The sequence below is a fragment of the Lolium rigidum genome, chromosome 7 (genome assembly GCF_022539505.1).
Source record: "Lolium rigidum isolate FL_2022 chromosome 7, APGP_CSIRO_Lrig_0.1, whole genome shotgun sequence".
Classification (NCBI taxonomy): Eukaryota; Viridiplantae; Streptophyta; class Magnoliopsida; order Poales; family Poaceae; genus Lolium; species Lolium rigidum.
Window position 1 is genome coordinate 229,344,015 of NC_061514.1, and position 72,089 is coordinate 229,416,103.

At 45.8% G+C, this 72,089-nt stretch overlaps 2 protein-coding genes and 1 long non-coding RNA gene across 3 annotated transcripts; all 3 read left to right on the plus strand.

Annotated features, from left to right (window-relative positions):
- The first annotated feature begins 21,294 nt into the window (after window positions 1-21,294).
- LOC124670071 (serine/threonine-protein kinase/endoribonuclease IRE1-like) lies at window positions 21,295-27,752 on the plus strand. The gene is made up of 7 exons (XM_047206580.1): window positions 21,295-21,807; window positions 22,375-22,564; window positions 22,652-23,955; window positions 25,059-25,231; window positions 25,373-25,619; window positions 25,709-26,003; window positions 27,324-27,752. Exons 1-7 carry the CDS (start codon window positions 21,512-21,514, stop codon window positions 27,468-27,470), a joined length of 2,652 nt encoding a protein of 883 aa, XP_047062536.1. The 5' UTR covers window positions 21,295-21,511; the 3' UTR covers window positions 27,471-27,752.
- Window positions 27,753-29,845: 2,093 nt separating this feature from the next.
- Window positions 29,846-40,929, plus strand: LOC124672518 (protein SET DOMAIN GROUP 40-like). The gene is made up of 6 exons (XM_047208736.1): window positions 29,846-29,976; window positions 30,074-30,227; window positions 39,315-39,446; window positions 39,541-39,681; window positions 39,883-40,146; window positions 40,244-40,929. Exons 1-6 carry the CDS (start codon window positions 29,846-29,848, stop codon window positions 40,862-40,864), a joined length of 1,443 nt encoding a protein of 480 aa, XP_047064692.1. The 3' UTR covers window positions 40,865-40,929.
- An 11,621-nt stretch (window positions 40,930-52,550) lies between these two features.
- On the plus strand, window positions 52,551-53,362 carry LOC124669936. Its single transcript, XR_006992357.1, has 3 exons — window positions 52,551-52,865; window positions 52,956-53,194; window positions 53,282-53,362. It is a non-coding gene; the product is annotated as an uncharacterized LOC124669936 (long non-coding RNA).
- The last annotated feature ends 18,727 nt before the right edge of the window (window positions 53,363-72,089 follow it).

The following is a 72,089-nucleotide window of genomic DNA, read 5'->3' on the forward strand; positions in this document are numbered from 1 at the left end:
GCAGGGTGCTTTTAGTGATCCCAGCGTAATATGATATCAGTTCCTGTTTGTTCATTTAGTTCGAAATTTTCACTTATTATTAGGAGCTGAGCCTTGATTTTAGTCTTCACCGCCATATCTTAAATGATTTGATCTTGCCAAGTGAACGAGGTTCAGTTCAGCTAGCAGCCTAGCATGTCACTCCAATCTGGTTGAATTGTTCATTCTCCATTGTAAGATTGCCATTTTAATTAATGTACCTTTTCTGATTGTGAGCTAATGTTTCTATTTCAGAAATACAGAATCTAACGAGGATGATACGGACACTCCATCTCTCAGCCAATCTTATGTTGCAGGTTTGCAATTTGCAGAGGTAGCACTTCCTTTAATAAAGAAAGTTTCAGATTCACAAACTTTATTTGCGTTCTCTCAGACTAACATGTGTACATTGACCCTTATTTCAGTTGTATATGAGATTTTCTCTGCTACACAATGTCAGGGTAAGAAACATGTTGATGTGAGGACACGAATGAATTCGACATCAGAAAGAGGCGAGCTTAGAATTTAGGGATTTCTATTTTCGTGCCCCTGCTTCGTTAGTTGTACTCAGTTTTTCCCAGCTCGTTAGTTTTTCCTCAGCTTTCCCCTCCCTCTAGTTTGAAACCCCTCGAAGACGCGGGTTGCCGTCGGGTCGGAGGCCTTACCGTTACCGTTAATCCGACGGGTGGGGCTGCACAGAGGTGGGGCTGCATAGAGGGCAGTTCCTCTCTGACCGTCTCGTGCTGACGGGTAGCCATCCATCTACCGTTGACGCATGGATCGTTTTATTTCCTGATTGTATACACGGTGCTGCCAATGACAAATGGGGCCGCTCTATGGGGCTGCCGCAGCCAATGACCAGTGGATCGTCTATTTATTTATAGAAAATTATATTGCCGCTCTGTGGGGCCTCCGCAGCCAATGACCGCTGTGGCAGGTGACTATTTTCGTAGCTTAATCTAAAGTGACTCTTATGCTAAACATTGTGCATCCCGACGTTGACCTAGCAGTGGCGGCGAGCATAGCCGTTCTGACCATGCCGATATCGGCATCGGCATCGGCATCGGCATCGTTTGGAGGATGTGGTGCTCGAATAATAGTGGAAATGCGACATTATCTTTTACATGTGCATAATATATAGAAAATAGTTAGATCTCTAAATCGATGCATATGAAGCTACATATATATTCTTGGTCATAATCCCCTTATCTAAAGGGGATGGATGCATGGCTTCACGTCGTCGTCGCTTTCATCGTCAATATCTTCGTCGTCCGAGTAGTAGTACTTCCTGCACATTGTTCCGTCGAAAACCTTCACTGTGAGCACATCATCGCCTTCATATTTGAAGTGTACGAAGCAGCCGAAATCCACACCGTGCGCGATGGCGAATTTCTCCCAGCCCTTGTCGAGGTACATCCGGCCTTGACCGTCAAATAGGACCTCCACGGTCCGGAGACGAGGACCACGGTCAGCTGCTCGCAGATACACCTTAGCCGGCTCCCGGCCGTCAAGATAGTCCGCAAACTTTTTGGGAGAGCTCGCAAAGAGATCGAGCGCCGATCGTTTGAAATTAAAGGTTTTTAGAACATGCCCATAATTAATCACATGCATCATATATGTGGGAACGCGTACGTACCTTCTTGACCAAAGGGTCTTCATAGACGACGATGAAGAACTCCTCTATGATCAATGGCAGTGTTGACGGTGGTGGTGGCAATGGTGATGATCCACGTCCCCTACCCCTTCCCCTTTCCCTTCCCCTTCCCCTTCCCCTTCCGGTCCGCGTCCGAGACGTGGAAGCCATGGCAATGGATCAAGTGTATGTGAACGAAGAAGAGAGAGGCAGAACCTATTGACACAAGGGATGGCCGTGTGGGTGTTTATAAGGGAGAGATGACCGTTGTAGGGGTTTACACAATAAAATAAGGAGGAGGTGAACGTTGGTGGGGGTTTACACAATAAATTAAGGAGGAGATGACCGTTGTGGGGGTTTACACAATAAATTAAGGAGGAGACGACCGTTGTGGGGGTATATATCTCAACAAAATTAAAAAGTAATGCGGACTATCTTGATGGAAATGGAACTTCGTGATATAGTTTATCATTTTACCGTGAAAAATAATGCCTAAAAGAAATGGTAATTTGTGATAGTTTATCATTTACCGTAATGGCTACAACAAATCGTTGATGGTTTATCATTTTTTGCGTGAAAAGTAATGGCTACAAGAAATGGGTGATGGTGTATCATTTTTTGCGTGACAAGTAATGGCTACCACAAAATCGGTGATGGTTTATCGTTTTTTGCGTGAAAAGTAATGGCTACAAGAAATGTGTGATGGTGTATCATTTTTTGCGTGAAAAGTAATGTCTACAACAAAATCGGTGATGGTTTATCGTTTTTTTGCGTGAAAAGTAATGGCTACAAGAAATGGGTGATGGTGTATCATTTTGCGTGAAAAGTAATGGCTACAACAAAATCGGTGATGGTTTATCGTTTTTGCGTGAAAAGTAATGGCTACAAGAAATGGGTGATGGTGTATCATTTTTTGCGTGAAAAGTAATGGCTACAACAAAATCGGTGATGATTTATCGTTTTTTGCGTGAAAAGTAATGGCTACAACAAATCGGTGATGGTGTATCATTTTTTTGCGTGAAAAGTAATGGCTACAACAAATCGGTGATGGTTTATCATTTTTTGCGTGAAACGTAATGCCTAAAAAGAGTTTATAATTTAGCTCGTGAAAAATAATGCGAGAAAACCAAACTTTGCGTGAAGCTAACCGACGACAGAGAGAGAGAGGGTGGTGGCCCCGACCGGAGAGAGAGATAGGGTTATCCTGCCCGTTAGATCATACGATCAACGGTCGGCGGGCACGATCCGCGTGACATGGGCTAGACCAATCAGGGCAATGTTGGGCGTCTGTGAGAGTTTGTGAAGGGAGAGGGCAAAACTGAGTAGTATCAAGAAACCAAGGGCAAGTGAGTAGTAAACAGACTAAGGGATTCAAATATGAGATTTAAAAATGGAAAATGCGTGTTTTGTACAATGAAACCCATCTTGGCCTACCTCAAACTATTTGCAATACAAATCTACATGAGTGTGAAAATTATGGCCTCATTCAGACAAAGTATGTTTTGGGAAAAGCTGTTTTGGGTAGGGCTTATTATGGAAAACCATGCACCTTCATAGCTACTAGGTGATTTGAGAAGTGGCAATTTGTGGTGAAACTTGATTTATCTATGATTTGAGAAGTGGCAATTTGTGGTAAGACTCAATGAGTAAGTGTCACTCTTTTTCGGAATTTTTTGCACATTAAATAACTCATTTAACTAGTTAATCCCATTTGTTGACTCTCTGTTGACCAGCCACTTGAGGGTAAAACTGAGTATATTGCACTAGCCAGTATTAGCACTCAAGGTGAAAACCGAGCACACAAAAAATGCTAGTATATGACTCGAGGGTATACCCGAGTATATCTAAATTTCCAGGGTTAGACCCGAGGACGCGTGTTGCGATGCGTGAAGTGGAAGACGTGCCATTGTTGACGCGTGTCGCGGTGCGGACGTGCAAATAGTGGACGCGGGTCGCATTTAGGACGCGTAAGCCCCTCCCTCCCTCCCTCTCGCACACGGTCGTCTCATTCTCGCTCACGCACGAAACCACCCCTCTCACGTCCCATCAACTTCTCCAAATCGAAAAAACCCCAACCGCCGTACGCACGCTACCCTTCCGGCGATGGAGAAGAAGAATGCGCCGGCGGTCGTCGCCTCCGAGCCCGTCGCCTTGATACGTCTCCAACGTATCGATAATTTCTTGTGTTCCATGCCACATTATTGATGTTATCTACATGTTTTATGCACACTTTATGTCATATTCGTGCATTTTCTGGAACTAACCTATTAACAAGATGCCGAAGTGCCGCTTGTCGTTTTCTCGCTGTTTTTGGTTTCAGAAATCCTAGTAAAGAAATATTCTCGGAATTGGACGAAACAAAAGCCCGGGGGCCTATTTTTCCACGAAGCTTCCGGAAGTCCGAAGACGAAACGAAGTGGGGCCACGGGGAGCCAAACCCTAGGGCGGCGCGGCCCCCTTGGCCGCGCCGCCCGTCATCCGGGGCCCCCGTGCCGCCTCTCGACTTGCCCTTCCGCCTACTTAAAGCCTCCGTGACGAAACCCCCAGCACCGAGAGCCACGATACGGAAAACATTACCGAGACGCCGGTCACCGCCGATCCCATCTCGGGGGATCCCGGAGATCGCCTCCGGCACCCTCGCCGGAGAGGGGAATCATCTCCCGGAGGACTCTACACCGCCATGGTCGCCTCCGGAGTGATGAGTGAGTAGTCTACCCCCGGACTATGGGTCCATAGCAGTAGCTAGATGGTTGTCTTCTCCCCATTGTGCTATCATTGTCGGATCTTGTGAGCTGCCTATCATGATCAAGATCATCTATATGTAATTCTATATGTTGCGTTTGTTGGGATCCGATGAATAGAGAATACTTGTTATGTTGATTATCAAAGTTATGCTTATGTGTTATTTATGATCTTGCATGCTCTCCGTTACTAGTAGATGCTCCGGCCAAGTAGATGCTTTTAACTCCAAGAGGGAGTACTTATGCTCGATAGTGGGTTCATGCCCGCATTGACACCGGGACGAGTGATGTAAAGTTCTAAGGTTGTGTTGTGATGTTGCCACTAGGGATAAAACATTAGTGCTATGTTCAAGGATGTAGTCACTAGTTACATTACGCACCATACTTAATGCAATTGTCTGTTGTTTAGCAACTTAATACTGGAGGGGGTTCGGATGATAACCTGAAGGTGGACTTTTTAGGCATAGATGCAGTTGGATGGCGGTCTATGTACTTTGTCGTAATGCCCAATTAAATCTCACTATACTCATCATGATATGTATGTGCATTGTTATGCTCTCTTTATTTGTAAATTGCCCAACCGTAATTTGTTCACCCAACATGCTCGTTCGTCTTATGGGAGAGACACCTCTAGTGAACTGTGGACCCCGGTCCAATTCTCTTTACTCGAAATACAATCTACTACAATACTTGTTTTTACTATTTTCTCTCGCAAACAATCATCTTCCACACAATACGGTTAATCCTTTGTTACAGACAAGCCGGTGAGATTGACAACCTCACCGTTTCGTTGGGGCAAAGTACTTTGGTTGTGTTGTGCGGGTTCCACGTTGGCGCCGGAATCTCCGGTGTTGCGCCGCACTACATCCCGCCGCCATCAACCTTCAACGTGCTTCTTGGCTCCTCCCGGTTCGATAAACCTTGGTTTCTTTCGAGGGAAAACTTGCTGCTGTGCTCATCATACCTTCCTCTTGGGGTTGCCCAACGAACGTGTGAAATACACGCCATCAAGCATATTTTCCGGTGCCATTGCCGGGAGATCAAGACACGCTCGCAAGGGGAGTCTCCACTTCTCAATCTCTTTACTTAGTTTTTGTCTTGCTTTATTTTATTTACTACTTTGTTTGCTGCACTATATCAAAATACAAAAAAATTAGTTGCTAGTTTTACTTTATTTGCTATCTTGTTTGCTATATTGAAAACACAAAAAAAAAAATAGTTTACTTGCATTTACTTTATCTAGTTTACTTTATTGTCTTGCACTTTATATTAAAAATACAAAAAAAATTAGTTACTTTTGTTACCATGTCTAGCTCTGAACCTGTTACTTCTTCGCCTGAAGAATTAGTCTTCACTTTTAAACAAGGGGATGAGGAGAGTTTTAAGGATGCCTGGTCTAGAATTTTTACTTCTTATCGTAAAACCGAACCTCAAATGACTCTAAGTTTGCTCCTTAGCAATTTTTATTTTGGTCTTATGGTTCGCTATAGATATGCTTTGGATACTTTAGTGGGAGGAGATTTCCTTCATTGCAATGGGGATCAAGCTTTTAATGCCATAAAGAAGTTGGTTGCATCATATGATTCAGCTAATAACTTTGATTCAGTCCTCGCTAGCATATATAGTAGATTAAATACTCGGAGATAAGTACATCTCGCTTGAATGATAACTATTGCCACGTTCGTAATCGTCTTGAACAAGTTTTAGTGAACTCTAAACTCTCATTGTGGGATCCTCGTTGTTAAAATTGTTATCGGTGATCGAACCCTCCATGCCTACTCGTGATATTATGTATGAATTTTGTCTTATGCCTGAAAGTATTTATAAATCTTTGAAACTTTGGGGAGTTGAGGAAGGAGGAGAAGAGATAACTCTCATTGATAACTCTACTATAATCCCTAAAGGAATAGCCGCAGGTGTGCATACAACTATTTGTGGAAGAACAATATCTATTGATTATCTTGTTGTTGAAACAGGAAAACTCACACTCGGAAGATCCCCGCTGAAACTATTGGGAGCAAGTCATTGATGTTGGAGAAGGCACTTTGAAATTCACCTCTATACCGGGAGAAACTCGTATATTTCCTAAAACAAAGGGAAAGAAAAACAATAAGAAAGGTAAGGGTAAAGCCCAAGGTAATGTTGATGTACCACCCCTTGATAATACTTGATACACACTTTCTGCGCCTAGCTGAAAGGCGTTAAAGAAAAGCGCTTATGGGAGACAACCCATGTTTTTACCTACAGTACTTTGTTTTTATTTTGTGTCTTGGAAGTTATTTACTACTGTAGCAACCTCTCCTTATCTTAGTTTTGAGTTTTGTTGTGCCAAGTTAAGCCGTTGATAGAAAAGTAAGTACTAGATTTGGATTACTGCGCAGTTCCAGATTTCTTTGCTGTCACGAATCTGAGCCCACTGCCCTGCAGGAAGCTCAGAAAATTATGCCAATTTACGAGCATGATCCTCAGATATGTACGCAACTTTCATTCAATTTGAGCATTTTCATTTGAGCAAGTCTGGTGCCATTTTAAAATTCGTCAATACGAACTGTTCTGTTTTGACAGATTCTGCCTTTTATTTCGCATTGCCTCTTTCGCTATGTTGGATGAATTTCTTTGATCCACTAATGTCCAGTAGCATTATGCAATGTCCAGAAGTGTTAAGAATGATTGTGTCACCTCTGAATATGTCAATTTATATTGTGCACTAACCCTCTAATGAGTTGTTTCGAGTTTGGTGTGGAGGAAGTTTTCAAGGATCAAGAGAGGAGTATGATGCAACATGATCAAGGAGAGTGAAAGCTCTAAGCTTGGGGATGCACCCGGTGGTTCACCCCTGCATATATCAAGAAGACTCAAGCGTCTAAGCTTGGGGATGCCCAAGGCATCCCCTTCTTCATCAACAAATTATCGGGTTCCTCCCCCGAAACTATATTTTTATTCGGCCACATCTTATGTGCTTTTTCTTGGAGCGTCGGTTTGTTTTTGTTTTTGTTTTGTTTGAATAAAATGGATCCTAGCATTCACTTCATGGGAGAGATACACGCTCCGCTGTTGCATATGGACAAATATGTCCTTGGTTTCTACTCATAGTATTCATGGCGAAGTTTCTCCTTCGTTAAATTGTTATATGGTTGGAATTGGAAAATGATACATGTAGTAATTGCTATAAATGTCTTGGGTAATGTGATACTTGGCAATTGTTGTGCTCATGTTTAAGCTCTTGCATCATATGCTTTGCACCCATTAATGAAGAAATACATAGAGCATGCTAAAATTTGGTTTGCATATTTGGTTTCTCTAAGGTCTAGATAATTTCTAGTATTGAGTTTGAACAACAAGGAAGACGGTGTAGAGTCTTATAATGTTTTCAATATGTCTAATATGTGAGTTTTGCTGCACCGGTTCATCCTTGTGTTTGTTTCAAATAGCCTTGCTAGCCTAAACCTTGTATCGAGAGGGAATACTTCTCATGCATCCAAAATACTTGAGCCAACCACTATGCCATTTGTGTCCACCATACCTACCTATACTACATGGTATTTTCCCGCCATTCCAAAGTAAATTGCTTGAGTGCTACCTTTAAAATTCCATCATTTACCTTTGCAATATATAGCTCATGGGACAAATAGCTTAAAAACTATTGTGGTATTGAATATGTAATTATGCACTTTATCTCTTATTAAGTTGCTTGTTGTGCGATAACCATGTTTACTCGGGGAACGCCATCAACTCATTGTTGAATTTCATGTGAGTTGCTATGCATGTTCGTCTTGTCCGAAGTAAGGGCGATCTACACTCGAGTTGAATGGTTTGAGCATGCATATTGTGAGAGAAGAACATTGGGCCGCTAACTAAAGCCATGATTCATGGTGGAAGTTTCAGTTTTGGACAAATATCCTCAAATCTCTAATGAGAAAAGAATTAATTGTTGTCAAATGCTTAAAGCATTAAAAGAGGAGTCCATTATCTGTTGTCTATGTTGTCCCGGTATGGATGTCTAAGTTGAGAATAATCAAAAGCGAGAAATCCAAATGCGAGCTTTCTCCTTAGACCTTTGTACAGGCGGCATAGAGAGGTACCCCTTTGTGAAACTTGGTTAAAGCATATGTATTGCGGTGATAATCCAGGTAGTCCAAGCTAATTAGGACAAGGTGCGGGCACTATTAGTACACTATGCATGAGGCTTGCAACTTATAAGATATAATTTACATGATACATATGCTTTATTACTACCGTTGACAAAATTGTTTCATGTTTTCAAAATCAAAGCTCTAGCACAAATATAGCAATCGATGCTTTTCCTCTATGAGGACCATTCTTTTACTTTCAATGTTGAGTCAGTTCACCTATTTCTCTCCACCTCAAGAAGCAAACACTTGTGTGAACTGTGCATTGATTCCTACATACTTGCTTATTGCACTTATTATATTACTCTATGTTGACAATATCCATGAGATATACATGTTACAAGTTGAAAGCAACCGCTGAAACTTAATCTTCTTTTGTGTTGCTTCAATACCTTTACTTTGAATTATTGCTTTATGAGTTAACTCTTATGCAAGACTTATTGATGCTTGTCTTGAAGTGCTATTCATGAAAAGTCTTTGCTTTATGATTCACTTGTTTACTCATGTCATACACATTGTTTTGATCGCTGCATTCACTACATATGCTTTACAAATAGTATGATCAAGATTATGATGGCATGTCACTCCAGAAATTATCTTTGTTATCGTTTTACCTGCTCGGGACGAGCGGAACTAAGCTTAGGGATGCTGATACGTCTCCAACGTATCGATAATTTCTTGTGTTCCATGCCACATTATTGATGTTATCTACATGTTTTATGCACACTTTATGTCATATTCGTGCATTTTCTCGGAACTAACCTATTAACAAGATGCCGAAGTGCCGCTTGTTGTTTTCTGCTGTTTTTGGTTTCAGAAATCCTAGTAAAGAAATATTCTCGGAATTGGACGAAACAAAAGCCCGGGGGCCTATTTTTCCACGAAGCTTCCGGAAGTCCGAAGACGAAACGAAGTGGGGCCACGGGGAGCCAAACCCTAGGCGGCGCGGCCCCCTTGGCCGCGCCGCCCTGTCATCCGGGGCCCCCGTGCCGCCTCTCGACTTGCCCTTCCGCCTACTTAAAGCCTCCGTGACGAAACCCCCGCATCGAGAGCCACGATACGGAAAACATTACCGAGACGCCGTCACCGCCGATCCCATCTCGGGGATCCAGGAGATCGCCTCCGGCACCCTGCCGGAGAGGGGAATCATCTCCCGGAGGACTCTACACCGCCATGGTTGCCTCCGGAGTGATGAGTGAGTAGTCTACCCCTGGACTATGGGTCCATAGCAGTAGCTAGATGGTTGTCTTCTCCCCATTGTGCTATCATTGTCGGATCTTGTGAGCTGCCTATCATGATCAAGATCATCTATATGTAATTCTATATGTTGCGTTTGTTGGGATCCGATGAATAGAGAATACTTGTTATGTTGATTATCAAAGTTATGCTTATGTGTTATTTATGATCTTGCATGCTCTCCGTTACTAGTAGATGCTCCGGCCAAGTAGATGCTTTTAACTCCAAGAGGGATTACTTATGCTCGATAGTGGGTTCATGCCCGCATTGACACCGGGACGAGTGATGAAAGTTCTAAGGTTGTGTTGTGCTCGTTGCCACTAGGGATAAAACATTAGTGCTATGTTCAAGGATGTAGTCACTAGTTACATTACGCACCATACTTAATGCAATTGTCTCGTTGTTTAGCAACTTAATACCGGAGGGGTTCGGATGATAACCTGAAGGTGGACTTTTTAGGCATAGATGCAGTTGGATGGCGGTCTATGTACTTTGTCGTAATGCCCAATTAAATCTCACTATACTCATCATGATATGTATGTGCATTGTTATGCTCTCTTTATTTGTAAATTGCCCAACTGTAATTTGTTCACCCAACATGCTTGTTCGTCTTATGGGAGAGACACCTCTAGTGAACTGTGGACCCCGGTCCAATTCTCTTTACTCGAAATACAATCTACTGCAATACTTGTTTTTACTATTTTCTCTCGCAAACAATCATCTTCCACACAATACGGTTAATCCTTTGTTACAGCAAGCCGGTGAGATTGACAACCTCACTCGTTTCGTTGGGGCAAAGTACTTTGGTTGTGTTGTGCAGGTTCCACGTTGGCGCCGGAATCTCCGGTGTTGCGCCGCACTACATCCCGCCGCCATCAACCTTCAACGTGCTTCTTGGCTCCTCCTGGTTCGATAAACCTTGGTTTCTTTCTGAGGGAAAACTTGCTGCTGTGCTCATCATACCTTCCTCTTGGGGTTGCCCAACGAACGTGTGAAATACACGCCATCACGCCTCCGCGCCCGTCGCCTCCGCGCCCGTCGCCTCCGAGCCCGTCGCCTCCGCGCCCGTCGCCTCCGAGCCCGTCGCCGCCGAGCCCGTCTCCGCCGAGGGTGGCGCATCCAAGCGCGGCGCCTCCATGAACTGGGCCTCTCTCTCGGCTGATGGACCACTTCACAAGATCGGCGAATGCTTACTGGCGAACGAGGAGTACGCCGACACCTACTCTGCTATGAGGCAAGTCCGTAGAAATTGGCGCTCAGGTTTGCTCGAGCCCGACGTGCACCTGGATGAATGGATCATGCTAGACCACGCCCTTCCACGCGTCGCTGAGTTCACCTTCCTCCAACTCGGCACATCACGCTACGTCACCATAGATCTATCGGAAGTTCATACAAGGTTCAAATTCCTCCATATCTACCTTTTTATTTTCAATCTTAAACATCTTAGTGCTAAATGTTATCTTCATCAATATATTTTAGATACTACTTCGTCGGCTTTTGCCGTGGCGTCATCGTGCTTGCCCGGAAGAACCCGCCGCACAAGATACGGCTGCTGAACCCACTCACAAAGAAATCGAACACTATGTTTGAGGCGCGGATGCCATCTGTTTTTCCGAAATCGATCGCTGTTATCAAATCCCCGACTATGGTCTTCGTTGCCGCACATTACCCGCCGGAAATTGGTTGGGTCGATGAGAGCACTCCAACTAAGAATATAAATGAAGATTGGGGAGAAGGAAGATTTTCGATCAAGAACCATTGTCTGCGTTGCATTACCCTGTTCAATGGTGAACTCGTATGCGTAGCTGCGGACAATTTTGAGATCGGAAGAATAGTGTGCACCAATGTACAGTTGCAGCAGCGCGCGAGCACTGTCAAGATGGAGACACTAATTTCATTTCCAGAACTTGGACGTCAGAAGTTCTACCTTGTGAAGTCGGATGGTGATCTGCTGCTTGTGTTGTTGGTCAGCGAGGCTTTGGCGGGCAAACCATTGGTGTACCGTGTGGACACTCAGAGCCGCTCTCTCCATCCGGTCAGTAACATTGGCGGTAATGCCTTCTTCGTGAATTATATCCGGTGTATCTCCATCGACACCGAGTGTACCCGACACATCGACTCGGCAGCATCTACTACACGGATTTGGGTTATATCAGAGAGTACTCTCATGATACAAAGGCCTGGGATGAGTGGCCACTACGTGTGGATAGAATAGGACTCTACGGTATGAGAAATAAACACAGGCCATACCGTTTGGAGGATGTATTGGCCTCACACTGCAGACGGAAGGAGTTCAATGAATATTTCCTTGGGGAAATGCACGAATGGAGGGAGGAAGAAATATATGGGGAGGAATGAAGAACAAATTCATTCATCCTGGGGTCCCTATCATAATCTTCTTGTTGTCCATACATTGCGTGCGTCTTGTATATTTTTCAGTTTAGTTTGTCGTTAGCATTAACAACGTTATTGGCTGCTTTTGGCTGCTTGTATGCGGTTTATGTATTATACTTAGTTTTCTGATTATGCTGTTGTGAATTTATCATATACTAGCTTCTAGATTTGCTGCCATATTGGGTAAAAAACGAGGGCCAAAAGGCATAAATAACCCCGAGAGATTTGCTACTAGATTTGCTGCCATATTGAAGAAAGACAGAAATAGAAGATTCCCTAGATTTGATACTAATTTAGTGAAAAATACAGAGAGAGAAAGAGGGGAAAAGGTGCTCTTAAAAATGTCAATTTGGGCCGAGAGAGACAAAACCCAGCTCCTGCTCACGTGCAACCAAACGCTTCTCGTCCTGTCCCACACGGTCCCTTTCTACCAGCCCCACGCGACGCGGCCCCACGCGGCCCCACAGACGACGTGGCGCAACACGTCGGCACGAACGTCCAAATAGACGGATTCCTTCCGTCTGAGCTCCTTCTGCGGGTTTCAGACATAGGCTTGGGGAAAACTGAGGAAAAACTAAGGGGCTGGGGAAAACTGAGTACAACTAACGAAGCGGGGGCACGAAAATAGAAATCCCTAGAATTTACTCGTTCGGTAAGTCAGCCAGTTTAATAAGCTTATTTTGATGTTACACAGCTGGTTCCGTTGATCAAATCAATTGTATTGTTTTTTCATACAAAATCAGTGGATGGTGGATATTAGTTATTTGCATAATAACAAGACGTTGTCTATTGCTGCCTTTCAGATGGTGGTTCCAATTCTTACATAGGCTTTGGGTATCTGTAGTTTCAGTATTGCACTTCATGTTGACGCATAATTCATATTAACAGGCTCATCCATTAAAATAACTTGCATTCTTTCGTAGTAATGCAGCCATTGAATTCGTGCAAAAGTATAAGATGATAGCCTATATACTGATAAAATGTTTTGTTGTAATGACCTACTTGACTATTTAATGCATTTTCTCATGAATATCATTACTAGACCAATGTAAGAAGAAAATAGTTATGCGAGCTCATTACTTCTGACTAATAAATATGTCCCTCCACCTGTGTCATCACATTGTAATTTGAATTGTTCATTTTTCTTACATAATGTTTTTAATGTCCATTTTTTCTCACATAGTATTAAACTTCTTTTCGTTATAATTTGTTTTCTCAAGACGGGCGCAGCAACGCGCGCCATCATGGTCTAGTGTGGTATTACTATTGTACCATGGTCGTTACTTCCACCTTGGCCCACGTCGTACTACCATTGTGGTATCGGGCCACATTCGGTTGCATTAATCGCTCACTATATATATATGTGATGCACACCCAAGACCGGTAGCTCTCTGGTTATATCGGGCGACCTCCAACGGTGATACCAGGCCGCTTCAACTGGTACTGTCGGGTCAACTCGTCTGCCTTTTTGATTGTTGGCGATGACCTGGGCGGTACCGCCACGCTGACGGCAGTACTACCAGCCCGGCCGGATCGAGCCCAACGACAGAAATCGCAAACACGTATTTAAGGGGATCTTCTTCTTGGAAGATCTCTCTAGCTCTCCGATCCTCTCCCTAGTTTTCATCACCATTTTTGACCTCTTGTGAGCTTTCTATCTCTTTCTCCCTCCGGTGATTCTTGCACCTATTTGAGAGATAATATAGAGGAGATCTAGATCCATATTTTGACCAATCAAAATCTCCTCTTTGTGAGGGAATCCTTTAGATGTAGATCTAGAAGAAATTTTAAGTTCTCCTTTTTGTTCCTCCTCTCTTATTTCACGGTAGATTTTGTAGTTTTGGTGGAATTTAAGAGTGCAAGATTGGAGCATCTTCTATGTTCTTTCCATTGCATTTGGTGCATCGGCTTGAGTTCTCCACGGTTTAACGCATCAGTGAAAGTTCGTGAGTTGATTACTTCGGGTGCTTGTACCCGGAGCTTGTTACTCTTGTGTCCTTGGACCCTAGACGTCTTGTGGCCTTTTGTGGCGTTGAGACCTTTACGGTGATTACTTGGGAGCCTCCAATTGAGTTGTGGAGATTGCCCCAATCTTGTACGAATTTGGTGAGCACCCTCAAGGATCCCCTAGCTAGTGGACGGTGGCATCTTGCATTGTGCAAGGGCGTGAGGAGATTACAATATCTGGCTGGTACCTCAACGGTGGTTCCGCCAAGGGTGGCATCGATAGTATCGGGAGTCCTAGGCCATTACTACCGTCATGTGCATGGTCGAGGAGGCATGGTTCGGAGTCGGCTTGGGCGCTTGGGCTGTGTTGGATGTAGCTCACCTGGGGTCAATGTGTCGTGCTGGGTCTAGGGCGAGGTCGACCCTATCGTGACCGAGTCTGCTCGTGGCATGGCTGGTCAGGGTGCATCACCCGGACTTTTTGACGTGGATGTGTGAAAGAACATCTTCCGCCCTTATGGGTTTTGTGTGTTTGATGTCAACACAGGTATAAGTTTATGTGTGTTGATGTATACATGTATATAGATTGATGCTACACATAATCTTTACTATTAAGGTGAAACCTGCGTATGCCTGGTGTCACACTTTTGTCTATTTACAAAAAATGCCATCGCAGTCTCTAACTATATCTCTTCTCCCACGCATGCACCCCCTACTCGAAAGGAGAGAAACAAGATTATCTCAACAACCAAAGCTATATTTTCTCAACAACTAAAACAAACAGATTCATAGCTAACGAGCATTCCACACGTTTCAACCTGATTATCGGCTTTGGGGCTAATATCAAGGCTTCAAGTAGATGTCAATGTCTATCATTGGTGCTTGATTTCTCCTTCCATTAAATGAAAAACTACAACTGCCAGAACAGGTATGGGATGGGTACCACTCCATGATTTGCATACACGCATCGTGGGATTTTTTCATTTCGATGGAAGGAGAAAGCAAGCACCAATGATAGACATTGGCATCTACTTGAAGCCATGATAATAGCCCCAAAGCCAACAATCAGGTTGAAACGTGTGGAATACTCGTTAGCTATGAATCTGTTTTAGTTGTTGAAAGGTTAAACCTGCGTATGCTTGGTATCACACTTTTGTCTATTCGCAAAAAATGTCACCGCGGTCTCTAACTATATCTCTTCTCCCATGCATACACCCCCTACTCGAAGTCCACACGTTTCAACCTGATTATCGGCTTTGGGGCTATTATCATGGCTTCAAGTAGATGCCAATGTCTATCATTGGTGCTTGTTTTCTCCTTCCATCGAAATGAAAACTACAACTGCAAGAACAGGTATGCGATGGGTACCACTCCATGATTTGCATACACGCACCGAGTGATTTTTTTATTTCAATGGAAGGTGAAACCTGCGTATGCCTCATGTCACACTACGGCATAAACAAACTGCATCTAATCCTCCAATCTTCCAAGAAGCTAGCTACATATGCATGCATGCAGGATGCAGCGGCTCTACCCGTCGTGGTTCCGCAAACAGTCTTTTTTTTCTTGGCTCTCGGACCATTTATGCTCCCATCAAATCCATCCAATGTTTTCATTTTTTTACTAACAAGTAATGTACGCTCTGGAAGGCGAATATTTCAGTGAAATGCTTCAAAGTGGTTGACAAAGAAGAATTCCATGGTGAAGTGTGGTTCGCTGGTTTAGGCAATGGTGAGGTTCATATAGCCGCTAATCAACAATAGAGATTTGGGCGTTGTGCAATCTCAATGTCTTTAATGAATGAAGACTTATAGGATACATCTCAAAGACTTATAGGACCAACATCTGAAAGATATTAAATGTCGCTTGCTCCGTTGCGAAGCACGGGCATTCTGCTAGTGTAGTATGATGGTAAGCCGTACAATTTTAGTTTATGGTCAAAACGCATTGCCCTATTACTCTTTATTATCTCGAAGTATATTAAGCCAAACTTCAAAGTTCTTATATCAACCCTATGAAGGCTTGACTACATATCTTTGAATCTATATTGGGCGCAAAGATTGCATTTTGGAACCCCAAGATGGTATATGTTGCACTCGTACAACCGCTAGAGGTATCTTCACGATAAATTGGGATTAGTTCACCTAGACTATGGTTTTGTGGTAGTAACATGTATCATATATCTCCATGTGCATCAATATATGTAGATCATATGAACCGTTGTACATGATTATGATCAAATTTATGTATCGTTGATAGTGGATAATTATTTAATTATGATATGAATTAATTATGCAATCCTTGTTATGTTTTACTGTGAGATATTTGTGTATGCGTATTTTTGTACTCCTTTGTTCAGTTTAGTGGATAAAAAAAGTAGAGGATGTGGTGTGCATTACTTGGAGTGAATTAAGGAGTCCAGTAAGTCAAGTAACAGAAAGATTACAAGCATATGTGCTCGTTGCTACTTTCTCGACTCGCCTCACTAGGGATAATATGTGGATGTGCATGGTTAGGATGCCCATGCACACATGGATGCGGAGTTTGGGATTTATAGATGTGATGTGTATGTTATATATTGTTTAGTCATTATATTTGCATGTTTGAATAGATCATTACTCATATGTATGCTTTGTATTCCATGCACCATGTTTTTGACAAATATGTCAAGTGAACCCATGAGTCTCGGTCAAATTTCATCAATAAGAAACCCCATTTACTTTCTATACATATACTTTTATTTTAAGCTTTATTTAATCTTGAAAACACATAATACCTTTATAATTGGCAACTAAATTGGTACCAATGGGCGGAACATAGATCTTTTAGTTTATTTAAAAATTACTAGACAAATATAAAGACTAATATATTCTCATGTGCTCGATAAACCCAGAGACGACACCACGGGGGGAGGGGCTACCGCTACTGCATCACTCCACAATGTGAATTCCTACATAGTAACAGTCACTAGTTAGACTAATAACATGTACACGCAATTCTAAGTTGTGTGTCTCACTTATTCATCTACATGCATCTTACAAAATAATGTATGGGGAAAATATACTACCTCCATCACTACATACATGTAAAAGTGCAAGGAGCCCCATGTGTGGTTTTGGTAAATTATGACAATCCTCATGGACTAATGTTTGCATTGAGTTATATTTTTAGATTTTATCCATAGCCATTCTTTGAACCATATATTGGCTTCAAGATTGAAATAAGAAGAAAGTGAAGAAGATAAAGTGATGACCAAAGCGTTAATCAAGGAGTGATCCAAAGTTTGGTCATGAGAGAATTGAGCCAATGGCAAGTATGGCTTGAAGAACAAGATGGAGTGATATCTCATTTGTACCTTCGAGAGATAAACATAATGAAGAAAGAAGCAATTAAGTGCAAGTTCAAGATAAGCCTTCTCGAAGAGATCATGTGCTTGAATCTTTCCGTCCATATGGTGATCATGGATATATTAAAATATGTTGAAGAAGATGATCATCCATTGTGGAGTATGGGGGAGCAATCCGGAAGACTTCACCAAGCAAGCACAATCAAGAACGGCATTCCTTCTTGGTGCAGTCAAGATAGTTGTATTGCCAAGAAGGCTCTCAAGTGAGTAACTTGATCGTATAGTTCGGAGAGAGATCAAAACCTTGCATGATTGACATCATCTTTCTTATTTGTTATTTGGATCTTATCCATGTGATGTTTTAGAACTTGTGGTTATTCGCATGACAATCTCTAACTCATCGAAAAAGGATTTTGTACGAAAAACTTGTTGGATTTTTTATTTTGAAGCTTTCATTGTTTATTCGTGTTGAGAGGTCGCCCCTCTTAGTTATTGGAAAAATATCCCCACTTGTGGGTTAGCTCTTTCCATCCTCTTTCCAACAAAATTGGTTCCACCTAAAGTATTTTCCTAACTAAAGTTATTTCTTTTCTGGTATTTGTTGTTTGCCATTTATTTTGCATGAAGAAAAAGACTGGTGCAACATGTGACCAATGTGGTATTACTGTTGTACCATGGTCGTTACTTCCACCTTGGCCCACGTCCGTACTACCGTTGTGGTATCGGGCCGCATTCGGTTGCATTAAACGCTCACTATGCGCTGCACACCCAAGACCGGCAGCGGGCCGGTAGCTCTATGGTTATATCGGGCGACCTCCAATGGTGATACCGGGCCGCTTCAACTGGTACTATCAGGCCAACTCGTCTGCCTTTTTTTATTGTTGGCGATGACCTGGGCGGTATCGCCACGCTGACGGTAGTACTACCAGCCCGGTCGGATCTAGCCCAACGGCAGAAATCGCAAACACGTATTGAAGGGGATCTTCTTCTTGGAAGATCTCTCTAGCTCTCTGATCCTCTCCCTAGTTTTCATCACCATTGTTGACCTCTTGTGAGCTTTCTATCTCTTTCTCCCTCCGGTGATTCTTGCACCTATTTGAGAGATAAGATAGAGGAGATCTAGATCCATATTTTCACCAATCAAAATCTCCTCTTTGTGAGGGAATCCTTTAGATGTAGATCTAGGAGAAATTTGAAGTTCCCCTTTTTGTTCCTCCTCTCTTATTCCACGGTAGATTTTGTAGCTTTGGTGGAATTTGTGAGTGCAACATTGTAGCATCTTCTATGTTTTTGCCATTGCATTTGGTGCATCGGCTTGAGTTCTCCACGGTTTAACGCATCAGTGAAAGTTCGTGAGTTGATTACTTCGGGTGCTTGTACCCGGAGCTTGTTCCTCTTGTGTCCTTGGACCCTAGACGTCTTGTGGCCTTTTGTGGCGTTGAGACCTTTGTGGTGATTACTTGGGAGCCTCCAATTGAGTTGTGGAGATTTCCCCAATCTTGTACGGATTTGGTGAGCACCCTCAAGGATCCCCTAGCTAGTGGACGGTGGCATCTTGCATTGTGCAAGGGCGTGAGGAGATTACAATATCTGGATGGTACCTCAACAGTGGTTCCGCCAAGGGTGGCATCGATAGTATTAGGAGTCTTAGGCCATTACTACCGTCATGTGCATGGTCGAGGAGGCATGGTTCAGAGCCGGCTTGGGCGCTTGGGCTGTGTTGGATGCGACTCACCTGGGGTCAATGTGTCGTGCTGGGTCTAGGGCGAGGTCGACCCTGTCGTGACCAAGACTGCTCGTGGCGTGGCTGGTCAGGGTGCATCACCCGGACTTGTTGACGTGGATGTGCGAAAGAGCATTTCCCGCCCTGATGAGTTTTGTGTGTTTGATGTCAACACATGTACAGGTTTATATGTGTTGATGTATACAAGTAAATAGATTGATGCTACACATAAGTTTGCTGGACAGATAACTCAAAAATGAAGAAGCTGTTGTGTTTCTGCTCCAGGTGGAAGTTCCGGCCAGACTACCGCCCAGATTCCCCTACCGGCAGCACCAGCACAACGCTCTGCATTGGCCACGGGCGGAAGTAGGCCATTACTACCGTCATGTGCATGGTCGAGGAGGCATGGTTCAGAGCCGGCTTGGGCGCTTGGGCTGTGTTGGATGCGACTCACCTGGGGTCAATGTGTCGTGCTGGGTCTAGGGCGAGGTCGACCCTGTCGTGACCAAGACTGCTCGTGGCGTGGCTGGTCAGGGTGCATCACCCGGACTTGTTGACGTGGATGTGCGAAAGAGCATTTCCCGCCCTGATGAGTTTTGTGTGTTTGATGTCAACACAGGTACAGGTTTATATGTGTTGATGTATACAAGTAAATAGATTGATGCTACACATAAGTTTGCTGGACAGATAACTCAAAAATGAAGAAGCTGTTGTGTTTCTGCTCCAGGTGGAAGTTCCGGCCAGACTACCGCCCAGATTCCCCTACCGGCAGCACCAGCACAACGCTCTGAATTGTTCTTGTTGTTCTTGTTGTGTTGCTACATTTATTGGGAGCCTCCGATTCAGTTGTGGATGTGTGCCCCAAGAACCTTGTAAAGGCCCGATTTCCGTCTTGAGGAAATCCCTTAGTGAAAGTGGGCTAGACCTTTGTGGCGTTGCTCACGAGAGACCTAAGTGAGGCCTTCATGGCGTTGGTCCGGACTTTGTGGCGACCACACTCCTCCAAACGTAGACGCACTTCATCTCAAAAGGAAGGAACTACGGGAATCATCTCTGTGTCTCCGCGTGCTCCACTCTCGGTTACCTCTATCCTTGATTGCTCTACTATATCTTGTTTAGCTATATCTTGCATAGTTCTATTCCTTGTCATCTAGGTAAATTTACATAGTTGCGTATCTAGAGAATTTACCTTTGTGTCAAGTCTAAATTGAAAAAGAACTAAAAATTGGGTAGCACCTAATCACCCCATCTAGGTGCGGCATACGATCCTTTCAATGTGGCCGGTATTACCGCCATGGGAGGCCAGTAGTACGTACATGCCCTATGGTTGGTAGCTCCTTCTCCTCCTCTCTTCCCTCGTCTTCTTCACCACCTCGATCCAATGGACAATCTCCTTGTGGTACTTACCTAAGCACATAGAAGTTATCAAAGTGAAGTAGTACTCTGTTCAACATGGTGTCAAAGTCGATAGTAGAGAGGAGAGAATTCACCTTATCGTGTATCGCTTTTATTTGGTCTCGAGTCATCGGTTCACTTGGAGGACTTGTCGGTCTTGATATAGTGTCGACCATTCTTCTTCTTCTTCTTCTTCTTAACACAAGTCTATGGAATCAAACATAGGTTGAAAATAAAATCAATGCCATGGCATCGACGTCACATCACCGCCCTCCATATGGAGAACAGGACATGATAGGCAGTAGTCATCATATGGGAAAAAAAGAAAACTTTGGCTAGACAGAAGAAAAATGGAATAAAACGGTCAACCGTGATCCACAACCGAGCGGATTGAATGAAAACATAGATTAATAATATTAAGTTGAGGAGGAAGATACACATATAGGAAGGGGTGGCATGGGACATTTGCATTTGTGAAAACTGATTAGACTACACATTTTATTTAGAAAATAAAAGCGTATTTATCATGGTAACGAGCTAATTTGCTGTGCCTAATTCATTTGTTTGAAAAAGTGTAGAAAACTTAAAATCTCAAACAAATTTGCATTTGAAATAAGTGTACATGTACAGTTGTTTTTACTTAATTTTTTATTTCACAAAAAGAAAACGTGTTTGGACTCTAGGCTATCGCTACCCCTGCACTCTCGCCAATCCCCCATCGCGCGCCGGTCAAATCTCCGAGCTCGAGCTGCCACTTCCCCTCTCCTTCGTCGTCCCGATCAATCAGGTCAGGAAGAACGATTCCAGAAGCCTCCTTCCCCGCGAAGCAAACCAACCAACTGCCCTTGCCCAGATCCAAACCAAACCCCCGCCCAAAATCCTCCCCCGGAAACCCTAGCCTCGCTCCATGCCCTCCCGCCACCCTCGCCGCGGCTGACCGCCACCACCATGAGGTCGCTCCGCCGGGTGCTCCTCCCGCTCGTCCTCCTCTCGGGCCTCGCCTTCCGCGGGGTCCGCTTCGACGACGCGGCCGCCGCCCCGGCACCCCTCCTCCTCCCGTTCCCCCTACCGCCGCAGCAGCCCCTCGCGCTCCCCGCCGGCGGAGGGCGACAGGATGAGTCCGACTCCACGGAGATCGTCGCGGTGCCGCCGCCACTGCCGCCCAGGGAGCTCCTCGTCAGGCCGCCGCGCCGCCAGTCCGTGCCGGCGAACGTCGTGACGGAGGAGACGGAGCCAGCCGTCAGGTGAGCTCGCATACCAGATTGCCACGTGCATTGCGTTCCCTCTACTGCTCCCTGTTTATTTTTTTGTTTTGCCGAGAAAGTGCTCTCTCGTAGTGACGGAGAAATGGATTGTGCTCTTCTTGTCATCTTCTGCCTAGGTTACGTACAATTGATGGTTTGGTGTGTCAGACAGGGTTACCCTGTGTTTAGGCAAACTCTCGGTAATACTAGTTCATGGACGGCGCTCTCCTGGATTTTAGGGCGTTCTGGAGCGTGTGAAGCAGCTTTTGCTCTTCTGTTTCCAAAGTGGGAGGTCCATGCAATAATATGCTGTTGGGTTTGTTACTTTGTTTGCCGGATTAGCTACTCTATGTCTAGTTTGATATATCAATTAGGCCGTGAAATAGCTGCCATTCTCCCTCTTGAAAAAAAGTAGCTGACATTCGATTTTATGGCAATTTACATTTCTGTCCATTGTTTCAATTGTATAAGCAACTTACAGATCTGTACCTGTGGTTCACTTTTGTAGCAACTTACTTATAGACCTGTCCTGTGACTGACTGGAGTTCTTTTATTTTTTGCCAACAGATCCGAGCTACAATTTTATGACAATGGCACAATTCAACTTGTGGACCGTCTATCACAAGCTCCCCTGTGGCACTTCTCCACTGGACCGCCTATTTCTAAGCACATTACTACAGCAAACTCTGATTTGAGCTATCTCATATATCCTATGGACGAGTCTGATCTTGTGGAAGTTCATAATGGCACCGGTGTGGTATGCTTTGCACAAGCACACTACTTCTCCAATTATTATTATTTTTTTCAAAAAATCAATGTTTATCATCGTGGCTTATTCATGTAGAAACTTCCCTGGGAAATGGAAGAGTTCATTGCTAGGACTCCATACATACGGGATTCTGTGGTTACTATTGGATCAAAAACTTCTACTATTTTTGCTGTTGATGCTGATAGTGGTGACATCATTTACAAGCATAGCCTGCCGCCCGCCTTGAATGAATCGGGAGAATCCCCGGTTGAAGAAGCACCATCCAAGTTAGATGCCCGTACAAGTCCTAATATCATTGTGGTTGTCAGAACTGATTATTCTCTAAGTGCATCAGATCTTGGTGTACACTTATTTAACTGGACAAGAACTTCTTTCTCTGCAAACTACTATGTGAAACACAGCCACTCAGATATGCTTGAACAATCATCCTGTCTGCGAGGAAATATTCCATGCATTAGGACCAATGGTGTACCGCTCAAACTTACTTTACCTGATTCGAGTACAGCCAATGCACTTGTCTTGCTAGATGTCAACAAAGTTACCACTAGGGATGATGCTGATGCTTTGAAACTACTTGGTACTTTGGTGAACTCACGACAAGCTGGCAGTAAGTCTGGTGTAGTCCTGGACGGCACTCAGAATCGAACTGTTGGTGGTGCTCTTGGCCATCTTGTCTCTGCACATCCTCAAACCAACAGGTCCACTTATAATGCTTATGGATTTTTATTCCCTGTGCTTTCCTTATTGGTCCTCCTTGCTTGGCTGGTGAGGTGGGCCTATTCAAGCAAGTCTTGCAGGCAATTCATGAGTCTACTTATGAAGCCATTTGTTCGTGAAAAGAAATCGACTGACCTTAGAGGGAAGTCAGAGGGAGCTTCTAAGAGGAGAAAAACACGGAAGAAAGATGGAACGTCCAACAGCACCGAGATCGGTTCAGCATCTGACAAAGAGAGTAGTGGAACTGGTGGGTCAAATGAGACGCCATATGCATTCCCTTATGGCCTTGATGGATGTCAGATTGGTAAACTTCGTGTTCACAAAAAAGAAATTGGTAAAGGGAGCAATGGCACAGTGGTCTTTGAGGGTTCGTATGATGGCCGTGAAGTTGCAGTGAAAAGGCTGCTACTATCACACACAGATATAGCACAAAAAGAGATTGAGAATCTTATTGCATCTGATCGTGATCCTAATATTGTCAGGCTGTATGGCTGCGATCAGGATGACAACTTTGTTTATATCTCCCTTGAGAGGTGCCGCTGCAGCTTGGCTGATTTAATCCAACAGCATACAGATCCAGCACTTTCAGATGTTGAGAGAATAGATGTAGAACTGTGGACGCAGGATGGACTTCCTTCCGTACAACTCCTAAAGCTAATGAGGTACTGAACTCGTGTCCTATTATATTCTCTGCTAGAAATGTTGATCGTATGATGAATTTCAACACCTTCTCCTTCGAGTTCTAAAAATCAACCTGGTTGCCGGTAACGTGCTTGCTCAGAATATTCCCAAGCAAGAGAACATATACGGTGCACCCACAGTTGTAATGCACCAGTGTCTGAAATACATCGTATAATAAGTTCTTAAAAAACCTGAAAATAATCCAGTTCCAAATTTAACACATCCTCAGAAACAAAAATAACAAATTCAACATTGATTATGTTAATGGAGCAACTTCATGGACCAATTTGAAATAACTACTATTATGTTTTTACTTTTCATTTCCTGAGCTGTGGATTGAATTTGAAGCTGAAATTTTGTAAACAACAAATATATATTGTATCTGTGTGCTCCATTATGTTCAGATTTTTTGACCACTTTTAGGATGCGTTTTTTGTGACAATTTGGTGCACGGTTGCATCACACGAGTGGGTGCGCTGGATACATTCTTCCTGAGCAACAAAGTTACAACAATGTTCATCAATAAAGTAAACTGTTAACTTAACTGAATGGAGATGTTAAAGCAACATTGGTCAAGATACGTAATACACTGTGCTAAGAGTCAGTAATAACTACTACCTCAGGTCCGTATTAATCGACGCGGCCCTCGTGCTAAACTAGTTGCATGAAGTGTACTACGCCGCGTCGATTAATAAAGAACGGAGGGAGTAGCTTTTATAGGTGCCTTGGATTTGACTCGAGTTACTTCATCTTCAGTCCAGGGCTTGAGTACTTAAATATGTAGCGTGCTACATCGGTTCTGTATGGAGACGGCATTGCACTAGCAACTGTGCACATTTGTTGTCGTGGCGCAACACCATTCAGTACTTGATATTTATTTTGAAATTTATTAATTGATTAACGCGGTACTTACATACATCATATAATGCCTTCTATATCACCACTGTCTGCCATCCACCTTGTCACTATGCCTCCATTGATATTACCTGTAATTTGTACCTGCCTAATCTTCCTGCTTTGTCAGCCAGTCCATCCTCTACCGTATAGGTCGACTCACTCGTATCTTATGTTTTTTCTTATGCAGAGATGTTGTTGCTGGTCTTGTGCATTTGCATAGTTTAGGAATCATACATCGCGATTTGAAGCCTCAGAATGTTTTAATAAGTAAGGAAGGACCTTTCAGTGCGAAGCTTTCAGATATGGGTATCAGTAAGCGCTTGCAAGAGGATATGGCTTCACTTAGCCATCATGGCACTGGTAAGTAAGATCAAACTTGCTTGCTTAGATGGCATACTGTGCATGCTATTTCTATGGTGTTAATGGCATAGCACCTTACATGCATTTTTTTCTATAGTATCACTCGCCTTTTAACTAGTATTACTTCACAATATATTGCAGGATTTGGAAGCTCTGGTTGGCAAGCACCGGAACAGCTTCGTCATGAAAGTCAGACTCGTGCAATGGATTTATTTAGTTTGGGCTGCCTTATTTTCTATTGTATCACTAAAGGCAAGCATCCGTTTGGTGAGTACTATGAACGGGACATGAACATTATAAAGGGCAACTTTGATCTCTTCGTGGTGGATCACATACCAGAAGCAGTGCATCTTATTTCTCAGCTGTTACAACCAAAACCGGAAGACAGGTAAAGAACTGTGGTCATGTACATTCTTGCTGTAATAAACACATATGTATCTATTTTTTTTACTGAAATTAACTTCAAAATGTCAACAGACCAACAGCCGTGTACGCAATAAATCATCCTCTCTTTTGGAGCCCTGAGTTGCGACTGTTGTTTCTAAGAGATAGCAGTGACAGAGTTGAGAAAACCACTGAAACTGACCTCCTTAATGCTCTGGAAAGCATAGGGCATGAAGCGTTTGGTGGAAAATGGCGAGAAAAGTTGGATGATGGCCTGGTTGCCGACATGGGTCGTTATAGGAAATATAATTTTGAGTCAACTCGTGACCTTCTCAGGTTGATTAGAAACAAGTCAGGACATTACAGAGAGCTTTCAGCTGATTTAAAGGTTAGTTATTCTGCACCTTTTGTCGCATTTGTTTTTTTAAAGTTACGCATATGGCTAAATTGTTGGCCGGTCAAACTGGCATGGTGGGCTTCAACAATCCTTCTGTTGTGGTATACTATACACGCTCTAGAATACCGAAAACTGGTGGACAACAGATTTACAGTCTGTCGCTTTTGACCATGAGATATCCTTGAAGATTGTTTATATGCTTGACAAAGTCTGACATACCCTGTACTTTCACAAGTTGTCTAGTTTTAGTACAGAGGAAATCAAATTTTGCATCCATTACCCTAATCAGTTACATCTATGAGTTTATCTAGGTTCACTGGTAACCAAATTCGAGTGTAAGTGTTGCAATCTAAATCAACCAATCAATAATATCTGTAAGAAAGGAAAAGCACAAGAGCAAGAGAAGAACACTCCCAATATGAACTTGATACTGGTTGTCTATTTATTCCACACTTAGTTAAGCCAGTAAGTGAGCCTGCTCCAAACAGGCACACTGATTCCACTAGCGGCAGCACTTCCCCACTCCACCACAATATGGGTGGTGGTTTACATTGTTCGGAGGAATCACAAAGAATCAAGGCAGAACATGCTTATACTGGATAAGTTTAACAGGCAATTGTTGCCCTCCCAAACCGTGGACCCCTTTTCGCACCCTTGGGATCCAAACAGTCTCAGATAATGGCTTCCTCTGAAAAACCTTCATTCAAGAGTGCGTTGTAAATATGGTTGGTGGTCAGACCACGATGGGATCAGGTAGAGAGATAAATCTTTGGTTGCTACATGATGGTGTTATTACCTGTGGCGCAGCCACCTCCTTGTGACTCCGGGTGGCAGCCTGGGCTATGCCGGCGATGCTCCATTGAAATTTTAAGCGTGTGAAAATTCAGTTGATAGTTTTCATGGGTATATCCGGGATATGTTTGTTGACGTGGTCGCTGTTACAGCTTCCCAGGCTCTACCAACAGGCTGGCTCAGCCACTGCTAATAACAAAGTTAACAAACTGTTCTTCCATCAAACTCCAAAGACCAAGAAACTCTGTGAAAAAACCCGCAGCTTTATTGCCACCTTCACTTAAGCCACATCTACCAAAATTGTTGTCTATTGAGATGATTTGACTCCCATCACTTAACCTCTACTTTTTTTGTTTGTTTACACTGGTCTTCCATTTCTTCAGAATATAGAACTGTCAATGTTCTATAGCAGTCTTCACATAAATAATGCTTGATTACAATTTCTGTTCCCGGGTGGGCCTCAGCTTTGTGTTGCCTGCACAGATCCCCACCAGAAGCTAACTTTTCATCAAATTTCAGGAGTTACTTGGGTCACTGCCCGAGGGATTTGATCGCTACTTCTCCAGCCGATTTCCAAAGTTGCTGATTGAAGTGTACAAGGTTATGTATGTGCATTGCAAGGATGAGGAAGCTTTCAGGAAATATTTCATTGGAAGCTTGGTATAACCATAGGAGATGCCATCTCTCTAGTGTATGCACTGACAACCTTCACCTACCAACATGTGTGTATATGTGATATGTATCATACTACCATGGAAAGAAATCATAGGATATGTCAAATATGTACATTGTATTCCACAGAATTGTATTGTTACAGTGTAACTAATAAACTAATGGACTATGCATAAAAAAATGGACCATCCATACAAAATAAATCAATGAATTTTCCTGTACTAATAGAGCAATGAAGAGAAGAGCCATTTTGACATCCTATTTGGGGTGTTTGAATTACGTCGCATGCTTATCTTGGTCACTTATGGAAGGAAGAAATGGTATTCCCAAGTTGAAAAGCAATCATTAAGCTGATATGCATATGCTGCTTGGTGGCCTCTGCTCCGTGAGGTGATGCTGTGCTTCCAAGGTTGAATTAGTGATGCAATTGGTTTTGAGGAATTTAATTTTCGATGTTTGAGGAAAAGAAAGATGATGTGTTTAAATTGAGAAACTTGTAAAATTATATGTTCAGTATTTTTTGTGTTATATAATTAGATTAAACATTAGTGGTCAGAGGTAAATCTTGATGACTGCAATGTCCAAAATTGTGATATGGAGGGAGTAAAAGTGAAGCAACTATCTCCATATGGTTTTTGTTTGATAGTTCAAGCTGCCTCTCTGTAAGAGGAATTCTTGATTTATCTTTAAGGCCCACTTGGATTTGAGTGTAAACTTTGTGTATGTGCCAAATCCGCGTAGTAACGGCTCATTCGCGGTTTTGGCCAAAAAAAGAGCCTGCAAATCCTAGTGAACTGAAAAATATTTTTGCGGGCGTCGGCATACTCGGCCTCGCAACCCAGAGATATGCAGATTCTTAGGTCAAAGCTAACACGATCCCCATCCTGTCTGAGGGGTTGGCGCGAAGAGACATTCAGCTCCATTGGTTCATGCTTTCCTGCCGCCGCATATCTCGTTGCCCTGGCCTTCCTTGCGCCGCCATGGCCACTCCAAACCCGTTGGTGGTTACTTGCTAGGTCCAATCGACCCCGCACCTAGCTCGCGGTTGTCCCCATGGCTGCCTCCGGTAGCGGGAATGTCAAGGCACCTACGTCGTCGCTCCTGATGCACCGACGGGGGGTGTGCCCAAGGCGATGCAAAAGGTGGCAGCCCGTGAAGTGGTCCAAGAAGCAAGCGAAGAAGGTGTCCTTGGCGGCACTCACTACGACTGTGATGGGCGCTCCGGTCTCCGATGGCGGCTCCGCCCAACAAGTGTTCGTCGATAGTCCCGCAAAGCATGAAATTTCTCCTTTTTTTTGGTTAATTACGGTGAAGTTGGGAGCATGCTGACGCGTTCGTCTAACTTGACGAAGCGTTGCTCGAAGACTACGAGAATGACGACAACAACATGGACGACGGAGAAGGGCAAGGACAACGATGACGATGGCGAGGTGGATGAGATAGATGCCGCCAAAGGGGAAGTCGTTTAGGACAGTGGCGGATCCAAAGGGTGGCCAGAGTGGTGCATGGACCACCATGAAATTTCCACGTAGCCTATATATCATATACAAAAAATTATAAATAAATATTATTAAATGAAAAGTTACACTGTTGGACCACCTTGACATTTTGTGCTGGATCTGCTACTGTTTTAGGACATTGAACTACACTGAGGTGGTGTTGATCAAGGTTTGGGAGTGTGTGTGATCGGCACTGTGTTTAGTGGATGATTGCGTAAATTAACTGTTACTTTTATTGCTAAAAACTATTGCGTATTGTCAGATGTTATCAGAACATTGCAAAACCTTTAGTTGCGGTTTACAGTTCATATTTCAAGGGGTAGGCCTATCTGGTTTTGCGGTGTCGAGTCTCTGTTCGCGAACTTTTAAGCGCTGCGCGATTTAGGGTCTTCTAGGCATGCTCTTACCGTTGTCTTCTGACTAGCCTAAGTAGCAGAAAGTTATTTTGGCTCCTGAGCACCAGCGCTTTTGGTATATTTGAAAATTTATATTTACAAGTTTTAATAAATTCTGAAACAAAATTTTGAAGGTAATTAATGAGATATCCCACTAACGTGTAAAATCTCAATTTCAAATATTTATATTCTGAGCTACATAAAAATGACAATTTTTGTCATTTTAGTGTAGCCCAAACTACAAAAAATTCAATTAAAAATTTGCACATTTGTGAGATATATTACTGGCTACATCATAATTTATTTTTAGATTTTTTTAAAACTTATAAATATGATTTTTATTTTTTTTGAATAAAGAGATGATTGGTGCCATGTGCACCAAATCTCTGTCGACATTATTAAGCTCCGAGCCAAAGCCCTAGTGAGTCGTGACTTCTGAGACCCGAAGCAGGGTTCGCTCCTCCGCCGCCGCCAAATGGAGGCGCTCCTCCGTTGGGCGGCCGAGTTGGGCGTCTCCGACTCCCCGGACCCGCCCGACCTCTCTACCACTTCCCCCTCCTGCCTCGGCCGCTCCCTCGTCGTCGCTGACTTCCCCGACGCGGGCGGGTAATAAACCCAAAACCCCACCCAATCCGCTTGCGATTCTCGGATCTCATCTCAGCTCACGGATTTTACCTTTTTCTTTTCCAAATTACCACCTCAGGAGGGGCTTTGCGGCGGCCCGGCACCTCAGGCGCGGCGAGCTGGTGCTGCGCGTGCCCCACGCTGCGCTGCTCACCAGCGACCGCGTCATGGCCGACGACCCCAATATTGCTTCCTGCGTTGCTGCCCATCGTCCCGGCCTCTCTAACATCCAGGTAATGCCATAAGAGCATCAGTAGCAGTGCCCTCAAACCTGTAACCCTCAAAAGCAGTTTGAAGGTCGAGAATTGGTGAATTTGAAGACCCCAAAACAGCCGGCGCAGACCAGTGCCCTTTGAGGGTTGGTTTGAGGGCACTGGTCTGCGCCCCGGCCTTTAAATCCTCAAAACATTCAAAATTTGAGACACATTTAAACTTGAACAAACATGATTGTTCATCGGTAGACACTGACACACTAGGTAGATAGTTCATCGGTAGACACTGACACTAGGTAGATAGTTCATCAGTAGACACTGACAGTGACACTAGGTAGATAGTTCATCGGATCGTCGAAATCTAGGGTTTATCCCAGAAGTCCTCATAGAAATCGAAGCTGTCGCCATCCTCCGTGGCCTTCTTGGCGGCTTCCTCCGCGGCATCCTCCGCCACCAGCTCCACGACCATCTTGTCGCACAAATCGGGATCGTCGTCGTCCTCCGCGGCCTTCTTGGCGGCTTCCTCCGCCTCCAGCTCCGCGACCATCTTGTCGATACAATCGGGATCGTCGTCGCCAGAGCTATCGTCGACTACGATAGTGGGAGGCGGCGCCAAGGATAAAGACGGACGAGCGGCGGCCGCCGCAGCTCGCTGCGCCACCAGTTGCGCGTAGAACTCCAGCTCCTCTTCGACGTGCTACGGATGCGCCGCACGAAAGGCGGCCATGTCCGCCTCATCGCGGTTGCGGATGGACATCCGCATGTATTCCCGGTGGACGGCGCGCTCCTCGGCGCGTGTAACGACGTTGAACACCGGTGCCACGAACTCCGCCGCCGCGAGGTTGCCAACGTCGAAGAAGTTCCGCGGCCCGGCGGCGTCGTCGTAACGCCACACCATGACGTCGTACGCGCGGGCGGCGAGTTCCGCCGACTCGAAAGTCCCGAGCCAAAACCGCTCGCCGCCGCGCGTGATCTCGGTGGCCCACCGGCTAGAGGGGCGGAGCCGCACGTCGTGGTAGCCAGTGGACGAGCGCGGCAGGGCGCGGTGCGGCGGCATCTCTACCGCAGGCGGAGGCGGGGCGGGGCGGCGGCCGATTCGGCTCGGGGGCAGGCAGAGGCGGGGCGGCGGGGGTCGGCGGCGGGGAGAGGCGGGATTATGCGAGGCGAGGCGGAATCGGGCCGGCGACGCAGGGGGGAAGGAGGAACTCGAGCGGTTGGAGGGATATTTCCCTCCCGCGACGCGCGTGGACCAGATGAAGGGGCCTGGGTATTTTGCCCCTCAACCTGGTCTTGTACAGGTTGGGATGAAAAATGAGGGCTGGGCCTTCAATTTTTTTTAAGTGCTTAAGGGTTTGAGGGCTCTGTTCGGCGCCAATTTTCTGCCCCGGCCTTCAAAAAAATAGTTGTTTTGAGGGTTTGACCAGTTTGAGGGTTCTGCTAGTAATGCTCTAAGAGCATCTCTAACAGAGCCCGTAAAAGGCCCAAAACTGAAAAATAACCGCCGTTTTACGGGTTCGGGGCGAAAAACGGCGCCGATCAGTGATCGTAAACGGGCCAAAACCGAAAATATTTTTTTGGGCTGCGTTTGGGTCGCTCCGTCGGCCTGTATTTGTAGGGGCCGACGGAGCGAACCGAACGCAGCCCGAACACAATCCCTAATTTGCACGCGAGGGAACCTTCAGCTCCTCCCAACCGCCGCCGCCCCCGCCGATCTGTGCACCCTCACCTTCCTCTGCGCCGCCACCCTCCGATTTGTCCTCGATGAGTCTCGAATCGACCCCGTCGGCCGCCGTTGCTACCCCGCCGGCGCCGCCACCCTCTCCCGTGGTCGCGGGAGCTTCCGCCGCTCCACCAACAACCCCGGCCACCGCTCCCACCCCTGTGACCCCCGCGGTTGTTGCTTTGACGGTCTCGTCGACGACTGGGGCGAAGAGGCGGCGCGGGAACGCATCTGGTCCCGCAAGCCGGTGCCGCGGCGGTCACCGGTGCTGGGTCGGCGGTGAAGCCGACGACAGCCCGTGCGAGACCGAAGAGTTCGGGTCCGAAAAGGACCAAAGTGAAGGCGACGACTGCCCGTGGCCCCGCGCCTCCCTGCCCATCTCCGCCAACGCCGCCGCCGCCGCCTCCGGAAGCAACCGCGAACGCCGCGCAGGATGTGCTCGACGACGACGTTGCAAGGTACACATGAGTTCTTCCTCCGTTTTTTCCATTGCAAGTACATACTGAGGCCTCGTCAAATTAGGAACGATTCCACCTACATGGAGATGTTGGGGGAGGTGAACATTAACCCACTCCCTCCATTCGGCAATGAGAACGACTACGTGGACGAGGGGGAACAAGGGGAAGAAGGGGACGAGGAAGAGGACGACGGTGTGGTGGAGGTCACGGCCGATGGAAATCGGAAGAAGAGGCGGGCCAACAACTACACGGAGATTGAAGACGCCACCTTGTGCCGAGCTTGGGCCTCCGTGGGGATGGATGCTTGTCTCCGGCACGGATCAAACAGGAAGCGGTGCGGCGGCGCATCGAGGACAAGTTCCATAAGCTCATGCCGCGCGTTCGCCATCCCGTCGATCGCACCTACCGATCCCTCCAAGGTCGTTGGGACGCGATCAAACCGGCGTGTAGCCGGTGGGCGAGCGACAATGGACCAAGTGGTGTCCAATCCTCCTAGCGGCGCAACTGTCGACGAATATGTGAGTGCATATTTGATAAAGCTAATTGTAGTTTAGCTTGGGTGAGATATTGACGATTTGTTGGTTCCTTTTGCATATGTAGGATCGCATTGCCGATGCTAGGTACAGAGACATGGCCGGCAACAAGGGCAAGAGCTTCTCCATGCGTCATTGTTTTGATGTGCTCCAACACCTCCCCAAGTGGAAATTGAGGGATGAAGAGGTCGCTCCGAAGAAGGCTGCGATGGTTGCGCTCGACGACACCGAGGACGAGAAGGATGGCGGGAACGCCGACAAGCCGGAGGGAACAAGAAGGCGAAGGGAAGGATAAGGCTCGAGGGGAGGCTGCATTGTTGAGGGACAAGTTTGATCAAATGATGAAGTCGAAGGAGGTGATAGCGACCAAGACTTTGGAGACCAAGCGTGTCATCATCGAGACGAAGAAGGAGGTGAGCCTTGCAAAGCTTGAAGCCAGCCGAGAGGAAGCAAAGAGCAAAGCCAAGTTGGAGGAGATGAGGATCAATGTGAAGAAGGCCAAAGCAATGAAGCAACTATTGGTCGAAGAGAGAGGGAGATCATGATGATGAACACAAAGGAAATGAATGAGGTTCAACTGGAGTGGTGGAAGGAGGCCCCGGCGGAGATCACGGCAAGGCGAAGAGCAGCTCGTCAAGAGGCAACTGCTCCTGCCGATGTGACTCCAGGAGGTACTGCTGATGGTGCTGATGGCGGGCCAACCTCTGTTTGATGCCGGCGGTTAGATCTGCACTATGAACTATGCATGATTGTGTCATTTAATGTCTGCACTATGAACTGTGTCATTTGATTGTGTCATTTGATGTCTGCACTAGCATGATTTGTTTGTGTTTTAACGTTCAGGTTTGATCGATCATATGCAAATCAATTTCATAAACCTTGTTTTTACGGGTTCGGATGATTTACAGTTTTCGTTTACGGGCTCTGTTCTGCGCCTGCCATTTTCCGACCCGTAAACACGAGTTCGGTGCACCGAACTCGTGTTTTTCGGTTCCACTTTTTACGGGCTCTGCTAGAGATGCTCTAACCTCTGGCAACATTTTGGTGTACCAAAAATACTGTGCAAATTTGTTCCGTGACCTCCCTTCCAGATTATAAGACGTTTTTGTTAGAATTGCTAGGATCGTCTAGGCGTAGATCTAATCGGGGTAGTACTTTATCGATGAACTGAGATCGTTGTTGACTGCGAGAGAGAGAGATGAGGGCGTACCTTCTCCATGGCTTGATGAGCCACACAGATTAGACAAGGTGTCGAGGGCGACGGCGTGAGCGAGGCAGTGGCGATGGTGCGATGCTTCCCGTCACTACAATTCTCCCTTAGACCGGTAGGGTTATCGGTCGGGTGTTAGACGCAGCGACAAACCTCGTAACGTGTGCTGCCGCCGTGCAATTCTTTATATAGCGCTGGTGACAGGGGCCCACCAACTAGAGAGGGTTGGCCGCCCCCAATCAGGGCGCAAATCAATGGGGCCTGGTGGGCCGTTGGGACCACTCGGGAGGAGATCATCCTAACATTCTCCCCCTTGATCTCAACATATACTTTTAACTTTATACTTTATACTTTACTCGTTTCATCACTGATTAGTACGTAGAGCATGTTTCATCGTCACAACTGAATTGCCGATAGAATCAGACAACTACAACATACCTCTCTGTTTTGAAATAAATTCCGTTTCTTTTCGGGCCTATCATGATCTAGGAATCATAGGCTTTCCCTTAAACCCATGCCGACTCAGTGTTCCTTGAACACATTGGGTGCTAAGCCTTTTGTGAGCGGATCCGCAAGCATATCCTTTGTCCTTATATGCTCGAGACTTATAGTGTGATCCTAGACTTTATGTTTCACAACATAATACTTTACCTCTATTAGTTTTGTAGCATTACTCGACTTGTTGTTCTGAGTATAGAATAGTGTAGGCTGGTAGTCGCATGACATCTTTAGTGGTTTGTCAATACAATCTACCACTTTCAAGTCGGGTATAAATTTCTTTAACCATATTGCCTACCCCGTAGCCTCATAACATGCTATAAATTCCGCATACATCATGGAAGATGCAACTATTGACTGTTTAGATCTTCTCCACGAAATAGCCCATCCTTCGAGAGTGAACACGTATCCTGATGTGGATTTTCTATCATCTTTGTTTCTCGCAAAATCTACATCTGAATACCCTCTTATTTCTAGGGAATCAGATCTTCTATATGTTAGCATGAGGTCCTTTGTGCCTTTCACATAACACAATGCTTTCTTTACCATCTTCCAGTGTTCTATACCTGGATTTTCTTTGATATCTATCGAGTACCCTGCTGATAAAAGCTAAGTCAGGCGAGTGCACACTTGTGCATACTGTAGGCTTCCAATAGACGAAGCATATGGAACTGCTTTCATTTGATCGATTTTGTATCGATTCTTGAGACATTGAAACTTCCCAAAACTGTCGCAGGTGTGGCATTACTCTTATGCATATCATACTTATTTAGAACTTTTTCTAAATATGCATTTTGTGATAGTCCAGGAATTTTTATGCCCAAAAAATATGATGCTTTAGCAAGGTCTTTCATATCAAAATTTGAGGACAAGAACTTCTTTGTCTCTTGTAGTAGACTGACATCATTGCTGGCAAGGAAGATATCATCCACATACAAATTAAGAAAATATATTTCCCATTTTTTAACTTTGCATAAACGCAGTTGTTCTCAACATTCTCTTTAAATCCAAACCTCTTAATTGTCACATTGAACTTTAGATAAGGCTTGCTTTAATCCATAAATGGATTTCTTTAATCCAAACCTCCATTTTTCCCATGTCTTCCTTGCCCTCCATGATAAAACCCTTGGATTATTTCATGTAGACACTTTCTTCTAAATCCCCGTTTAGAAATGTCGTCTTGACATCCATCTAATGTAGTTCTAAATCGAAATGTGCAACTAATGCCATTATGATTCTAAAAGAATCCTTACATGAGACTAGAGAAAATGTCTCGTTGTAATCTAATCCCTTCTCTTTGTGTAAATCCTTCTGCCACAAGTCGTGCTTTATACTTTTCTACATTTTCATTGGAGTCATACTTTATTTGTAGACCCATTTGTAGCCTATTGTTTTGGCTCCTTTAGGAATTTCTTGTAAGTCCCAAACATCGTTGGAACTCATCGATTTCATCTCGTCTTTCATGGCCTCCACCCATTTCGATGAGTAAGGGCTTCTCATGGCTTCTTCATATGAAGTGGGATCACCTTCCATATGAAATGTTTCTGTATTATAAACTTTATAATCAGTAGAAATAGTTGATTTTTTAAATTCTTTTAGACCTTCTAAGGGACTCATTTTCTGGCACATTCTGTTCCTCAACTTGTAGCTCATCTTCTAGATGTGGCTGTTGCTCCCTCTCATGCTCAACAAATGGTTTAGTCGGCTCCTAACGGACAGGTTCCGAATTTTCACTCATTGTTGTCACGGGTGGAGTTGCAACATGTACTTGCACCACAACCTTAAGGATTATCGGTGCATGTACAATAGGTAGTGAGAAAAATGGCTCCCGAGTCATCGGATTAGGCGCATACACCCTCTTCTCCTCAAGATCAATTTTCCAAGGTACCATGCTCCCCTCATCATTTCGTTCTCTAAGAAGACAACATGTCTTGTTTCTACAAACTTTGTGTATTTGTCCGGACAATAGAAATGAAAACCTTTTGACTTTTCAGGATAGCCAATGAAATGGCAGCTGACTGTTTTTGGATCTAGCTTTGAAATATTTGGATTAAACACTTTGGCTTCAGCTGGGCTCCCCCACACCCTCAAGTGGTTTAGAGAAGGTACTCTTCCTGTCCACAACTCATATGGTGTTTTGGGCAACGATTTGCTTGGTACTCGGTTGAGAATGTGAATGGCGGTTTTTAACACCTCCATCCACAATCCCAGTGGTAGGTTGGAGTAACTCGTCATAGTGCGCACCATATCCATAAGAGTACGGTTGCGTCTTTCAACTACTTCATTTTGTTGAGGCTCCCCCGACATTGAATACTGGGCCACTATGCCCATCTCCTGTAAGAACCTTGCAAAAGGTCTAGCACTTAGCCATATGGAGTGTGCCGACCGTAGTACTCCCCCCCACGGACAAATCTCACTATCTTTATTCTTTTATCATGCTGATTTTGAACTTTAGCTTTGAATATCTTGAATTTATCCAACGCTTCCGATCTTTCTTTGATTAGATAGATGTAACTATAGCGGGAGTAATCATCTGTGAATGTTATGAACGAGTCAAAGCCATCCACACTTTTTACGGGAATGGTCCACAAATGTCGGTGTGAATTATTTCTAGCCTTCCTGTGCTTCATTGTGCACCCTTTTTGATTTGCTTTACATACTTTCCTTTAATGCAATCTATGCATTGTTCTATTTCTGAGAACTTTAATGGAGGAAGAATTTCATTTTTAACGAGTATTTCTATTCCCCCCTCGAAATATGGCCTAAGTGACAGTGCCATAATTTCGATGATGAGTCACGAGTTCGTTTTCTTTTCTTTTGTTCTTTATCCGACGCGGAAACATGCTCCTTCACATTACACATAGAATACACTTTTTCACGTAGGGATAACAAATAAAGCTCATTGTGAAGGAAAGCAACACCCACATAAGCATTATTAAACCATATGACACACTTGCCATGTCCAAAATAACATTCATAATGATCTTTGTCCAAACGGGAAACACTTATTATGTTTCTGTGTAATGAAGGAACATATAAAACATCTCTAAGCAGAATCGTGAATCCACAAGCTAACTCGAGGGAGATTTCGCTAACAGCTTCAACGTCTGCTTGAACTCCATTTGCAACTTCAATGCATCTTTCGCTTCCTTGCATAGTCCGCGTCGAATGGAATCCCTGTAAAGAATTTGCAACATGAACAGTTGCACCTGAGTCAATCCACCTAGTAGATTTTGAAAACTATGTATACAGGGATTAACTCAGGTGGAACTGTTCATGTTGCAAATTCTTTACAGGGATTCCATTCGACGCGGACTATGCAAGGAAGCGAAAGATGCATTGAAGTTGCAAATGGAGTTCAAGCAGACGTTGAAGCTGTTGGCGAAATCTCCCTCGAGTTAGCTTGTGGATTCACGATTCTGCTTAGAGATGTTTTATATGTTCCTTCATTACACAGAAACATAAAGTGTTTCCCCTTTGGACAAAGATCATTATGAATGCTATTTTGGACATGGCAAGTGTGTCATATGGTTTAATAATGCTTATGTGGGTGTTGCTTTCCTTCACAATGAGTTTTATTTGTTATCCTTACGTGAAAAAGTGTATTCTATGTGTAATGTGAATTAGGGTTTACTGTTCGTGGGATGAACTAGGTTAGGGTTTACTGTTCACGGTATGAACTAGGGTTAGGGTTTTGGCTGTTGTCTTTGATCTTTCTACCCGAAAAAAGAATCTACAAAGCCTAGTTGCTCTGATACCATTGTTAGAATTGCTAGGATCGTCTAGGTGTAGATCTAATCGGGGTAGTACTTTATCTATGAACTGAGATCGCTGTTGACTGAGAGAGAAAGAGAGAGAGAGAAAGATGAGGGCGTACCTTCTCCTTGGCTCGATGAGCCAGACGGATTGGACAAGGTGATGAGGGCGATGGTGTGAGCGAGGCAATGGTGGTGGTGCTTCCCGTCACTACAGTGCTCCCTTAAATTGGTAGGGATATCGGTGGGGTGTGCGGCACAGCGACGAACCTCGTAACGCGTGCTACCGGCCCCCGCCTCTTTATATAGCGTTGGTGATAGAGGCCCGCCAACCAGAGAGGGTTGGGTGCCCCCGATCAGGGCGCAGATCAATGGGGCCCGGTGGGCCGTTGGGCCCACTCGGGAGGAGATCATCCTAACAATTTTGGCTAGGATAATAGTCTACCCAATCTGCAGAGATGTACTCTCTATGGTAAGTGTGAACCCTTTCACACTTCTATCTGTAAAATGTTGCTGAGATAAATAAAATCTTTTGATGTTAAAAAAAAATCGTCTTATATTCTCAAACAGAGGTATAGTAGTGATTAGTGAAGAAGGCTTTATGCGTCGTGGATGCGCCCCTTGACCCGAGGAATTAGAATCTACAAAGTTTTGGGGATAATCGAGGACTACACGTATATTATTCATGTTGGTGCGCAAGTTATATCGTGGCATTAGCTTTCGAGTCACCTGAACATTGGTAAGCTCGGATAGGATTTTTGGGGGGACCACTCCCACATTTATACAAGTAGCTTCACTGAGTTAGGATACTAGTTTTACTGTTTTTGCCTTCTAAGTGTCAACTCATTCTCGACCATTCTTGTTTCTTTCTACATCTTCTAATACTGAACATTCTTCAAATGGTGTCCCTGCTCTCCTCTTTGTATTTGAGCAGAGACTGATTGTATGCTTATTGGCTGAAGTGGGAAAGGGAAAGAGTTCTAGTTGGTACCTCTATTTGTCTCAGCTGCCTAGCTACTACACAATCTTGGCTACCTTCAACGACTTTGAAATTGAAGCACTCCAGGTATAGCTCTGCAGATATGTCAACGATACTCTTTTTGATTTTCATTTGCTCCATCCTAAAAAAAACATTGAGTGGTTTCCGTTTTGGCTATCAGGTTCATGATGCTATTTGGGTTGCACAGAAGGCTCATGCTGCCATCAGATCTGAGTGGGAAGAAGCAACACCGTTAATGCAAGAATTGGATTTTAAACCTAAGCTTTTGATGTTCAAAACGTGGCTCTGGGCCTTTGCAACGGTATAGTTGTTTCGAAATATATTTTTAGCTTGTTTTATGTCAGCTGTCTTTCTTATGTGTTCGGCTACCTTTGTCAGCTTGCTTAGTTTTTGTGCAGAATCTGTTCTGACTCAAGATTTTTGTTGGATCTTTAGCAGTTTTTGCTGTTTGAGATTTTACTTGTTGGTGGAGATCTCTGAGGTTTCGTTTGTCCACTTGAAGGTATCTTCAAGGACATTGCATGTAGCATGGGATGATGCTGGTTGCCTATGTCCAATCGGTGATTTATTCAATTATGCCGCTCCTGATGATGACATTTCATCTGAAGAACAAGATACAGAAGAAACTATGAAATGTCAGGAGAAAAGTGAGATGTTGGAAGATGTGAAGTTTAGTTGTTCATCTGAGAGTTTGACGGATGGGGGATATGAAGATTCTAAAGCATACTGTTTGTATGCTCGAAAAATGTATAGGAAAGGAGAGCAGGTATGTTCTAAATATTGCACAAGAAAATTTTCCGTTCTTGCCATCCAAAGGATTACCCTGCATGCTCTGTGCTTTCTTAAACATGGCCATTATTTAGGTACTTCTGGGGTATGGGACATACACAAACTTGGAACTTCTTGAGTATTATGGTTTTCTTTTGGACGAGAATCCTAATGAGAAAATTTACATTGAGCTAGATCCGGAGTTATATACTGTCGGTACATGGCCAAAAGATTCTATATATATTCACCCGAACGGACATCCCTCGTTTGCGTTGTTATGTGCATTAAGGCTATGGACAACTCCTGCAAATCGTCGAAAAGCCTTCAGTCATCAGATTTACTCTGGATCAATGCTTTCTGTTGAAAATGAGCTGGAGATTATGAAATGGTTGGGCAACAAATGTGTGGAAGCTCTGCAGCAATTGCCTACGACTGTTGAGTTTGATGGAAGTTTGATCCATTTTTTACACAACCTACAGAACAGTACTAACTGGAGTGTAGACGTGGACCAGTCAAGTTTTGGAGAAGAATTTGCGGTGTTTCTCCGGTTCCATGGCGTGAACCTGGATTATACCCTCAATCAACTCACAGTTCGACTCCTCCGATCTCTGGAGAGATGGGAATTAGCAGTCCGGTGGAGACGTAGCTACAAGAGAGCTCTTACCAGGTGTATTTTGTACTGTAAACGTTTAATTCATGAGCTTTCCTTGCTATGAAACCAACGGTAGTTACAAGATTCAAATCAAGTATGTACTCTGCCAAAAAAAGTATATTACTCTACTGCTGTTGTCTCATCTTAACTAAGGGCTATTTGGATGGAGAATTCTCGAGATGCAGTAGGTAAAGTGTGATTGGAATGTCATGACTTTCTGAATACCTTAGGAAACAAAGCATACGAATTTGAAGGCATGTCTATTGGGATAAATTTCAAGAGAGAAATTGTCCATGCAACATCTTCTTCAATTGACTGTTTCTCCACTTTCCTCGTCTCCTCACGAGAAGCCACAAGGGTGATTATAGTCGTAGAGATGAGGGACGCAGATTTTTGGCTCGCAGGTGCGCCAGAACCCGTTTTTAACGATAAATTTCTAAAAAATACTAAAATTAAATATAAAAGATCGGCATAAATCATGTGTGTAGAGAATGTATTCAGGTATGGGCATGTCAAGTTTGAACCGAAAATATGAAAGTATGTAACCTACACAAAAATAACAAATCATACTGTTTACAGTACACGTACACTATTCACAGTATAACAAAGTTCAGTTTTCTCTTTATTGTGTAGGTCACATACGGTCGTATTTTTTCTTGAAAATTTGCACAGGCAAGTATCAAGGTGGCATATACACACGTGAATTATTTCATTCTAAAATATTTAAATCACATTTTTCAAAAAATATGAAACCGGGTGCGCTGCCTGGCACCCAGGTGCTCCACCATATTTTCGTCGAGATGGAGGTGCCTTTTAAATAGCACACTTCCAGTTAGCTATTGGAATATCCAAAAATCGTCCAACAGCACAGCCTATTTGGAAAACAGAAGTTCCCTTAGCCACAGTAAAGTTTAGAACAACACTGGAAAATGCCATTCTGGGGATGAATAGACCCGGAATCTGGACTATTAGTCCAATCCCATTTCGGGAACGTTACTAATAAAAAGTTAAACAATTTTTTTTTTTGCGAAACACAGTACAAATGCAGACTTACATGTATGTACATATACTCATTCCTATAAACGTACGCACAAAAAAAAAAAAAATAAACGTACGCACGCACACCTTACCCCTATGAGCATCTCCAAGAGACTGAGTTTAAGAAACTGATCCGGTGGATGTTGAGAATTTATCTCATTTAACAGTTTGGGGCTACAACCTAATAGAAAGTGTGCACGGTGTTTTTTTTTTTTGACATGGAACACTCGTATTCCATTAAGACACGGCTAGATCACCGGTCACCAAACGGGTTACAGACGTCGGGAGGTCAGTTGTCCAGATGACATGTTCTGTAAGACCGCCCCGAACACTCCAAGCCGCTAACTCATGAGCCGGCTTGTTACATGATCTAGGAGCATACACAACTCTAGCATCAATAAAATTTAATAGAAGCCTAATCTTCATATCCTTGAGCATAACACCAATTGGCGCCAATCCATAATCCGTGGTAGCCATTGCATGTTTCAGATTGAGACAATCGGTCTCAAAAATGACACGACCAACTCCTAGCTGTTCAGCTACCTGCATAGCATTGGAGAGAGCTGATGCTTCAGCGTGAAAGGCATCAGTCATCATAATAAGAGGACCAGCAGCAGCAAATTACCACTCCCCTTTGCTGTCCCTGCAAATGGCGCCCCAGCTTCCATTACTGTCGGTCTCACGGAAGGCAGCATCTACATTGATTTTGACAAAATTCTCAGTCGGTGGTTTCCAGCTTATATTGGTATCAACGGTGGACTCCTTCTCCTTCTTCTTATTTATAAATCGTTTCCAATCTTCCGCATGTCTTCTAACAGTGAACTGGAACTCATCAATGGAATGCTGATGCTCACCATGTCTCGTTTTATTGCGACCCTGCCACAGATTCCATAGCAGAGAATTTTCAAGGTCTTAAGAGCATCTCCAGTCACGTCCCCAAAACCGTCCCCCAAAGCGATTTGGGGCGCGCCGGACAAAAAAAGCGTTCCAGCCGCGTCCCCCAAAGCCCATTTTTGTCCGGCGCGGCCCGATACGGTGTCCGGCGCCCCGAGCCCGTCCCCGTCCCACGGGGACGCTCCGGGACGCCGGACACAACGAAACGCGAGGCCAACCGACGCGGGCCCGACGCGTCAGCGGCACGGAAGGCTAAAACCCCGTCGCCTACCTTTGGTCAAGCGACGTTAATGGCGTCCCTGTTTTCCCAGGCGACGCAGGGACGCGTCTCGTCGTGCATGGCCGCGTGGCCGTCCGCGCCGGAGTTATTGCGTGCAACCACCCGCTGCCGCCGCTGTTTTAAGACGCCCTCCAGCTTATCGCCGCTCATCATAATCCTTCTCGTCGCCGCCGCCTCCCCTTCCCGGATCCTCTCCTCGCCGCTCAAAAATGTCGAGCTCGTCCTCCCGCAAGATCGCCACGGCGAACGGCTTCGGCCGCGGCAGCCTCACCGTGGCGGAGGCGTGGGCGCCGTACCACGCCCGGTATCCGGTCCCGCCGGACATGCGGCTGCCAAGCGGCGGCGGCTGGAAGATGGCCGTGAACGGCATTGGCGTTCCGCCGCCGCCGAAGCCGCGCACGCGAGCAATGGTGGGACGCCATCAAGGCCCGTCGGGCTCAACTCACCGCCGAGGAGCGGGCGGATCCGACATGGGCGGCCAAGGACAACGACGATCGGTGGGTCACGTACTTCAAGGCCAAGTACGACGTCGAGATGCACAGCACCACCGGCCTCATCGGCGGGCCCAACAGCTGGAACAGGGAAGGCCGCGCCCGTTCGGGGCGTTCGGGGCGCACCCTCGAGAACGTCATCCGCGGCCTCCGCAACGGCGCTCCAAGGCTGGAGATGCCGTCGTCGCCGCCGCCGTCTCCTCAATGGCAGCCGAGGAGGACGACGTACTCGTCCTCCTCGCACTCTTCTTCCTCGGGGCCGGCGCGATCGACGCCGTCCTCGTCGTACCGGTCGGCGCCGTACACCGTTCTCAAACGGGAGGTCAAGGAGGAGCCGGCGACGCCCGTCAACACGAGGCGTGGCGATAGCGGCAGCGGGCGGCAGCAAGGGAGGCGCGGCGGCGCCCTCCTCATCCCGAAGCCGGAGGTGAAGGAGGAGCCGGAGGAAGCGTCGCAGCGGCGCTGGCCGGCGGAGTACGAGCGGCAGCAGCGGCTCATCGCCGCCAGCCGACGACCCCGAGGACCGCCCGGGGCTGCGGGCGGCGTTCTTGGCGTCCATGGACGACAAGGACGCCCGGAGGGGCAACCCGGACGCGGCGATCGCCATGTCCATCCGCGACTCCGGCAAGCCGCTGGTGGACCTCACCGACGACGGCGAGGCAGGACCAAGCGGCTTGGTGAAGGACGAGCCCGTGGACGAGCCCGTCGACGAGCGCGTCAAGCGTGAGGTCGTCACCGACGAGATGTACAACTTCCGGCGAGTACTACGACGCCTCCGGCCGCCGCAAGTGGTTCTAGATTAGGTTTAGTTTTAAAGTTAGTCAAATTTCGTTCGAATCTTTGTAAGTTTGGACGAATCTAATCGAATCTAGTTAAGTTTAAAATTTGCGAAATTTTGTTTGGGGGATGCGACTGGGGAGCGACGTCCCCCAAACGCGGCACGAACGAAACACGTCCCCCAAACGCTCAATCCGGCGCGGTTTGGGGGACGGTTTGGGGGACGCGACTGGAGATGCTCTAAGTACTCGCAAGAAAAAGGTTTTGAGAAAAACACATTTATTCCTTTCTTAAAATCCTGAGGAAATCAACGTTTCTATATACATGCAATGTTTCCTGAAATAGTATGACATTTGCTAAGTTTTTTTTTTCTAAAATGGGAATTCTAGGGTTAAGTTGCAAAACTTACGCTCGTTTTCTAAATATATGTAAGTTTTAGAGTGAATTCCAGTTTACACCTTTCACATTTTCCACACGAATTATCCCGTTTAACATTTTTTATTTGGATTATCCCATTTAGTGAAAATTTTGCCATTTAAAACCCTTATTAATATCTACTATACTAAACGGGAACTGACATCTTTTTTGTAAGAGAGGTTAATGTGGAGGTAACACATGTGTTCTATGTTAATTTGGTCTGTATGAATTCTTTTCTGGGTACGGTTCGATGCTCTGTAGCATTTAGGTGATGGTAGTTGTGTATATTTTTCTTTGGGTGGTGCTTTCCTGGTAGGATACTTTGGTGCATCAAGCAGCGACCTGTCTAAGATGGGTGGGCCAATTCTGTTCTAATTGTCAGTTAAAGCGGCGCTGCTGCCCATGTTCATACGCGTGGCCTGTTTGTATGGCCCAACGCTTGCTACTATTTCTCCAGTCTCATTATTATTTTCCACTGCTCCCCACCGGTCTCGTCCTACCTTATGGCATCTCCAGCCGCGCGACGCAAACGGATGCTGAGCGCGGGGACCGGAAATGCGTCTGACACCCTCTCCAGCGGCGCGACGCAAAGTGACCGGGCCGTCCGCGGAAATATACGCCAGGTTTGCGTTTCTGCGGACGTTCGGCGGACGCGGAAAGTGTCCGCTCGCTTCCCCACCGGGCCCGCCTGACAGCGAGTCTGCTTCGAGGGCATCGCTTCAGGCGGTCAGCGCTTCCGCGTTTGCGCCGCAGCCTTCGCCATCAATGGCGCGGCTGCCTGTTCTGCACGCGCACTGGCGGGCGGCGGCTGGGCTTCTGCGCCGCCTTCAATGGCATCGTATCCCGCGCGCGGCCGAGCTTAAGACCACCGGCCGCGTTCCTCCTTCCCCCACACCTCCACTCGCACCAGCACTGCCGCAACGCCATGGGGAAGAACACCGACTTCGAGGCCTCCGGCAGCGGCAGCAAGAGGGTGCCGCTCCACGTCACGCTGGGGAGGCTCATGCACAGCAAATGGTTGCCATGCGAGGCCTGGTCCGGCGTGCAACTGCCTGGCGGCTGGCGGCTCAGCTGCCGCCGGGTGCCCATCCCTCCCGTCCCTGCGCGTGAGCCTGATCGGACCGCGGAGATCCGGCGAAGAAGGCGGTACCTGCCGCCGGACCTCCGCGCCGATCCGGCGTACGCCGTCGACTCCAACACCTGGCGTACGTATCTGACAACCGAGACGGATAAGAGAAGAAGGGCGGGCTTCATGGGCGACAGGGATTTCCCCTTCGGGGCTGCACCGCCGACTCGTCCACGAAGACAGGAGGCGCCGAGGCGTCGTCAGCAGGCGGCGACGCGCGCGCAGCACAACGACGCCGACGACGGCGACGACGACGACGACGCCTACGACGACGACGATGACTACATCGAGGCGCTCGCGTACCAGAACGAGGAGGTGAAGGACGACAGCGACGACTACGTCGCGGCCGTCTTCCACGAATGGCAGCAGGCCGTGGCGGAGGGCCGCGTTTTCGAGTTCTCGGAGAACATGACGGACGACGAGATGGCGAAGCTCGGCGTCCTCGTCTCCGAGAACGACGCGCCTGTGCAGCCGCCGCTGCCCCGCTACGCCACCGGCGTCATGCCGCCGGGTATGTTGGAGGATGAAGCCCTTCGACGGGCATTACAGGACTCGGCGGCGCCACAACCGCAGCCTTGGGCGCCTCCTCCACCGCCGCCACAGCCGCAGCCCTGGGCGCCTCCTCCACCACCGCCACAACCATATCCCTGGGCGCCTCCACCGCCGCCACAGCCGCAGCTCTGGGCGCCTCCACCGCCGCAGCCCTGGGCGCCTCCTCCACGTCCAGCACCGCCGGCGCGCCCGGCGTACGCTCCCCCGGATGGCAACTGGCCGTGGGTGATACCGGAGCTCATCGTGCTCGACAGCGACGAGGAGCAACAGTAGGCGTTAGGTTTTTTTTCATGTTTTAACTATGTAAATTATGTTTCATGTATTAAAAAAAAGTTTCGGCAAAAAAAAATGCGTCGTGCCGCTGGGGCCACCCCGACGCAAACGAACGCGCGGTCGATTTCGACTATTTCGCCGACGCAAACGGACACGCGCGGACGCTAAAATGGGCCGCGCCGCTGGAGATGCCCTTACACAATGCTCTTCGCGTGTGGCCGGCAATCCCCACACGCTTCTCTCGCCAACGCCGACGCGCTAAAGGAACAAGTAGAGATGATTTGCTCGGAGAAGAGGCGGCGGATTCAAGTGCAACACGGTTCAGATCAACGGCTGATGGAGCCGCTGAGCCTCAAGGATCGTCGGAGAACGACATTGAGTGGCAGTTGCCATCACGAGTTTATCCCCGTCCGAGCTCTTCCGCAGCAGTGGTGTGGCTCCGGTGTCGCGGCCGTCGACGAGGAGCTCCGATGCGGGTCCTCACGTGGAAAGCCCCCCCCCCCTCTCGGACGGCTGGTGCGCTGTATGGCCGCTCAACGGTTTGTGCTCTGTATCTTGGACTGTCCGTGGTTCGCAACGTTGCCGCTGATTCGTCCTCTTCGCGTGCTCAGTCGGAGGCGCTGCCTCGCCAGATGCGGAGGTGCCCCGTGCCGCCATTGATTGGTCGTCTCCGCGTGCCCGGACGCCTTGGCAAGACGCCCCACGGAGTATCTAACCGGGCGATAGGGTCCCGCCGCGCCCGTCGGTAGCTGCCCCGACAGCCACCTCCCCCTCTCCCCGACCGCCGGTCCCCACGACTGGGGTCGCCTCCTCTCCCACGTGGTCTCCCTCCCCCTCTCGCGATGTCTGAGGGCACGCCCAGGTCCCGCCTGTGGTCGGTGATGGTGGAAGAAGACGAGGCGGAGGGGCTGAGCTTATCGGAGGCTTCCTCGCGCCGCTCGTACTCAGATGTGGTGCGGGACGGGTCACCGAGCCCGGAGACGGTGGTCTCATCCCCTGCTCCCCCGCAGCAAGGTGGTGCAGCCGGGGCGCGCACGCAAGGTGCTCGACCGGTGGTCTCTGTGGTGGAGCCGCGTGGTACGCGCGTGGCTGATGGTGGTGGAAGGCGTGGTGGTGGCGGCAGGCACAGACCGCAGCCGAAGCACCGGTGTGGGCTATGGCTGCTGCCGTCACACAACGTGCCGCCGGAAATGCCGGCCGGCTTCGCCGGCCTATGCTTCAACTACGCCGAGCCCGGGCACGTGGCCGGCATGTGTAAGGGCCCCCATCGCTGCCTCATCTTCAAGAGCGAGCTCCACGTCGCGAGGAACTGCCCTCAGGCCACCGCTCCTGTCGCTGGTGAGGTCGCCTTTGGTGCGACGCCCCCGCCGCGGGGTGGGCCGCCTCCGGCGCGGGCACCTCCCCAGACGGCATTGGGTGAGCAGGTGGAGTGATACAAGGTGCCAGCTCGTCAGCGCGTCGGCCTTGGAGAGGCTCCCTCGCCACCGCGCCCCTCCATCAAGGATCGGTTGGGCGAGCATGGTGGTCTGGGTGGACCGGTGCTGCAGCCGGTGACTGCGGGGCGCGACGATGGTGGCTACGGTGGTGGGCGCGACGATGGTGGCTATGGTGGTGGTGAGTCGCCGTTCGAGCGCGGCTTGCGCAGGGAACGGGAGATCCGTGCTACCGAGCCGCTACGGCCCGAAGGGAGGGCTGCTGGTTTGTCCCTGCTTGACCGGGAGCGGCGTAGGGAGCAGGAGCTTTGCGCGGCTGCCCTTTCGGCCATGGCTGCTCCCTTGGCGGCAGCGAGGGACATGGACGTGGTGATCCCTGTGGAGGTGGAGGCGGCACGCCCGGCGCAGGAACGAGGGTTCATTTACCGTACTTCGGAAGTGGACAGTGCGGAGAGGGCGCTCTGGTGGAGTCTGGTGGCTTTCGTCACCGGTACCAGGCGTCAGGTGAGCTGACGTGCGGCCTCGGCGGCGGTCTTGGAGCGCTTCCCTGAGCTCGAGGGGAATTTCTCGGTTCACGCCTTCTGGCCGGTGGAGCTGCTGCTCGTCTTCAATACCAGGGCCAACAGGGATGTCCTCCTGTCGGCGGCCGCCAATCCTCTTGATGGAAGGGTCTTTTCGCTCCGGTTCGGTGTGTGGAACCGCCTGTTGCAGGCGACGCGACGCAACCTCCGGTATCGCGTCCACCTGGAAGTCGTGGGAGTGCCGACGGTGGCTTGGAGTCTTGATACTGCCAAGACCATCATTTCCTCCTCGGCGTAGGTCGAGCGCCTGGGCTCGGAGACAGCCAGCCAGGCGGACATGGGAAGCTTCTGGATCACGGCTTAGACGGATGATCTCGCTTCTCTCCCCAAGTCCAAACGGCCGTGGTTGGCAGAGCCGCTGGTGTTCGACAAGGATGATGATGACCTTCTCCTGCTCGCGAGGCGCTGATCCCGGAGGAGGTGGATTTGTTGGAGTATGAGGCGATGGTGCACATGGTGAAGGTCGAGGACACCGAAGCTGCCAGACGCCGTCCTGGCGGTGACTTTGGCCGCGGTCTGGGTGGAGCGCGTGGAGAGGACAGCGACAACGACAGTGACTCCGGTGGGGGAGGCGGTCCATCTGCCCGTGGCAACCGTCCACCGCCGCGTGCGCCCCTGTGTCCCCAGGTTACTTCAGCTGCTGCTGCCGGTAGATCCACCCGCAGGTGGAGAGGAGGTGCGGGGCAGGTGGCATTGGGCACCACTACCATGGTGCGTCCATGGCCAGTACCCGCGCTGGGTGTGGAGGCGTCAGCTGGCAGGCCGAATCAGGTTGGTCGGTCAGCTGGGGATCCTGAGGCTTTCGTGGCAGCCTCGACTTCTAGCCAAAGGGAGCTGGGGAGGAGGAGGCAGACGACCACTTCCCCGGCTTTCACCGGGGAGCGTCGCTCTCGCCGGAAGCTGCAGCGTTGGAGGCCGGCTCTTGGTCGAAGGAGTCTGAGCTGCCTTGGCCGCTTGAGGAGGAGGAGGCCTCCCCAACCGCCCCCTTTCTCCCACGTTCTCGGTGGGCTCCTTGGACTCGTGGAGGTCGGACAAGGACTTTGACCCGCCGTCGCTGATGTCCATGTTCACGGTGGTTCTCTCCGAATAGCTCAGTGCGACACATGGAGAAGAGGTGGAGGAAGGAGAGATAGTGGAAGTGGTTGGGGGTGGAGGCGCACAGTTGGGAACGACGACACCGCTTGCGGAGGTAGTGCTGCCGACCCCAGACAAGCCCCAGGTTTCGGCCTCCACCGACCTGGACTGCCGCCTGGCCTCCTTCAGGGACCGCTGCAGGCTGAAGAAGCAGGCGCTCTGATGACCCACAAGTATAGGGGGTGTATCGTAGTACTTTCGATAAATAAGAGTGTCGAACCCAACGAGGAGCAGAAGGTGTTGACAAGCAGTTTCGATGAAGGATTCACTGTAAATGCTCACAGACAAGTATTCAGGGGGTTTTGATATAGCAGATAAATAAAGTACAAGTAAATAAAATGCGAGAGTAATAGTTGCAGTGAGTGGCCCAATCCTTTTTAGCACAAAGGACAAGCCGGTTTGTTTACTTATGATGACCAAACGTTCTTGAGGACACACGGGAATTTAGTCTAGTGCTTTCGCTTCATATAGTTGATTAATCTTCATTGTTTTGATAAGTGTTGTGTGGGTGAACCTATGCTAATGCATCGCCCTTCCTAGGACTAATACATACTTGTGATTATACCCCTTGCAAGCATCCGCAAATACAAGAAAGTAATTAAGATAAATCTAACCACAAACTCTGAGATCCTGCTATCCCTCCTGCATCGATATACCAACGGGGGTTCAGAGTTGCTTGTCACTCCGGCAACCCCACAATTAGCAAACGAATACAAGATGCATTCCCCTAGGCCCATAAAGGTGAAGTATCATGTAGTCGACGTTCACATGACACCACTAGAAGAATAACACCACAACTTAAATATCAAACCATTAAATATTACTCAACATAGTTCACTACTAACATTTAGACTTCACCCATGTCCTCAAGAACTAAACGAACTACTCACGAGACATCATATGGAACATGATCAGAGGTGATATGATGATGAATAACAATCTGAACATAAACCTTGGTTCAATGGTTTCACTCAATAGCATTAATAACAAGGAGTAATCAATACCGGGAGAGTTTCCCCTATGAAATAATCAAGATTCAACCCTAGATGTTACAGCGGTGACGAGGTGCAGCGGTGGATATGACGGTGACGGTGGTGGAGATGATGGTGATGATGATCCCAATGAAGTCCAGCTCGATGATGGTGACGATGGCGTCGATTTCCCCTCCGGAGGGGAATTTCCCGGCGGATTTCAGCCTCGCCGGAGAGCTCTTTTCTCTCCGGTGTTTTCCGCACCGCGAGGCGGCCGTGTCTCCTCGCGATTATTCCCCGTACCTTAGGTTTTCGGGTAGATGAAGTACGCGAAAGAGAGGCGGCCGAGGGGGCCGTGGGCCCCTCCCCACAAGGTGGCGCGGCCGGGGTGGAGCCCGCGCCGGCCTATGGGGGGCCCATGGCGGCCCTCCTCGGCCCCTCCTTTTGGCCGGCTCCTTCTTCTGGAGAAATAAGACCTTCGGTGTAATTTCCGTCAGTTGTTGATCTTCAGAAATATTGCATTCTGACGGTGCTTTTTCCAGCAGAATCCTGACTCCGGTGAGTGATTCTCCAATAATCATGAAACATGCAAAATATTTTTGAGTGTCTCTGAGTCTTAGGTTCCGACGTGGGTTGGACGATCTATGTCTTCACCTATTAGGACCGATCTCTGAATATTTTTGACATAAGAACATCACCGGCGGCTAACCTTCGTCTTCTCCATTGATGTCATCTATGCCTCTCTGATCTTTCTACAATTCTTTGTTCTTTGGCTCCGTCGAATCTTTGCTGACAACGCTTGCCGATATCGTCAATCAGAATTCTGGGAGCTGTTACACGACTCTCCTATTCTAGTGCAGAGTAATACTTTGGGTGCGGGATGGACTGATCACCATACCGACTACTCTTATTATTCGCTCTTGTTACGATGAATTGGTGGATCCGTGTGACTGTTATTCCTTCCTTCGCTTCTCCGGAGCCATCATCGTCACCGGAACAACGAATTCTTGTTGGTGGTGTCGCCGATCAAGCTGGAGCAAGACTTCTTGTTAGTGGTATCGAGGAGATCGACACGTCGCTCGAAGACCCGATAGTTCACCTCTCTCCCCCGTACCTGGACGTGGAATCTCGGGGCGAGATTCCTTGTTAGTGGTGTCGATTGTAACGGCCCCGGGTAGTACCCCTATTAGAATTGTTTGTTCTTTTTATTTTGTGCATCATCATGACATCAAGCATCATATCATCCACAAGATTTTATCATATAAAAATAATATTTTAAATAAAAACTATTTTGTGCTTCGTCTCTCATATGGTTTATTTAATAAACCCTCCTCTTGTCTATTCATTTAACAAACCCTAAAACAAAACTATTTTATTTTTGCTATAAAATTGGCAATCATAGCCATTAATTTTATTTTCTCTCCACCTCCGTATTCAAAATTCAAACCTTTGTTTGAATAGATTCAAACCAGTTTTGAAAAGAAAAGAGAAAAGAAATTTGGAAAGAAAACCTTAACTCTAAGCAGGCCTCTCTCTGTTTTCCCTCTTCCTCGGCGGCCCATTTCTTTCTCCTTCTTGAAGCCCAACATGGTGGCCCTTTTCTTCTTACCGTTTCGGCCTGGTACCCCTTCCTTTCCCTCGTTGTCCTCTTCCCCAACAGAGCACGAGAGAGACGTGCACCCTGTGGCCAACGTCACCATCCACCACGCCCACGCCGTGCTTGCTTTTCCCTCCTTTTAATCCCTCCCCAAGCCGCACAAACCCTAGCTGCTCCTCTCTTCTCCCTCGCTCTGGCCGCCACCACTCCCTTCCTTTCCTCTTAACCTTTGTCTGTGAGAAAACGTACCAGGCACGTACGACCACCATGGCACCGCGTCCTCCTCCTCATCTCCCGCCAAACCAGACCATCCCCCGCCGTTCCGAGGGCATCGGAGGATGCCCCTCGTCGTCCTCTTCATCTACGTGCAAGGAATCGACCTGGGAGGCCTTCAATCGTTGCCGAATCGCCGTTCCCTTCTCCAACCTTGAGCAGCAAATTCTTCAATTCCGGCCATCTTCGACCTTCCCTACCATCCCCGACCACATGTACATGTTCAGGGTGAGTTCTCCGCCTCCCTGAGCCTCTCCTCCTTCTCTATATCACTCTTTGTCAACGTGCCAGCGTTGACCCCGCCGTTCGGTGTTGCAGCTTATCACCGTCTGTCTCCAGGGACTATACTACGGTCCATGGCGCCCCTCACTCGCATCCCCTTCAAGCTGCGCATCTAGATCTCTGTCTCCCGCGCCCTGGTTCCCCCTCAATCGACCGGTCCGTGCTCCAGCAGGGTCGTCCGCCATGGCTGGGCTGCACAAGCTCGTCCCCACCTTTTGATTGCTCTTGTTGGGTCGCAGCAATATCTTGATAAGATCAGCCTGGCAGCCTAACTGGTTCGTTCCTTTGCCATCTTGAGGAGATCCTGAGTTCAATCTCCAACGTTGCCAATTTAAGCCCACCTTTTTCCTCTGTTTTGCCAGATCATCCGCAGATGGGCCTCGGCCCAGATCTATCCGGCGCAGCTCCTTGCCCGCGCGGCCCGTAGCTTCCCGTCGCCGCGTGCACGCCAGAAGTGGGCCGGCCCGCGCGCCCCAACCTTCGTCCCGCCGGCCAGGTAGCGGGCCACGTCCCAGATCCAGCCCAATTCCTTTCTCTGTCTATTTTTTTATTTTGCAAATCTATCTATTTCATAACTTTCAAACTATAGCTCCAAATAAAAAGTGTTATATATGAAAATTGATCAGAAAAATGTGCTGAACATGAATATGTCATCCATTCATCTGTTTGCATCTCGCATCATGACGCGCGTTGATAGTTGTGCATGTATACCTAACATATATGCGGAGTATTTCGGATATCCACCTAGGATTTCCCCGCTCCGTTTAATATTGAAGTAGCGCACCCCTGCCATGTTATGCCATGCTAATCAACACTTAACTTTGACGATAGAAAATGCAACTCCAACCTAATTTGCTTGTCCGGGGTTCCGACTCCGATTAATTTGGATAAGATGCATTGCACCATCTATGCCATGTCATGCATATCATCTTCATCATGCCGGTTCTTCTTCCGTAGTAGTAAGACTTGCATACGTTGTGTGTTCCAGCCTTTACTTCTTCCCGGATAGGATCACGAAGTGGTGTTGTGAGATACGACAAGTTCTTCTGCAGTTTTTCCAGGCGAGCCCTCTCTCTTCACCTATTTTACTCTCTCCCTCGCACTGCTATCCTTATGTTGCGATTCTTTATCGAGTCACGTGTCCTATTCCACTTGTTTACCATATTAATCCTATATGCACCATTCCTTATCCATAGCCGTTGCTTGATGTTTGAGCCTTGCGAGTCGTAGGCGTGTTTAGGCTCTGTTGTTTATCCCGATCTGTTATCGGGATATGTTGGGTTGTTGGGAGGTTATCACATGCTATATCTGTTGTTGAAGATACACATGTTTTACTTAATTGTTAACAACTAAAATTGTAAGCAGAGGCATCTGTGAGCCCCTTTGCGAAAGCATCGGAACTTTGACTTGCTAATGTCCCCTAGGACCCGAGTTCTTGTTATCTGTTCCGAGATTGAGCGCTCTACCCATGCGTGGGGATTCACTGGGACCCCCCTCACCCATTACCTTTTCTCGAGTTAGTTGAAAAGGGGGCCACAACCTTGGTTTTATTTGGTGCATGCATATTTATTACTCGTTGCCTTCGGGTGTTTACTTCCTGTTGCCTTCGGGTGGTTTATTTCTGTATCGCACCGCATAATTGCTAGACGACTTATCTAGTGCTTGGCCGTTAGTGCCCGCCTAGACGCCTACGCAACCTCCGGGTCCGTCTCGGAGTACGGCCGGACTTCGTCACGGGTAGCTTAGTTGGGTGGCCCCCTAGACTTTCTTGTTGAACTCGGGAACGGTCTTGTTGTGAGACATCCACCTATCGTAAGTGGGTCGAGCATGCGTATGGTTACATTTGGGCAACCCCTGCAGGGTGTACATCTTATCGATAAGCCGTGTCCGCGGTTATGGACGACTTGGAATTGTATAGCTCGATCATAGAACAACTTACACCTTATACTTGTTGTTAATAATCTACTAATAACTTGCGTAGTAATATAGCATTATTACAATGGCTACCTAATAAAAATTGTCCACCGTTGAGTGCCTTTTACATTGCCTCTTCGCAATTGTTGAAGGGGACATGTGTAATCGGCTGGGTTATGTTTGTGTAGTATTTTATCTGTTACCTTATGCGCTCTCTTATCTTCTCTGATTAGACGGATGTTGTAGCGTGTCTCTATTGGTTATAGTTTTGCTGCCGCTAAACTACCATATAGCCCTGAGCGATATATATTTATACTCGCTCGGCGAGCATAGCCATTTCCAGTCTCGCTAAGTACGTGCCGGAGTTCGTTCCTTGGTACTTACTCTCGCCTTTTCCCTTTCTCTTTTGCTTCCTCCCTTTTGTCGGCAACCGATGGCCCGACTTTGACGAGTACAAGATGACGACGTTAGCAAGGTTACCCTTCCGGCTTGGCCCGGGCAGGGTTATGGACGCCATTGGTTATCTTCGGGACTCTTAGTCCAATTTGTATCTTGTCCGTACTCGGACGTATTCGATCTTCCGTATGATTTGGATCTTTGTATTGTATATTTGTATCTTGACTCGTTGGAGTCATTGTTGTAATATATGTATCTTGTGGGCTCTATTGTAATCCTGTTGTAATGTTACCGCTCGTGTTAATTCCTCTGGCATCACGTGTGTGATTCTTCGCGCACGTCGTGTCGGAGGGCGTCTCTGAATCGATATCGTGCGGATTTCGGCGAGATCGCTGGAATCCTCAGGATACCGGTTCCGGGGCGTCACAGCTGCCTAACATGATCAAGATCATCTATCTGTAATGCTATATGTTGTGTTTGTCGGGATCCGATGGATAGAGAATACTATGTTATGTTAATTATCAAGTTATTACCTATGTGTTGTTTATGATCTTGCATGCTCTCCGTTATTAGTACAGGCTCTGGCCAAGTTTTTGCTCTTAACTCCAAGATGGAGTATTTATGCTCGATAGTGGGTTCATGCCTCCATTGATATCTGGGACAGTGATGGAAAGTTCTAAGGTTGTGGATTGCTCGTTGCCACTAGGGATAAAACATTGATGCTATGTCTAAGGATGTAGTTGTTGATTACATTACGCACCATACTTAATGCAATTGTCCGTTGCTTTGCAACTTAATACCGGAAGGGGTTCGGATGATAACCCGAAGGTGGACTTTTAGGCATAGATGCAGTTGGATGGCGGTCTATGTACTTTGTCGTAATGCCCAATTAAATCTCACTATACTTATCATGACATGTATGTGCATTGTTATGCCCTCTCTATTTGTCAATTGCCCGACCGTAATTTGTTCACCCAACATGCTTTTATCTTATGGGAGAGACACCTCTAGTGAACTGTGGACCCCGGTCCATTCTTTTATACTCGAAATACAAATCTGCTGCAATACTTTTTTACTGTTTTCTCTGCAAACAATCATCTTCCACACAATACGGTTAATCCTTTGTTACAGCAAGCCTGGTGAGATTGACAACCTCACCGCTTCGTTGGGGCAAAGTACTTTGGTTGTGTTGTGCAGGTTCCACGTTGGCGCCGGAATCTCCGGTGTTGCGCCGCACTACATCCCGCCGCCATCAACCTTCAACGTGCTTCTTGGCTCCTCCCGGTTTGATAAACCTTGGTTTCTTTCCGAGGGAAAACTTGCTGCCGTGCGCATCATACCTTCCTCTTGGGGTTCCCAACGAACGTGTGAGTTACACGCCATCAAGCTCTTTTTCCGGCGCCGTTGCCGGGAGATCAAGACACGCTGCAAGGGGAGTCTCCACTTCCCAATCTCTTTACTTTGTTTTTGTCTTGCTTTATTTTATTTACTACTTTGTTTGCTGCATTATATCAAAACACAAAAAAATTAGTTGCTAGCTTTACTTTATTTACTATCTTGTTTGCTACATCAAAAACACAAAAAAAAATTAGTTACATGCATTTAGTTTACTTTTGTTATCATGTCTAGCTCTGTACCTGTTACTTCTTCACCTGAGGAATTAGTTTTTACTTTTAGACAAGGGGATGAGGAAAGTTTTAAAGATGCTTGGTCCAGGATTTTTACTTCTTATCGTAAAACTGAACCTCAAATGACTCTAAGTTTGCTCCTTAGTAATTTTTATTTTGGTCTTATGATTCGCTATAGATATGCCTTGGACGCTCTAGTGGGAGGAGATTTCCTTCATTGTATTGGGGATCAAGCTTTTAATGCCATAAAGAAGTTGGTTGCATCACATGATTCATCTAATAACTTTGATTCAGCCCTTATTAGCATTCATAATAGATTAAACACTCTTGAGACAAGTGCATCTCGCTTAAATGAAAATTATGGATATATTCGTAACCGTCTTGATCAAGTTTTAGTGAACTCGAACTTTCATTGTGGGATCCTACTATTAAAATTGTCATAGGTGACTAAACTCTTCATGCTAATTGTGATATTATGACTCGAATTTTGCCTAATGCCTAAGAGTATTCATAAATCTTTGAAACTTTGGGAATTCACCGAAGGGGAGAAGGAATAACTCTTATTGATAACTCTGTTATAATTCCTAAAGGGATAGCTGCGAGTGTGCATACAACCATTCTTGGGATAACAATATCCATTGATTACCTTGTCATTGAATGCGCAGGAACAGGACAAATCACACTCGGAAGATCCCTCGTCGAAACTATTGGGAGCAGTCATAGACGTGAGAGAAGGCACCCTAAAATTCACCTCTACACCCGGGGGTAGCCATATATTCCCTAAGCCAAAGAGTAAGGACAATAAAGGTAAGGGTAAAGCCCAAGGTAATGTCAATGCTTCATCTCTTGATAACACTTGATATACACTTTCTGCGCCTAGCTGAAAGGCGTTAAAGAAAAGCGCTTATGGGAGACAACCCATGTTTTTACTACAGCACTTTGTTTTATATTTGAGTCTTGGAAGTTGTTTACTACTGTAGCAACCTCTCCTTATCTTAGTTTTGTGTTTTGTTGTGCCAAGTAAAGTCTTTGATAGTAAAGTAAATACTAGATTTGGATTACTCGCGCAGTAAACAGATTTCTTTGCTCGTCACGAATCTGGGTCTAATTCTCTGTAGGTAACTCATAAAATTAAGCCAATTTACGTGAGTGATCCTCAGATATGTACGCAACTTTCATTCAATTTGGGAATTTTCATTTGAGCAAGTCTCGGTGCCTCAATTAAATCCATCTTTACGGACTGTTCTGTTTTTGACAGATTCTGCCTTTTATTTCGCATTGCCTCTTTTGCTATGTTGGATGAATTTCTTTGATCCATTAATGTCCAAGTAGCTTTATGCAATGTCCAGAAGTGTTAAGAATGATTGTGTCACCTCTGAACATGTTAATTTTTATTGTGCACTAACCCTCTAATGAGTTGTTTCGAGTTTGGTGTGGAGGAAGTTTTCAAGGATCAAGAGAGGAGTATGATACAATATGATCAAGGAGAGTGAAAGCTCTAAGCTTGGGGATGCCCTGGTGGTTCACCCCTGCATATTCTAAGAAGACTCAAGCGTCTAAGCTTGGGGATGCCCAAGGCATCCCCTTCTTCATCGACAACATTATCAGGTTCCTCCCCTGAAACTATATTTTTATTCCGTCACATCTTATGTACTTTGCTTGGAGCGTCGGTTTGTTTTTGTTTTTGTTTGAATAAAATGGATCCTAGCATTCACTGTATGGGAGAGAGACACGCTCCGCTGTAGCATATGGACAAGTATGTCCTTAGGCTCTACTCATAGTATTCATGGCGAAGTTTCTTCTTCGTTAAATTGTTATATGGTTGGAATTGGAAAATGCTACATGTAGTAATTCTAAAATGTCTTGGATAATTTGATACTTGGCAATTGTTGTGCTCATGTTTAAGCTCTTGCATCATATACTTTGCACCCATTAATGAAGAAACACTTAGAGCTTGCTAATTTGGTTTGCATATTTGGTTTCTCTACAGTCTAGATAATATCTAGTATTGAGTTTTGAACAACAAGGAAGACGGTGTAGAGTCTTATAATGTTTACAATATGTCTTTTATGTGATTTTTGCTGCACCGTTCATCCTTGTGTTTGTTTCAAATAACCTTGCTAGCCTAAACCTTGTATCGAGAGGGAATACTTCTCATGCATCCAAAATCCTTGAGCCAACCACTATGCCATTTGTGTCCACCATACCCACCTACTACATGGTATTTATCCGCCATTCCAAAGTAAATTGCTTGAGTGCTACCTTTAAATTTCCATCATTCGCCTTTACAATATATAGCTCATGGGGCAAATAGCTTAAAAACTATTGTGGTATTGAATATGTACTTATGCACTTTATCTCTTATTAAGTTGCTTGTTGTGCGATAACCATGTTTCTGGGACGCCATCAACTATTCTTTGTTGAATATCATGTGAGTTGCTATGCATGTCCGTCTTGTCCGAAGTAAGAGAGATCTACCACCTTAATGGTTGGAGCATGCATATTGTTAGAGAAGAACATTGGGCCGCTAACTAAAGCCATGATTCATGGTGGAAGTTTCAGTTTTGGACATATATCCTCAATCTCATATGAGAATAATAATTGTTGCCACATGCTTATGCATTAAAGAAGAATCCATTATCTGTTGTCCATGTTGTCCCGGTATGGATGTCTAAGTTGAGAATAATCAAAAGCAAGAAATCCAAAATGCGAGCTTTGTCCTTAGACCTTTGTACATGCGCATGGAGGTACCCCATTGTGACACTTGGTTAAAACATGTGTATTGCAATGATCCGGTAGTCCAAGCTAATTAGGACAAGGTGCGGGCACTATTAGTATACTATGCATGAGACTTGCAACTTGTAAGATATAATTTACGTAACTCATATGCTTTATTACTACCGTTGACAAAATTGTTTCATGTTTTCAAAATAAAAGCTCTAGCACAATTATAGCAATCGATGCTTTCCTCTTTGAAGGACCATTCTTTTTTACTTTTATGTTGAGTCAGTTCACCTATCTCTCTCCACCTCAAGAAGCAAACACTTGTGTGAACTGTGCATTGATTCCTGCATACTTGCCTATTGCACTTGTTATATTACTCTATGTTGACAATTATCCATGAGATATACATGTTATAAGTTGAAAGCAACCGCTGAAACTTAATCTTCCTTTGTGTTGCTTCAATACCTTTACTTTGATTTATTGCTTTATGAGTTAACTCTTATGCAAGACTTATTGATGCTTGTCTTGAAGTACTATTCATGAAAAGTCTTTGCTTTATGATTCACTTGTTTACTCATGTCATTACCATTGTTTTGATCGCTGCATTCATTACATATGTTTACAAATAGTATGATCAAGGTTATGATGGCATGTCACTTCAGAAATTATCTTTGTTATCGTTTTACCCGCTCGGGACGAGCGAGAACTAAGCTTGGGGATGCTGATACGTCTCCGACGTATCGATAATTTCTTATGTTCCATGCCACATTATTGATGATACCTACATGTTTTATGCACACTTTATGTCATATTCGTGCATTTTCCGGAACTAACCTATTAACAAGATGCCGAAGAGCCAGTTGCTGTTTTCTGCTGTTTTTGGTTTCAGAAATCCTAGTAACGAAATATTCTCGGAATTGGACGAAATCAACGCCCAGGGTCCTATTTTGCCACGACGCTTCCAGAAGACCGAAGAGGAGTCGAAGTGGGGCCACGAGGCGCCGCCACCATAGGGCGGCGCGGCCCAGGACCTGGCCGCGCCGACCTGTGGTGTGGGGCCCTCGTGTGGCCCCCCACGTTGCCCTTCCGCCTACTTAAAGCCTCCGTCGCGAAACCCCTAGTACCGAGAGCCACGATACGGAAAACCTTACTGAGACGCCGCCGCCGCCAATCCCATCTCGGGGGATTCTGGAGATCTCCTCCGGCACCCCGCCGGAGAGGGGATTCATCTCCCGGAGGACTCTTCACCGCCATGGTCGCCTCCGGAGTGATGAGTGAGTAGTTCACCCCTGGACTATGGGTCCATAGCAGTAGCTAGATGGTTGTCTTCTCCTCATTGTGCTTCATTGTTGGATCTTGTGAGCTACCTAACATGATCAAGATCATCTATCTGTAATGCTATATGTTGTGTTTGTCGGGATCCGATGGATAGAGAATACTATGTTATGTTAATTATCAAGTTATTACCTATGTGTTGTTTATGATCTTGCATGCTCTCCGTTATGAGTAGAGGCTCTGGCCAAGTTTTTGCTCTTAACTCCAAGAGGGAGTATTTATGCTCGATAGTGGGTTCATGCCTCCATTGATATCCGGGACGAGTGACGTGAAAGTTCTAAGGTTGTGGATTGCTGTTGCCACTAGGGATAAAACATTGATGCTATGTCTAAGGATGTAGTTGTTGATTACATTACGCACCATACTTAATGCAATTGTCCGTTGCTTTGCAACTTAATACTTGGAAGGGGTTCGGATGATAACCTCGAAGGTGGACTTTTTAGGCATAGATGCAGTTGGATGGCGGTCTATGTACTTTGTCGTAATGCCCAATTAAATCTCACTCGTACTTATCATGACATGTATGTGCATTGTTATGCCCTCTCTATTTGTCAATTGCCCGACTGTAATTTGTTCACCCAACATGCTTTTATCTTATGGGAGAGACACCTCTAGTGAAGCTGTGGACCCCGGTCCATTCTTTTATACTGAAATACAAATCTGCTGCAATACTTGTTTTTACTCGTTTTCTCTCGCAAACAATCATCTTCCACACAATACGGTTAATCCTTTGTTACGAGCAAGCCGGTGAGATTGACAACCTCACTTGTTTCGTTGGGGCAAAGTACTTTGGTTATGTTGTGCAGGTTCCACGTTGGCGCCGGAATCTCTGGTGTTGCGCCGCACTACATCCCGCCGCCATCAACCTTCAACGTGCTTCTTGGCTCCTCCTAGTTCGATAAACCTTGGTTTCTTTCTGAGGAAAAACTTGCTGCTGTGCGCATCATACCTTCCTCTTGGGGTTCCCAAGGAACGTGTGAGTTACACGCCATCAAGCAGCGCTCTTATATTAAAGCTTATACGGCAAAACTTGCATACTCAATCATAATAATCTCCTCATACTCATTGATAACTTTCAAAGCTATATTCATTCGGATAAAACTTGTACTAAACAAGGAAGAATAAAAGACATGATTAAATAGATCACAATATAAATGGTTGGATCACAACAACTCAATTGCTTGCTTAGGATAGAGGGAAATAGGTTTACTGACTCAACATAAAGCAAAAGATAGGCCCTTCGCAGAGGGAAGCAGGGATTAAATCATGTGCCAGAGCTTTTTAAGTTTTGAAATCATATAGAGAGCATAAAAGTAAATTTTGAGAGGTGTTTTTTGTTGTCAACGAATGGTAGTGGGTACTCTAACCCCCTTGCCAAACAGACTTCCAAAGAGCGGCTACCATGAAGGACGTTATCTCTACCAGCAAGGTAGATCATCCCTCTTCTCTTTTGTTTACACATGTACTTTAGTTTATTTAAGGATGACACTCCTCCCAACCTTTGCTTTCACAAGCCATGGCTAACCGAATCCTCGGGTGCCTTCCAACATTTCACATACCACGGAGGAGTGTCTATTGAAAAATTAAGTTGCTTACTGATGAATCAGGGCAAAACATGTGAAGAGAATTATTAATGAAAGTTAATTAATTGGGGCTGGGAACCCCATTGCCAGCTCTTTTTGCAAAATTATTGGATAAGTGGATGAAGCCACTAGTCCATTAGTGAAAGTCTGCCCAACAAGATTGAAAGGTAAAACACCACATACTTCCTCATGAGCTATAAAACATCGACACAAATAAGGGATGATAACTTTTGAATTGTTTAAAGGTAGCACATGAAGTATTTACTTGGAATGGCAGGGAAATACCACATAGTAGGTAGTTATGGTGGACACCGATGGCATAGGTTTGGTTTAAGGGTTTGGATGCACGAGAAGCATTCCCTCTCGATACGGGTCTTTGGCTAGCAAGGTTGGTTAGCAAGCATAAGAGTTGAGGGAAACAAACAAATATACATGTGATAGAAACAATCATGCATCTTTCTTGTGGGCACAAATAATTTTAACTTCAGAATACTAAGCTCATAGCTAACAAGAAAGAAAGATAATGAAATAACATATCTACATGTATTTCCTCTTTTCTACTTAAACTCAAAGTGTTGTTGCTATTGACCAATGCTAAGTTTGCCAAAACCAAATAGATTTACTCAATGCTCCCAAATTGATACCAATACTAACAACAAGATCAATCATATAATAGAGATTGCAAACTAAAATAAGGTGTGCAATATGTAAATGATAAAACTTCTCATTAATATTCCATAACAATAACTCACACCAAGGGATACATAGATAACCAACTAAAGAGAGATACTTCCACACTGCAACCATCTTATATGATAACTTCCCTACTCATGATATGACACTACTTGATAGTAAAAAGATAAAATATAGTGATGATGTGATACCGCGGCACTCCCCCCAAGCTTGGAACAAACCAAGGGGGTGCCAATACCAATGATGAATTACTCCTTCGGCGGTGGTGGTGATGAATTATTGATAAGCTTCTTAACAAGCTCCTTTAACTCATCAATCTCGTATATGAGGTTGCGGATCATCTCCGAATTGTGCTCGACGCGGCTAAGAAGTATGTCTGACGGCGAGTCCCAACTCTTAGAGTTGTTTCCCCACTCTTCAACTTCAGGTTTCATCCTTCCTGAAGTGTTAGAACGATCCATATCCCAACTGCTAGGCAATACAGCCTTGGGAATCCTTTCAATTTGACTATTATGAATTAGAGTGTGGAAGGGGTTGTAGATGCCTGGAGGAGATGTCCTTGGAGCTAGGAAGTGACGTGGAACTTTTCCCCCGGTGCGAATTCGTGCGCTCTTCTTGGGGTTGAAAGGATCTTCCACCACCCCGATGCTTGCGACGGTGACACGCGGGTATGCACGCGAGTCTTCCTCCACTTCTTCTTCATCTTCGCTCTCGACTTCTTCTTTGAACTCGGGGTCTTGAATATCTTTCTCAAAAGGCTCCTTGTCCTTGTTGTTGGAGACCATGGTGCTTCTAGATCAAAAACAGATCCTGGCAGAAAACAGCTCGAAACCAAACGCGACGAGAAAACGATATACGGACCTCCAGGGGTCCGGGGGATTATATAGCAGAAATTTTCACGACAGAAGGAAAGTACCAGGTCGAACCAGAGTTGGAGAGGGACTCCGAGGGTCCGTCCTCATAGGGCAGCGCGGCCAGGGTGGGGCCCGCGCCGACCTATGGGGGCCCGCCCTCGTGCGTCTCCTCCTCTCCGTTTCGATCTCGTAATTTTTCATATTTTCCGAAAATAGCAAAAATATTGTTCGGAAAGTTAAACGCGGACTTTTTATTACCGAAACTGTTACCTATTCAAAGTCGAACTCTGCAGAACTCGTCAATTTGACCTTTGATGAAAGCTTCCGGAGTCACCACTCGAATAACATCAACATCTTCATTATAAGAATCTCCAGAAATATAGTGCTTGAGCCTTTGTCCATTCACTACTTGTGTGGCATCACCTTTCAGAGAACCGATCTTAATTGCCCCTGAACGATACACCTCCACAATGACATATGGTCCTTCCCATTTTGAGAGAAATTTCTCTGTAAAAAATCTGAGACGAGACCGATACAATAGGACTTTATCCCCAACATTAAATTCTCTTTTGATAATTCTTCTATCGTGCCATTTCTTAACTTTCTCCTTAAAAAGTTTAGCATTTTCATAAGCTTCACTTCTCCATTCATCAAGAGAACTCAATTGTAGCAATCTTTTCTTACCGGCAAGTTTAGGATCTTTATTTAGTTCTCTCACAGCCCAATAAGCTTTGTGCTCTAGTTCTAAAGGTAAATGACAAGCTTTCCCATAAAACATTTTATAAGGTGACATCCCCATAGGATTCTTATAAGCAGTTCTATAAGCCCATAGTGCTTCCTTCAATTTACTAGCCCAGTTCTTTCTAGATTTATTAACAGTCTTTTGCAAGATAGATTTAATCTCTCTATTTCATAATTCTACTTGTCCACTAGTTTGAGGATGATAAGCGGAAGCAATCCTATGATTAATACCATATTTAGCAAGAGTTTTTCTAAAACCACCATGAATAAAATGAGAACCTCCATCAGTCATAAGATATCTAGGAACTCCAAATCTAGGAAAAATAATATCTAAAAGCATTCTTAAAGAGGTCTCACCATCAGCACTTTTTGTGGGTATGGCTTCCACCCATTTAGTAACATAATCAACAACGACAAGTATATGAGTGTTACCTTCTGAAGAAGGGAAAGGTCCCATGAAGTCAAACCCCCAACAATCGAATGGTTCAATAACAAGAGTATAATTCATAGGCATTTCATTGCGTCTGGAGATATTACCAACTCTTTGACATTCATCACAAGATAAAATAAACTTTCTTGCATCTTTAAAGAGAGTTGGCCAATAGAAACCTGATTGTAGAATCTTTTGCGCGGTTCTATCTCCGGCGTGATGTCCTCCATAAACACTACCATGACACTTACTCAATATCTCTTGTTGTTCATATTCGGGAACACATCTTCGCATAATACCATCCACTCCTTCTTTATATAAGTGTGGGTCATCCCAAAAATAATGCCTCAAGTCATAAAAGAATTTCCTCCTTTGTTGAGCTGAAAAGGTCGGAGGCAAGTACTTGGAAACAATAAAGTTAGCATAATCAGCATACCAAGGACTTTCTCGCGAGCTCACCTTTATTACAGCCAATTGTTCATTTGGAAAACTATCATTAACAGGAACAGGATCATAAGCAATATTTTCCAATCTAGACAAATTATCGAGCAACAGGATTATAAGCACCTTTCCTATCTATAATATGTAAATCAAATTCTTGCAAAAGAAGCACCCATCTAATAAGCCTTGGCTTAGCATCTTTCTTTTCCATAAGGTATCTAATTGCGGCATGATCAGTATGAATCGTAACTTTTGAATCAACAATATAAGATCTAAACTTGTCACAAGAAAAAACTACAGCTAATAATTCTTTTTCAGTTGTAGCATAATTTCTTTGAGCAACATCAAGAGTTTTACTAGCATAATGAATAACATTAAATTTTTTATCTACTCGCTGTCCAAGGACAGCACCTATAGCAAAATCACTAGCATCACACATAATTTCAAAAGGTAAGTTCCAATCAGGAGGTTCAACTACAGGAGCAGTTGTTAAGGCTTTCTTTAGAGTTTCAAAAGCTTCCTTACAATCATCATCAAAAACAAAAGGTACATCTTTTTGAAGAACATTAGTATGAGGCTTTGAAATCTTAGAGAAATATTTAATAAATCTCCTATAAAACCCAGCATGACAAGGAACACTACAAATACCTTTAACATCCCTCGGATAGGGCATCTTCTCAATTGCTTCAACTTTAGCTCTATCAACTTCAATACCTCTCTCGGAAATTTTATGTCCCAATACAATTCCTTCGTTAACCATAAAGTGGCATTTCTCCCAATTAAGAACAAGGTTAGTTTCTTCACATCTCTCGCAAAACTTTATCAAGGTTTCGCAAGCAATTATCAAAAGAATTCCCATAGACAGAAAAATCATCCATGAATACCTCTACAATCTTTTCACAAAAGCCATGAAAAATAGCAGACATGCATCTTTGAAAAGTAGCGAGGAGCATTACATAAACCAAAAGGCATACGCCTATAAGCATAAGTTCCATAGGGACAAGTGAAAGTGGTTTTCTCTTGATCTTTAGTTTTAACGGCAATTTGTGAAAACCCGAATAACCATCAAGAAAGCAAAAATGAGTATTTTTAGACAACCTTTCTAACATTTGATCAATAAAAGGTAAAGGGTAATGATCTTTCTTAGTAACTTTATTAACTTTTCGATAATCAATGCACATTCTATACCCTACAACTACTCTTTGAGGGATGAGCTCATCATTATCATTAGGCACAACAGGTTATTCCTCCTTTCTTAGGAACACAATGCACATGACTAACCCATCTACTATCGGCAATAGGATATATAATACCTGCTTCAAGAAGTTTTAATACCTCATTCCTTACCACATCCTTCATCTTAGGAATTAGACGACGCCGATGTTCAACAACGGGCTTTGCATCATCTTCCATGTTGATGGCATGTTGGCAAATAGAGGGAGAAATCCCCTTCAAATCATCAAGAGTGTAGCCAATAGCTCCTCGGTGTTTCTTCAATATTTCCAATAACCTTTCTTCCTCAAAATCTGAAAGCTTAGAACTAATAATAACAGGATATATTTTCTTATCATCAATATGAGCATACTTAAGATTATCAGGCAACAGTTTTAAATCAAAAACAGGATCTTCCTTTGGTGGTGGTGTTGTACCTAGATCTCAACCGGCAAGTCATGTTTAAGAATAGGTTGACGAAGGAAAATTTCATCAAGCTCATTCCTTTCTTCCCTAAAGACTTCACTCTCACTATCCTCCAAATGTTGCTGCAAAGGATTATTAGGAGCAAGAGCAATAGATGCACACTTGTTCAACTCTAAAATCATTATTAGGCAAATCAGCTTTATAAGGAGTTTTGGCAAATTTAGAGAAATTAAACTCATAAGATTCACCAGCAAATTTAGTTACAATATTCTCCTTCTTGCAATCTATAACAGCTCCACAAGTATTTAGAAAAGGTCTACCAAAAATAATAGGACAAGACTTAATTACTAGCAGCAGAACCAAGTACCAAAAAGTCAGCAGGATATTTAATCTTACCACATAGAACTTCCACATCTCGAACAATACCAATAGGTGACATGGTATTAACTTGTCAATGCCTACAGATTGTAGACTAGGGTTTTGTTGGATGTAGAGGGCAAGTAGATCTCGAAGGTTTCAGCCGAAAAGTACTCGACGAATATGAAACTAGGGTTGTGTTGAGAGTAAATTCGATCCTTTCTTTGTCCCTCGACTCCCCCTTATATAGGAGGTGGAGCCGAGGGTTTCATAATACACAAGTTTACAGAGTCCGGGAGGGTTTCTGACCCGCCCCGCAAGATTACATGTAATATTTCCTATTACAACTCTAGCTTTCCTTAATAGTATCTTGGGCTTCCGAATCTTCTTGCTCTTCGGGTTATGGGCCTTCAGTAAACCCCCGGTACCATCTTCGGCAGGCCCATTGGGGATGCCTATGTCAGTAGCGCCCGAGATTTTGCTTGAATCGAAGAGTCAGGGAAAATCTCCAACTTTAATCATTCAATACATCTGCCAAATTTATCACATATCTTTGGATATGCAATTCTATATTGTACAGGGATAACGGTAATTGGGGCTAGTTCATCCGACGGATCGGGTACTAGTTAAGCGCCCTAGTGGCAATCCGCAAAAACCTACTTCAAGATCACGTCCTCGGACATGATCTCGGGATACTTGGTGTAAACTTCGATAGGTGCCGCTTAAGGTCTTACCATTCCGTCGAGTCCCGAGTCATATTTTATTGGGTACCTAACGCGTCCGTTAGGATTTTTCTTCGTATCCGTTGATACGGAAAAAAGTAGCAAACCGACGTCGGAGACGGCGCTACGCCGCTCGAACGGATGCAGGGTCTTACCTTCGCAATGTTTTGCGGCATTCGGAGATTATTCGCTACTTTGGCGCTCCGAGAATATATTGTCGAGTGCTTTTTCGGCTCGTTGGAATAGCGCATTTTATCGAGTCAATGTATGACTTATTTTGCCTTCCCGATGGGAGTATATGTAGAGTTATTTATATAACTCGAAATATGCTCACTTCTTTTTTTTCTTCTTTCTCTTTTTTTTTATAATTTCATCGGGCACGCGAACAGCGTTCCCGATGGGAGTAGCCCCCGAGGCTACAGCCAAGGACTTGTGCTTGGTTGTAGGCTCAACACTTTATTGCCTCATGTCAATATATTTTCATTCTTTCTCGAACTTTTTATATTTATTGGGTGCGCGACCAGCGCTCCCGATGGGAGTAGCCCCCGAGGCTATGAACAAATGCTTGCATTTGGTCATAGGCTCTCAACATTTCTATTTTGTCATACTCGATTTTTTTTTCTTTTTTCCAAAGTAGCCCCCGAGCATTTGGGCAAAAACTTGTATTTGATCAAAGGCTCTCAAAATAATCAACAAGCTTCTGCTGCCGCCATTCTTACGAACCTTCGTAGCCGAGATTTTCTCTTGCCAAGGTGACATCATTGCTGACGATAGCCACGATCACTCGTATCGGGAAAACGCGAGAACTTCTCTCCCTCTGTCTCGTGGGCCCAAATTTTGTACCATGTTGACACGTCGTGCAAGTGGGGGACACACGTCCTCCGCTTTTCCTGGCGCACGTACTGCAGCTCCTGTGCTTTCTCGTCTGTATGAAATTACTTTTTACCCCTTGTCCACGTGTACACCATCTGTCCCGCAATCTCTCAATCCAACGGTGCGTCGATTCACCGCACCTCTATATAAAGGTATCGTCTTCCTCCTCTAGTCCTTTCGCTCGCGCCGCACCTCCGCTTCTTCTCTGCTAAATCCTCCAATGCTCCCATTGCTTCAAGCGCTCAACCACGCTCACACCTTTCTCCTCCACGCTCGTTGATGCCACCGCGCGCGCGTCTGACCAGGCATAGCACTCCGGAGTCCAAGATGGCCGCCGAAGATCTGGAGTGGGAGAGATCCAAGATCTCCAACCAAGACCTGAACCTGCTGAAGAAGCTGGGGTTCACCAAGAAGGAGAACGCGCTGCACTTCCCCAAGGAGGAGAGCTATCCATCGCCTCCAATGGAGTATCGGGTCAGTTTCGTTGACCATCTCATCCGCGGTCTTTCTCCCCCCATCCACGAGTTTCTCCGTGGTCTTCTTTTTGTCTATGGGCTTCAGCTGCATCAGCTGACGCCCAATTCCATCCTCCACGTGTCGATTTTTATCACACTGTGTGAGTGCTTCCTCGGAGTCCAGCCTAATTGGGCTTTGTGGAAGCGCATTTTCTGCGTCCGCCGTAATGGCGCCCACGGCGTCGCCTATAACATCGGCGGCGTTGTTATCTGTGTTCGTCCTGACGTCGAATACTTCGACGTCAAATTCCCCGATTCCGTCCAAGGGTGGCGCAAGAGATGGCTCTATGTACACGAAGAGAGCTCTGATTCAGTGGAGTACAACATTGCTCCCTTTGACGGAAAAACCAAGATTCTTCGCCGCCGATCCTGGGACGCTGAAGCTACCGAAGAAGATAAAACGGCGACAGAGGCGCTGATGACTCGTATCCGTGAGCTCCAGAACACCCGGGGCAAGGAATTGTCGGGTATCCAGATCACAGCCTACTTCCTTAGGATTAGAGTGCAACCTCTGCAAGCTCGCAAAAATCCCCTTTGGATGTATGTTGGTGATGAAGATGTCGAGAGGATTTCCAAGGACCTTCCTGTGAAGGACTTGGAGAAATTGATCCGAAGAATGTCAAAGCTTAGCAAGAAGGACACCATTCCAACTTCTTGCCGCGTTAAGCCATTTAGTAGCACCAATCCCCTGCCCGAGGTAATTTTTTCATTTCGACTATTATATTGTCTTCTCGAGCTTTTGGTATCTGTCGACTACTATTTTGCTAATGCCTTTTTGGCACAACTTTTTGTCAACACTCTGTTTTTCACAGAACCACCCTTTGCTAACTTCTCTTCCTCCTCTTCCTGAAGGCGGTGAAGTCGAAGAACGCACCATTGTCGAGGATGACAACCAGGGCACTTCTCGCCCTGATAGTGAAGTTGCGGGTTCCCAAAAATCCGCGGCTTCTCTTGAAAAAGAAGCTGATTCTGAGGCCACTGCCTCGACACACTCTTCTCTCCCAGCTGCTTCTCCGAAGAACAAAAGGAAAAGGGACGAGGTTGTCGATTCTGGCACCTCCAAAGCCGGTGTTGTACGTGCCGAGAACCTGCTCCTGATGTTGGAAAGAAAACTTTCAATCCTTACGAGGATGCCCTTGTCAGCTCGTAAGTTCCCTATTACTTTTATTTACTTTGCTCTCGATGTTTTTTGTCTATCTTGATTCTTATATTGTCACCATTTTGTTGCAGTGGTGACGAAGAAGAAAAGCAACCTATTGACGCGGCTGCTCGAACGAGTACGTCGTGTACTTTAGTTGTATCTGAAGCTCAACCTGATGGAGATGAAACTTCGCCTCCTCAGCAAAACATTGAGCATTCAACTCCACCTGCAAGCCCCCGTGTCCCTTCGCCAAAGAGGGCAAGGGTCGAGCCATCCAAGGAACCTATCTTGTTCCCTGGTAGCTCATCGACACCTTCCTTGGATGACGTAAGTGTTTCACTCTCTTCTCTTTTTGCTTATGTTCCGAGCCTTTCAGTACTTTCATCTCTCCTTTGTTTCTTGCGATATGTTGTCGAATCTAGACTGGCTATATTGACTATTCTTTTTCTTTTGGTCCTCTCTTCAGCCTTTAATGAAGGAATTTATCCATCTCGGTACCCAATTCGTCGGGTATCGTGACCATACCAAAAAGCTGGAAGGTACTATTTTATCCGCCTCCTTTGTTGCATGTACTCCATTATTCTTGTCATAATACTTAACTGTCGTTTATTTGCCAGGAGATCTTGCGGAATCCAATAAGCGTGCTGATGCTCTTGCTACCAAGTTAAAGCAGAGCGAAAAGGCCCGCAAGAAAGCTGAAGCAGATGCTGCCGCCATCGAAGATCTTCGAAAAAGACTTCATGACCCGGAAACTTCTTTGAGCGAGAATATAGCTCAGCAATCTGCTCGAGAAACAGAAATCCTCACTCGCTTGGAGTCGCAGAGTCGACGTTTTGTTAGTAAGTACTCGAATCCTTGTGCATTTCCTCGGGTTACTTCACATTTTCTGAGCATTCTTTGTTTACAAGCTACCCTTTGCTTGTTTTCAGGGAGAACTCATCAAGAATACGAAGTGGATGGTCCTGAAGGAGACGAGCTTCTCGACGCGCTGACCCTTCTTGAAATCCATGGGGATGAAGCACGTGAAGGCCTTGCTGACGCTGAGGCGGTTCTGTCGAAGCTTTTCCCCTACTTCTTCCCGAAGAAAGAGGAGCCCAACACTTTTGTTGCTCTTGCCAAAGGCTTCAACGGCCGGAAGATCTTGGGCTCAAACTTCGCCAAGAGGGCCTGAAGATTGGCGTTGAG

Excerpts from the sequence above, each read along its gene's own strand:
- LOC124670071 (XM_047206580.1), top strand. The coding sequence starts at position 21,512 with ATGAGGTCGCTCCGCCGGGTGCTCCTCCCGCTCGTCCTCCTCTCGGGC. Across the intron at positions 23,956-25,058 it reads CAACTCCTAAAGCTAATGAG|AGATGTTGTTGCTGGTCTTG; the intron begins GTACTGAACTCG and ends TTTCTTATGCAG. Across the intron at positions 25,232-25,372 it reads ACTTAGCCATCATGGCACTG|GATTTGGAAGCTCTGGTTGG; the intron begins GTAAGTAAGATC and ends AATATATTGCAG.
- LOC124672518 (XM_047208736.1), top strand. The coding sequence starts at position 29,846 with ATGGAGGCGCTCCTCCGTTGGGCGGCCGAGTTGGGCGTCTCCGACTCC. Across the intron at positions 30,228-39,314 it reads CCGGCCTCTCTAACATCCAG|AGACTGATTGTATGCTTATT; the intron begins GTAATGCCATAA and ends GTATTTGAGCAG. Across the intron at positions 40,147-40,243 it reads TGTATAGGAAAGGAGAGCAG|GTACTTCTGGGGTATGGGAC; the intron begins GTATGTTCTAAA and ends GCCATTATTTAG.